The sequence below is a fragment of the Salvelinus fontinalis genome, chromosome 20 (genome assembly GCF_029448725.1).
Source record: "Salvelinus fontinalis isolate EN_2023a chromosome 20, ASM2944872v1, whole genome shotgun sequence".
NCBI lineage: Eukaryota > Metazoa > Chordata > Actinopteri > Salmoniformes > Salmonidae > Salvelinus > Salvelinus fontinalis.
In genome coordinates, this window is record NC_074684.1 from 18122210 (window position 1) to 18194298 (window position 72089).

Consider the following 72089-nt stretch of genomic DNA (forward strand, 5'->3'; position numbering starts at 1 on the left):
CACATTAATGCACCGCACTGCAGTGCTGGCTAGCTATAGCTTATGCTTTCAGAACTAGATTAATTCTCTGATCCTTTGATTGAGTGGACAACATGTCAGTTCATACTGCAAGAGCTCTGATAGGTTGGAGGATGTCGTTCAGAAGTTGTCATAATTACTGTGTAAACCTATGGAAGGGGGTGAGAACCATGAGCCTCCTAGGTTTTGTACTGAAGTCAATGTACCCAGAGGAGGACAGAAGCTAGCTGTTCTCTGGCTACACCATGGTGCTACCCTACAGAATGCTGTTGAGGCTACTCAATGGCCAAATGTCTTGAATCATAATTATTATTACTTGTGGAGTCTCCATTTATGTATTCCATACATATTGGTCCATGCATGATGGTCCTTATTGCAGTTTTCATAATAAAACCTTCTAAGGTCCTGTAGGATCCAGTGTAGGACACTGGATCTCCGATTTACAGTTCTGTACTTGAATATTATAAAATGATGACCCCCATGCCCAGGCGACCCAAAATAAGAGAAGAACAAGAGAAGAACAAGAAAAAGGTCAATGGGCCTACTGTGAGTTTCCTGAATTTTAATTGCACATTTCAGTTTTTTTAATTGCCTATCCCTGTAATGAAATTGCATCCTAACACTCCACTCTTCTCAGATCTACAAGTCCGAAGTGGATAGGTGATAGGAGTCAATTTGGGATTGGGTAACAGTCTCTGCTTGACAACACTTACATTAAAACTTCTTCTTAATAGGGGGCGCTGTTTTCACTTTGGGAGAAAATCGTGCCCAAATTAAACGGCCTCGTACTCTGTTCTATATCATACAATATGCATATTATTATTACTATTGGATAGAAAACACTCTGAAGTTTCTAAAACTGTTTGAATTATATCTGTGAGTAAAACAGAACTCATTTGGCAGCAAACTTCCAAACAGGAAGTGAAAATTCTGACAATGGGGCTCTGTGCCAGGGCCTGCCTATTCAACTGGCTTATATTTATGGATCTGTATGCACTTCATACGCCTTGCTGCGCACCAGGAAACCTAACATTGTCTTCTGAAATGCGTTACGTATACACAACGAAATGCTCCGGCTCTGATTTTATTGGATACATATGAGAAAAACATCCTAGAGTAGGATTTTCAACCGAGTTTGACCAGTTTATTCGACGGTTAGGAATTTTGGAATTTTTCATTCAGTGCGCAAAGATTTCTTGGACATGTGCCCTCCACATGGCTAGCCAAAGTTGCTAATTCGACAGAAGAAATGGACATTCTAAAACAAAACAACGATTTATTCTGGAACTAGGACTCCTTGCACAACATTCTGATGGAAGATCATCAAAAGTAAGAGAATATTTATGATGTTATTTCGTATTTTTGTGGAATATGTTGGCTCCAACAAGGCGGAGAATAGGTGAGCACTGTCTCACAATATTGCAAGCTGTATGTTGTACTGAAGTTATTTTTTTAAATCTAACACAGCGGTTGCATTAACCTGTTGAGGATGGGGGCGCTGTTGTCACTATTTATGCTAATCGTGTAATGTTTGAAACGGCTTCCCACAAAATTCTTGATCGTACAATATGCATATTATTATTATTATTGGATAGAAAACAGTCTATAGTTTCTATAGGAGTTGAAATTTTGTCTCTAAGTGGAACAGAGCCCATTCTACAGCAATTTCCCTGACATGGAGTCAGATTTCAGAAATTTTGGCCCCTGATCTGGAGTCAGTTAAAAGGCCGCAGTTATTGCTATGAGTATACGGACACTGCTTACGTCTTCCCCTGGATGCCTTTACGTGATGACGATTTGAATGGGGTCGATTGCGCGTTCACAGGCACTACAAATTAAAAAACCCTGTAGCTAGGAACTCTTTTCTTGCTGCGTAATGCGCCTGGAAGACATCGACCCGCACTTGTTCCAAGCATTAGTGGAGGGAGTAATATTACTCTGGTCATGTTTCTACTCGTTATGGGAGTTAAAAACATCATAAGGTAGTTAATTTAAAGCGTTTTATAGCAATTTATATCCGTTTAGTGCGATTTTGGGACATTTATTTCTGAAACGCTGTGAATTGCTGGGCACGCTTCCAGTTCATCCCGAACGCAGTTGGCATTTCCACATGGCAAGAGGACAGCTTTCCACCAAAAGACGATTAGACCCAAGAAAGGATCCTTTGCCCAAGATACTGATGGAAGAACAGCTCAAAGTAGGACATTTTTATTATGATAAATCGTGTTTCTGTCGAAAAATGTTAGTGGCTTAGGACGCCATGTTTTTTGACATAGCTTCGCTTGGCGCAAACTGTATTGAAAAGTAAGGATAATTTAAAAAATGTAATTCCGCGATTGTATTAAGAATTAAATTGTCTATCAATCCCTGTCCACCCTATATTTTTTAGTCACGTTTATGAGTATTTATGTATAAGAGTAGATCACTGTCTAATATGGCGCACGGACATTTTCTCACCAGCTGGGCTACATTTCACATTGTCTAACCATGATTTTGGTGGCTAAATATAAACATTTTCGATCAAACTCTATATGGATTGTGTAATATGATGTTACAGGAGTGTCATCTGAAGAATTCTGAGAAGGTTAGTGAAAAAATTAATATATTTTGGCGATGTTGACTTTTATCGCTCACTTTGGCTAGAATCAATGCTGGGCTGCTATGTGCTATGTGCTATGCTAATATAACGATTTATTGTGTTTTCGCTGTAAGACACTTAGAAAATCTGAAATATTGTCTGTATTCACAGGATCTGTGTCTTTCGATTCGTGTATGCTGTGTATTTTTACGAAATGTTTGATGATTAGTAAGTAAGTAAACACGTTGCTCTATGTAGTTTTTCTAGTCCATTTGTGACGGTGGGTGCAATTGTAACCTATGCCATCTACCTGAAATATGCACTTTTTTCTAACAAAACCTATCCCATACCATAAATATGTTATCAGACTGTCATCTGATGAGTTTTTTTCTTGGTTAGGGGCTATAAATATCTTAGTTTAGCCGAATTGGTGATAGCTACTGGTGTTGGTGGACAAATAAAAGATGGTGGATTATGCTAATGTGTTTTTAGGTAATAGATGTACATCTTTACATATTGTGTCTTCCCTGTAAAACATTTTAAAAATCGGACATGTTGGCTGGATTCACAAGATCTGTGTCTTTCATTAGCTGTATTGGACTTTAATGTGTGAAAGTTAAATATTTTAAAAATATATATTTTTTGAATTTCGCGGCACTGGTTTTTCAGTGGGGGTGGGGGGGGAGTGCCGCTAGCGGCACCCTCATCCTAGACAGGTTAAGAACCAGTGTATCTTTCATTTGCTGCACAACATGTATTTTATAGTAAAGTTTATGATGAGTTCTTTGGTTAGATTACGTGACTGTCCAAAATATCTCTGGACAATTTGGTGCATCATGGCTACATATTCACAATGTAAAACCAGGATTTGTACCTCTAAATATGCACATTTTCGAACAAAACATAAATGTATTGTATAACATGATGTTATAAGACTGTCATCTGATGAAGTTGTCCAAAGGTTAGTGATTAATTTTATCTGTATTTCTGGGTTTTGTGAAAGCTATGTTGGTGGTGAATAAATGGCATTGTGTGTTTGGCTATTGTGGTGAGCTAATATAAATATATTGTGTTTTCGCTGTAAAACACTTAAAAAATCGGACATGTTGGCTGGATTCACAAGATGTTTATCTTTCATTTGCTGTACACCATGTATTTTTCATAAATGTTTTATGATGAGTATTTATGTATTTCACGTTGCTCTTGTCACGTCCTGACCATAGTTCTTGTGTGTTTTGCTTGTTTAGTGTTGGTCAGGACGTGAGCTGGGTGGGCATTCTATGTTGTGTGTCTAGTTTGTCTGTTTCTGTGTTCAGCCTAATATGGTTCTCAATCAGAGGCAGCTGTCAATCGTTGTCCCTGATTGAGAATCATATATAGGTGGCTTGTTTTGTGTTGGGGATTGTGTGTGGTTGTCTTCTGTCTTTGTGTTCTGCACCAGATAGGACTGTCTCGGTTTTCACATTTGTTATTTTGTATTTTGTATAGTGTTCATGTTATTGTCTCTTCTTTATTAAATCATGTTGAACAATAGCCGCGCTGCATTTTGGTCCTCTCCTTCATCCCAGGAAGAAAGCCGTTACAGCTCTCTGTAATTATTCTGGCTGTTTTGGTGCTATTTGTGATGGTGGCTGCAATGTAAAACTACGATTTATACCTCAAATATGCACATTTTCGAACAAAACATAAATGCATTGTATAACATGATGTTATAAGACTGTCATCTGATGAAGTTGTTCAAGGTTAGTGATTCATTTTATCTCTATTTGTGGGTTTTGTGAAAGCTACCTTTGCGGTGGAAACATGGTGAATACATGGCGTTGTGTGTTTGGCTATTGTGGTGAGCTAATATAAATATATATTGTGTTTTCGCTGTAAAACATTTTAAAAATCGGAAATGATGGCTAGATTCACAAGATGTTTATCTTTCATTTGCTGTATTGGACTTGTGATTTCATGAAATTATATTATATGATATCCCTGTCGCGTTAGGCTAGGCTATGCTAGACAGCTTTTTTGATGAGGAGGATCCCGAATCCGGGAGGGTGACTCGTTAGAGGTTAACACTTGGTTTACTCTGTTCTTTTTAACTATTGTTTTGTGTGCCCATTCCCTGATTTATGAAGGTCAACAACCGTTTGTCTCTTTTTATTTTTGAGTTCTTTGCCTTTCCCCATGATGATGGATGACAGATGGATTTTACACGCCTGTTATGTCCTTTTTATACCCCAGTGGCAGAGGAAGCCATGAAAGGCCACAATACAGTTTCTTAAACTGAGATGAATTTTAAAAAGTTTAATATTAATGCAGATATCATTTTGTTTGATTTTATTTACACTGAGTGCACAAAACATTAGGAACACCTTCCTAATATTGAGTTATACCCCCTTTTGCCCTCAGAACAGCATCAATTTGCCAGGGCATGGATGCTACAAGGTGACGAAAGCGTTCCAGGGATATTGGCACATGTTAACCTGTCTAGGATGAGAGTGCCGCTAGCGGCACTCCCCCCCACCCCCACTGAAAAACCAGTGCCGCGAAATTCAAAAAAAAGATTTTTTTTAAATATTTAACTTTCACACATTAAAGTCCAATACAGCTAATGAAAGACACAGATCTTGTGAATCCAGCCAACATGTCCGATTTTTAAAATGTTTTACAGGGAAGACACAATATGTAAAGATGTACATCTATTACCTAAAAACACATTAGCATAATCCACCATCTTTTATTTGTCCACCAACACCAGTAGCTATCACCAATTCGGCTAAACTAAGATATTTATAGCCCCTAACCAAGAAAAAAACTCATCAGATGACAGTCTGATAACATATTTATGGTATGGGATAGGTTTTGTTAGAAAAAAGTGCATATTTCAGGTAGATGGCATGGGTTACAATTGCACCCACCGTCACAAATGGAATAGAAAAACTACTTAGAGCAACGTGTTTACCTACTTACTAATCATCAAACATTTTGTAAAAATACACAGCATACACGAATCGAAAGACACAGATCCTGTGAATACAGACAATATTTCAGATTTTCTAAGTGTCTTACAGCGAAAACACAATAAATCGTTATATTAGCATAGCACATAGCACATAGCAGCCCAGCATTGATTCTAGCCAAAGTGAGCGATAAAAGTCAACATCGCCAAAATATATTAATTTTTTCACTAACCTTCTCAGAATTCTTCAGATGACACTCCTGTAACATCATATTACACAATCCATATAGAGTTTGATCGAAAATGTTTATATTTAGCCACCAAAATCATGGTTAGACAATGTGAAATGTAGCTCAGCTGGTCAGAAAATGTCCTTGCGCCACTTAGACAGTGATCTACTCTTATACATAAATACTCATAAACGTGACTAAAAAATATAGGGTGGACAGGGATTGATAGACAATTTAATTCTTAATACAATCGCGGAATTACATTTTTTAAATTATCCTTACTTTTCAATACAGTTTGCGCCAAGCGAAGCTACGTCAAAAAACATGGCGTCCTAAGCCACTAACATTTTTCGACAGAAACACGATTTATCATAATAAAAATGTCCTACTTTGAGCTGTTCTTCCATCAGTATCTTGGGCAAAGGATCCTTTCTTGGGTCCAATCGTCTTTTGGTGGAAAGCTGTCCTCTTGCCATGTGGAAATGCCAACTGCGTTCGGGATGAACTGGAAGCGTGCCCAGCAATTCACAGCGTTTCAGAAATAAATGTCCCAAAATCGCACTAAACGGATATAAATTGCTATAAAACGCTTTAAATTAACTACCTTATGATGTTTTTAACTCCCATAACGAGTAGAAACATGACCAGAGTAATATTACTCCCTCCACTAATGCTTGGAACAAGTGCGGGTCGATGTCCTCCACGCGCATTACGCAGCAAGAAAAGACTTGCTAGCTACAGGTTTTTTTAATTTATAGTGCCTGTGAACGCGCAATCGACCCCATTCAAATCGTCATCACGTAAAGGCATCCAGGGGAAGACGTAAGCAGTGTCCGTATACTCATAGCAATAACTGCGGCCTTTTAACTGACTCCAGAACAGTGGCCAAAATTTCTGAAATCTGACTCCATGTCAGGGAAATTGCTGTAGAATGGGCTCTGTTCCACTTAGAGACAAAATTTCAACTCCTATAGAAACTATAGACTGTTTTCTATCCAATAATAATAATATGCATATTGTACGATCAAGAACTTTGTGGGAAGCCGTTTCAAAAATTACACGATTAGCATAAATAGTCACAACAGCGCCCCCATCCTCAACAGGTTAACTCCAACGCATCTCAGAGTTGTGTCAAGTTGGCTGGATGTCCAGCCAACTTGATACACGCAAGTAACTGTTGAGTGTGAAAAACCCAGCAGAGTTGGAGTCCTTGACACACTCAAACCGGTGCGCTGGGCACCTACTACCATACTCCGTTCAAAGGCGCTTACATCTTTGTGTTGCCCATTCACCCTCTGAATGGCACTCGTACATAATCCACGTCTCAATTGTCCCAAAGATTAGAAATCATTCTTTAACCTGTATCCTCCCTTCCATCTACACTGATTGAAGTAGATTTAACAGGTGACATCAGTAAGGGATCATACCTTTTACCTGAATTCACCTGGTCAGTCTGTCATGGAAAGAGTAGGTGTTCCTAATGTTTTAATCACTCAGTGTATTATAATCTTTAGGGGTACCAACAATTTTGACACCTATCTTTGAGAGAAAAAAATACATTACTTGCAAAATAAAATCTCTTTGTGCAGGCTCGTTGCTCGAGACCTCCAGTTCGCCTCCACTGTCCAGTGCATCCGGTGCCTCGGCCAAGGACAAGGCCTACTGCATGTCTCCCCAGCCTGGTGAGTCCTGTGCCTGTGCTAAGCCCTAACCCTTCTGCATGTCTCCCCAGCCTGGGGAGTCCTGTGCCTTCTCCCAGAGCCAGGCCTCCTGTGTGTCTATCCACTCCAGTGGTGATCCAGGGCACGAAGCCTCCGGTGATGGTCCATGGCACGAGGCATCCGGTGATGATCCATGGCAGGAATACTCTAGTGATGATCCATGGCTAGAGGCCTCCAGTGATGATCCATGGCACGAAGCCTCCAGTGATGATCCATGGCACGAAGCCTCCAGTGATGATCCATGGCACGAAGCCTCCAGTGATGATCCATGGCACGAAGCCTCCAGTGAGGAGTTATGGCACGAGGCCTCCAGCGTCGCCCTCTAGTCCGGAGCCTCCAGCGACGCCCTTCAGTCCGGAGCCTCCAGCGATGCCCTCTATTCCGGAGCCTCCAGCGACGCCCTCTAGTCCGGAGCCTCCAGCGACGCTCTCTAGTCCGGAGCAGCCAGAGTCTCCCTCCTATCCGGCGCAGTCAGAGTCTCCCTCCTGTCCGGAGCCTCCAGCGACGCTCTCTAGTCCGGAGCAGCCAGTGTTTTGTTCCGTGTTCACTTCCCTTACAGATCCACAGTGGAATGCAGAGGTAATTATTTTAACAGGACAAAGGCCTACCATTAATTTAAATAATGTTTAAGGCAAATCTTAGGTTAGGCTTATAGTTGTCTGGGCAGTGATCTAAACCAAAACATTGGTACTTTTATTTTTAGGGTCTATGCTTTTCTCTTTTTTGTCCATTACAAAACATAGATGATAAAGATGCCATTCTGGTAGTCCTGCGTCACTATTTGAACCCAGAGTGCACTGTACCTGACAGCAGCAGACTAGTGACCATAAGTGATAGAATACTCACAGTGGACTGTCTGTTCCATGAGCGTCAGAGTGGACTACTGAACTGTCCTCTTATTGAAGAAGCAGTTAAAGAGATTAGGAAAATTCTTGACATGTATGCATGGTAGTATTGGATAGAAAACACTCTAAAGTTTCTAAAACTGTTAAAATTATGTCTGTGAGTATAACAGAACTGATTTGGCAGGCGAAAACCCGAGGACCAATTTTTTTCTGTTGACCTGCCAGCCAATTCCAAGCTTAAGCTATTGAAATCAAAGACTTTCGCCTCCCAAATTGCAGTTTCTATGGCTTCCACTAGATGTCAAGTCTTTATAAATGGTTTCAGGCTTGTATTCTAAAAACCAACGAGGAATAGTTGTTTATCCTGAGGAAGTCCTATGGCAAAACTCGTCTCATTGAGCGCATGACCGAGAGCGTGCGCTACGTTCTTTTCCTTTGCTATTGAAAATAGTTTGCTCCGTATGAAATATTATCGTTTATTTAGATATTAGAGTACCTAATAATGAATTAGAAACGTTGTTTGATTTGTTTGGATAAACTCTACTGGTAACTTTTGGAACTCCTATGTCTGCATTCTGAACGGGTAGATTACTGAACTCAATGACGCCTACTAATTGGACTATTTGGGAAATGAAGGACTTTATCGAACAAAACAACCATTCATTGAGTTCCTGAGACTCTTGTGATTGTGATCAGAGGAAGATCTTCAAAGGTAAGTGACTTATTCTGTCGCTATTTAGGATTTTGTGACGCCTGTGCTTGTTTGAAAAATATGCTGTTGTGGGGCGCTGACCTCAGATAATCGAATGCTGTGCTTTCGCCGTAAAGCCTTTTTGAAATCCGACGATGAGGTTAGATTGCCAAGATTCTAAGCTAAAGAATCATGTATGACACTTGTATTATCATGAAGGTTTAATATTACACTTTCTGTATTTTGAATTTGGCGCTCTGCAATTTCACCGGATGTTGTCAGTGGGTCGCTAGCGGGACCCCTGCGCCAGATAGGTTATTAAGGACCTTATCTTTCATATCAGCGAGAAATTATTTTCAAAAAACAAAAGGTTAAATTGATACACACCGTTTATAGGGTTAGTGTTACCACACCGCCGTATCTCCATGTTACAGCGTGTGTTTACGGAAGACAGAGTCGACTACCTGTGCTTGTAAGGCATGGCGCTGGAGACAGGAAGCAGGTACAGGGAGAACATTTAATCAACTACAGAAATAAAACAGGACAGGACCAGCGTCTGGACAGGACAAAGTAACGAAATCAATGCTGACACAGGGAATAACGTGAGAAACAGACAGATAAAGGGAAGGCAATCAAATAATAATAATAATAGAGTTCAGGTGGGTCCAATGAGGCGCTGGTGCGCGTAATGAAGGGGACAGGTGTGCGTAAAGATAGGCAGTCTGAGGGCCTAAGGGCGCCAGAGAGAGGGAGAGCGCGAGCAGGCGTGTGTCACGCCCATTGAAAGAACTGGACCAAAGCGCAGCGTGGTAAGCGTACATATTCCTTTTTATTAGAAATGACGCCGACAAAAACAATACACAATACAAAACAACCGTGAAGCTTAAGGGCTATGTGCCACAAACAAAGTTAACCTCCCACACTGAAAGGAGGGAAAAGGGCTACCTAAGTGTAACAGTACAACTTTAGTCCGTCCCCTCGCCCCGACCCGGGCGCGAACCAGGGACCCTCTGCACACATCAACAACAGTCACCCAAGAAGCATCGTTACCCATCGCTCCACAAAAGCCGCGGCCCTTGCAGAGCAAGGGGAACCACTACTTCAAGGTCTCAAAGAGAGTGACGTCACCGATTGAAACGCTATTAGCGTGCACCACCACTAACTAGCTAGCCATTTCACATCGGTTACATAAGTATGGTTCCCAATCAGAGACAACGATAGACAGCTGTCCCTGATTGAGAACCATACCTGGCCAAAACATAGAAATAAAGAAACATAGAAAAACACAACATAGAATGCCCACCCCAAATCACACCCTGACCAATCCAAATAGAGACATAAAAAGGCTCTCTAAGGTCAGAGTGTGACAGCGTGACAGTGCTAATTAGCTGCCTGCGTCTCCTAATACCTGTGTGTAAAAGGAAGACGGACACCACAAACATGTTGTCACTGAAAAATACTGTTGGCTGCAACTGTGTTAAATCCGATTAAAACAGTGTGTATTTTGCATTTTTGAAATGATTTTGATGTGTCTAGAACTGTACAACAATTGAGAATCAATTCATGTTTAGATGGAGTAATTGTCTGTTTTGGCTTACAGAGCCAATTCACCTTTTAAACAGAACATGTAAGGTCATTGGACTATAAGGAGTAACATTTGGCTCCTTTAGTCCATTATTGGGCTACCTCTCAACAGTGCAGTGAAATATCAAAATATCAAAAATAAAACAACAATAACACAGTAAGGCAAGTGGTAAACAAATATATGTATAAAAGTAGGAGTAAAACTAGCAGTAACGGTATGTACTGTGAAATGTGCTATGTCAACAAGTAGAAAGTGAGCAGTAAAAATAAATAGTAATAAATAATAACAGCAGTGATGGGAGTGAGTGAGCGATAGGTAACGATGCTTTGTGGGTGACAAGTTGTCGATGTGTTCAGAGGGTCCCTGGCTCGAGCCCAGGTTGGGGCAAGGAGAGGGACGGAAGCAATACTGTGAGAGAGTCAGTGGAAATAGTCTCTAAAGATGCAGGTGAACAGCACGTTGTGCAGGTGGAAAGCGAGGCTTTTCAACAGTCTTATGGCCTGGTGGTGGATGCTGTGTTACTATCTGCCAGACGGAAGAGGAGATAACAGTCCGTGGCTGAAGTCCTTGGTCATCTTCCAGTGCATGGACAGTGCAGCTGCCTTTACAGGCGGTGATGCAGCCAAACAGGATGCTCTCAATGATGCATCTGTAGAAGCTGGTGTCATCTGGCATCTTTTTGAACAGTGGCTACTCCATGTCTTCTATGGAAATAAGGGGTAAAGTTTGTAATTATGAGCATAAGATGTAAAACGTAATCACAGTGAGTAGATTGGATGTATAGATGGAACATTAAAAGAAGTCTCTAACCTTTACCTAACATCTCAACTTGCTCAGCACATTAGTGCACACAGACACACACACACAAGCAAGTGTATATTTATTCAATGTCAACTGCAAGCTACCTAGCAGTGGAGGCTCATCAGAGGAGGATGGGGAAGACCAACCTCCTCAGTGAATTTCATAACAATACAAATTGTAAAACTTATAAAAATGTATTATTTTTAGATAAAACTATACTAAAGATAATCATGTCAACAAATAACTGATTAAAACACACTATTTTGCAAAGAAGGTCTACAGTAGCCTCAACAGCACTCTGTAGGGTAGCATCACGGTGTAGCCGGAGGACAGCTAGCTTCCGTCGTCCTCTGGGTACTGTCGTGTCTTGGACTATTCATTAATGTGAAGACTGCTATATTATCAAATCAATTCTCTATGTGTAATTATTACTTGATTAAACTAATCATGTAAACATTAACTAACTAGGAAGTCGCGGCACCACAGGAAAATGTTGTTTAAAGAGTTAGTATTTCCCGAATTTAACTCTCTTCAGATCTTTTCATATCTTATCGATTACAGTCACTTATTAAAGTATTATTACCTCATCAGTCATTCTGAACGTCGTAATTTCTTGTAGTCTGCACAAACCCTTTTTTATTGATGAACCAGCGATACACAAATTGGCTCAATTATTTATTTACTAACTTGTTAAACAATTACAGAATACACAAATACACACTAACATTATACAGTAAATAGTCTCTAAAAGACTAACAAAACAGGACAGTTTGGTTATAACATGGTGGTGAATTCAGAGAGAGGAGGGGGGGAGACAAAGGAGTTACTCTATTGGACATTGGGAAGCTACGCTCACGAAAATACAAAATCTTAAGCACTCTAATAACCGCTCATTCGGAAAAAGAGAATGCAATTTATGTATTTACGATTGAGTTGTGCTTTATCGTCCAAATCCTTTGGTCACAAAGATGTTGGGTGTACGACTCTGGTTCGGCCACCAGAGATCCCCAAGTCCTTAGGTAGAGCTCCTGGTCGTGGTGCTGGTAAGAATGGATACTTCGACGTACCCTGTACAGTAGTTCTAAGAGTTGATCTTGATAGAATACTTCAGAGGTTGTTGGTGTTCTCGTCCTAGGCTACTTACGTTTTCAGCTGCAGCCTGATAACGCGATTTCAAGGATTTGCTTCTTCTGTAGTGATCAATAGTTTCAGAGTTTATAACCATTTTGCAACATTCGGCTTACACCTCAGTCTGCTTGGTCTATCGAGTGGTAACGGGGACCAGCGTCCTCACGTTCTCTGGTCTTGTCCTTTGGTAGAGTTGTAGTTTTGAACCTTTTTGCAACATCTGGCTCACGCCTTATTCTGCTTGGTCTATAGAGTGGTAGATTTCTTAACCAGTTGCCGCTGCACGTAACTGGTCTAATATGTTAATTCTTCAGCATGTCCTTTTAAACACTTGGGGAAAAAAGGGCATTCCATTACATTTGGCATAATGTCTGTGCTCATGTGGGCATGGTTACTGACTGGATAAACTTTACATGAAAAACCCTTTTCTCATTTAGATGACTAAAGTCACATTTCTATTTTTTCAATAGTATTCTGATACTTAATCATTCATTTTATACAACATTCAGATGCAAACCTCATAATTGAGAAGTGTAGACAAACAGAGATACAGTTATGTGGTTCTACCGTCTTTCATGAAGTCACAACATACAAACTTAAGTGTTCAACATAAGGGTTCTTTTAGTCTCCACTGAACATTTCCATATTCTCAAAAATATAAATATTGTTTAATTCTCCAATTTTGGGGAGGTAGGAGTTTTGGCGGGAGAAGATCCTTTGTTCTACTAAGGTCTCTCCCTCCATACGGCTTGGCGAGGGAAGGTATTTACGACCATCATAAAACTGGCCAACAGCCCCAAGAGAGGGGGTCTTCAGACCTTTGCCTAGCCCGGCACCCCCAATCTCCATCTCAGGACTGGTAATTCATGACAGTACATTGACGTCAATACAAAAATGAATAGGCTCATGCTTCTCACCCGCTTCCATTGACTTACACAGTAATTATGACAACTTCCGAAGGACGTCCTCCAGCCTATCCAAGCTCTTGCAGCAGGAACTGACATGTTGTCCACCCAATCAAAGAATCAGATAATTAATTTAGTACTGAAAGCATTATCTACAGCTAGCTAGCACTGCAGTGTATAAAATGTGATGAGTAGTTGACTCAAAGAGAGAGAAAGAAAATAGTTGAACAGTTTTGAATATATTAATTTCTTCCATAATGAAGGAGAAGCAAGAGAGAAATAGAGAGATTTTTTCACACTAGAGAGATTTTTTCACACTATAAGTTTGAGTTTCTTACATCTGCATATGGCTAGTTTGTCTTTTAGCATGTTGGGCCTAAATTGTGTTAGCCACTAATGCTAGTTAGCTAGCTAATAAATGTACTGAGTCTGAGCAAAAAGCTGTACAGCCAGATAATACCAGGGATGGTGTGACCTAAATCAGCATGTTGTTTGTGCAACAGTATCTTTTAAATCAAAGAGGACTACGCAATGCATGAATATGTTAGCTACATGAAGTAGCTAAGAGACAACATTAAATGAGCGCTATTGTCTGAGTGTGCCAGAGCGCAGAATAACTGCTGATTTGACTAACACTCAGCACCCTTGGGTGCTTGACTGCCGTTGTGAGATCAGAACGCTCGGATCAAGCCTAGTCCTCGGCCAGATCGTTCAGTGACAGTGTGCGCACTAAACGCTTTGAATTTACAAACGACAATCTGACAACGTTCTGAATTTACGAAAGCACAGAGCGCACTCTGACACTCCAGATTGAATTTACGAACACACCCATGGTGGGCAGAGCCAAGCACAAGCTACCAAGATCCCATTGGTGCGTTCTAGCATGTATCTGGGTATTACCATTAGGGAAAATGTCTATTCTGTGAAGTACGCGTGTGCAATAACTCAATTTGCTTTTGCAATCCTTCTAAACAACGCGATTTTTAAAAACGTTTGCAAAGGGTAAAGTCTACAAAACTTAGTCCACTCTGTTCATAACAGAGTGTCGGCCAAAATCCATCTTGTTTCATCCTTCTGCCGCTGCCGTTCAGTGGTCTTCCTCTCACTACATTTATACATCCGGTTAAATATCTGTCTCATTGTTCTATCTGTGCGTTTCAAGAGTGAAAGGAAGAGCAGTACGGACAGACAGATCAAGTTAAGATAATACGACTTTTGATCTGGTATTTGACGACCCTCTCATCCAAACCTGATGTTTGTGACTAGTTTGTTTATTTTCTGTCTTGGTTGATATCGTAACAGTATTGTGCGGTAAGTAGCTAAACGAATTGATATTCTTAAATTGCACATCTTTTTCTTGCCTCAGCCGAAATCTATGTGTAACGGCAGTCTATTTCGTCCTCCTCATCGGACGAGGAGAGGCGAGAAGGATCGGAGGACCAATGTACAGCGTGGTAAGTTTCCATGATTTAATAACGTGAAAACAATTACAAAATAACAAAACAAACTAACAGTCACAGTCCCGTGTGGCACAAACACTGACACAGAAAACAACCACCCACAAAATCCCAACACAAAACAAGCCACATATATATGATTCTCAATCAGGGACAACGATTGACAGCTGCCTCTGATTGAGAACCATATTAGGCTGAACACAGAAACAGACAAACTAGACACACAACATAGAATGCCCACCCAGCTCACATCCTGACCAACACTAAAACAAGCAAAACACATAAGCACTATGGTCAGGACGTGACACTATGTAATTAGCTATGTATTTCAGTAGCAGGTGAAGCTGTCTGTGTTGCTTTGCAGGGTCAGTGAAATAGTCAGTAAATTAACTCACAAATTCATGCAGATTATTATTATTGTTAAACCAATCAATATTTGCATTGTGTAATGCAATTTGACCTTTACTTGATCAGAACATTGTGTATTGTTGTGACAAGAAAGAACTGTTGTGACAGTAACCAATAAAAACGAATAGATACATTTATCTTTGTCAGAGCAAAAGAGTGTTGGCTGATTATGCGTTGAACGTTATCCCCGACCAACGGGCTGTGCATACTTACACTTTCACTTTCTGATTACTGGAAGAGCAGTACAGACAGACAGATCAAGTTAAGATAATACGACTTTTGATCTGGTATTTGATGACCCTCTCATCCAAACCTGATGTTTGTGACTAGTTTGTTTATTTTCTGTCTTGGTTGACATCGTGACAGTATTGTGCGGTAAGTAGCTAAACGAATTGATATTCTTGAATTGAACATATTTTTCTTGCCTCAGCCGAAATCGATGTAATTGGCTATGTATTTCAGTAGCAGGTGAAGCTGTCTGTGTTGCTTTGCAGGATCAGTGAAATACAGTCAGTAAATGAACTCACAAATTCATGCAGATTATTATTGTTAAACCAATCAATATTTGCATTGTGTAATGCAATTTGACCTTTACATTATCAGAACATTTTGTATTGTTGTGACAAGAATGAACTGTTGTGAAAGTAACCAATAAAACCGAATAGATACATTTATTTTTGTCAGAGCGAGAGTGTTGGTTGATAATGCGTTGAATGTTATCCCTGACCAACGGGCTGTGCATACTTACACTTTCACTTTCTGATTACTGGAAATCGGGAGGATGTTTCAAGAGTGAAAGTAGAAGCAGTACAGACGTGTTTACATAACCTGTTAAGATAATACGACTTTTGATCTGGTATTTGACGACCCTCTCATCCAAACCTGACATTGTGACAAGTTTGTTTATTTTCTCTGTTGATTGACATCGTGAGAGTATTGTGCAAGTAAAAAATATATATTATTAAATTGGGCATATTTTTCTTGCCCCAGCCACAATGTAATTAGACTATGTACTGTATTTCCATGTATGGGTAGCTGCAGCCCAATATGGCAATCGGAGTATGGGCGAGTGGGTGTGTCGAAAGAAATCAAGTCAGCTATTGGGCAGATTTGTTGCTACTCAAAACCGTTTTTCGTGGTTGATTGGGCTGGATGACGAGTAAATCGGCAACCACTGCAGCAGTGTTGTATCAACGTGCCTGCCAATTTAAGGGGCTTCATACTGGGTATCATGGTAGTGTCGCCGGCGGTAGCTAACGTGGCCACGGGATTTTATTTAAAGTAGAATAGCAGTCTGGCATACACCATAAATAACACATTTTGATAACCATCTATACTGAACAAAGTTATTAACGCTTCATGCAACAATTTAAGGATTTTACTGAGTTACATTTCTTACAAGGAAATCAGTCAATTGAAATTAATTAATTTGGCCGTAATCTATGGATTTCACATGACTGGGCAGGGGCCCAACCACAGGGGAGCCCATGCCCAGCCAATCAGAACTAGTTTTTTTTCCCACAAAAAGGCTTTATTACAGACAGAAATACTCCTGATTCATCAGCTGTCCGGGTGGTTGATCAGATGATCCCACAGGTGTAGAAACCAGATGTGGAGGTACTGGGCTATAGTGGTTACACGTGGTCTGCGGTTATGAGGTCAGTTGGACGTACTGCCAAATTCTCTAAAATGATGTTGGAGGCAGCTTATGATAAAGAAATGAACATACAATTATCTGGCAACAGGTCTGGTGGACATTCCTGCAGTGAGCATACCAATTGCATGTTCCCTCAAAACTTGAGACATTTTGTGTTGTGTGACAAAACTGTGCCAAGCACGAGGTGCACCTGTGTAATGATCATGCTGTTTAATTAGCTTCTTGATATGCCATACCTGTCAGGTGGATGGAATATCTTGGCAAAGGAGAAATGCTCACTAACAGGGATGTGAAATTGGAGAGAAATTAGCTTTTTGTGCATATGGTGTGCATTTTATTATATATCTTTTTGTGCATTTTATTTCAACTCATATAACATGGGACCGACACTTTACACTTTATATTTTTGTTCAGTAGATGTCCCATTGATTCCTACATACATACATACATACATACATACATACATACATACATACATACATACATACATACATACATACATACATACATACATACATACATACAGTTGAAGTCGGAAGTTTACATACACTTAGGTTGGAGTCATTAACACTTGTTTTTCAACCACTCCACAAATTTCTTGTTAACACCTGAGGGTATATTGGTTATCTGTACAAACAATAGTACACAAGTATAAACACCATGGGACCACACAGCCGTCATACCGCTCAGGAAGGAGACGCGTTCTGTCTCCTAGAGATGATCATACTTTGGTGCGAAAAGTGTAAATTAATCCCTGAACAACAGCCAAGGACCGTGTGAAGATGCTGGAGGAAACAGGTACAAAAGTATCTATATTCACAGTAAAACAAGTCCTATATCGCTCAGCAAGGAAGAAGCCACTGCTCCAAAACTGCCATAAAAAAGCCAGACTACAGTTTGCAACTGCACATGGGGACAAAGATCGTACTTTTTGGAGAAATGTCCTCTGGTCTGATGAAACAAAAATAGAACTGTTTGGCCAATAATGACCATCATTATGTTTGGAGGAAAAATGGGGAGGCTTGCAAGCCGAAGAACACCATCCCAACCGTGAAGCACGGGGGTGGCAGCATCATGTTGTGGGGGTGCTTTGCTGCAGGAGGGACTGGTGCACTTCACAAAATAGATGGCATCATGAGGAAAGAAAATTATGTGGATATATTGAAGCAACATCTCAAGACATCAGTCAGGGAGTTAAAGCTTTGTCGCAAATGGGTCTTCCAAATGGACAATGACCCCAAGCATACTTCCAAAGTTGTGGCAAAATGGCTTAAGGACAACAAAGTCAAGGTATTGGAGTGGCCATCACAAAGCTCTGACTTCCATCCTATAGAAAATGTGTGGGCAGAAATAAAAAGGCGTGTGCGAGCAAGGAGGCCTACAAACCTGACTCAATTAAACCAGCTCTGTCAGAAGGAATGGGCCAAAATTCACCCATCTTATTGTGGGAAGCTTGTGGAAGGCTATCCGAAACGTTTGACCTAAGTTAAACAATTTAAAGGCAATGCTACCAAATACTAATTGAGTGTATGTACATTTCTGACCCACTGGGAATGTGATGAAAGAAATAAAAGCTGAAATAAATAATTCTCTCTACTATTATTCTCACTTTTCACATTCTTAAAATAAAGTGGTGATCCTAACTGACCTAAGACAGGGTATTCTTACTAGGATTAAATGTCAGGAATTGTGAAAAAACTAGTTTAAATGTATTTGGCTAAGGTGTATGTAAACTTCCGACTTCAACTGTACATACGGTCTACAACTCAATGGGGAGGGCATGAACGGCAACAACACTGGGACACAGTACCCTTCGCTCCAGCTTGACTGAGCACTACTGTCCGGCAACGGCATGGGAAATAGCTACCTCGTAGCCAATATCAGGGTGAACGTCACAGTAATCACACACATACAACACATGAAGCAACAGTACACCCCATCGTAAATACTTTTAATAAGTCACTTTTAAATATGACTGAGACTCATCATCTTGCTTGAAAACAGAAGTCCAAACTATATTTCAATGTAAGGTAGTTGCGTAATAAGAAATGGAAGAAAAAAAACTCACAGTTCAATCAAAACCATCTATCCTATAGCAGAGCGCTTTCGACACACCCACTCCTTTCGACACACCCATTCCTCTCGACACGCTCACTCCTTTCCTTTCGACACACGCACTCGCCCATTGTGATTCAGTCGCCATATTGGGATTCAGCTACCATCTTGTCTGAATTCCAGTAACAGGTGATCATGTCTGTGTCGCTCTGCAGGGTCAGTGAAATACAGTCAGTCATGAACAATAAGGAGGTAAAGATGCTGCAAATGTTCAATTGACCTCTCTATCATAGTTTTTTATTCATTTTCTTCTATTGATATGTTATTGACATTAGGTATATTTGCAGGTGAAAATCTTAGCACCTTTAAGTAGGCCTCAAGAGGACCTCTTGTCAGATGCAATGGGAAACTACTCAGCCACGGGAGGCGAACCAAACACACTTCCTACAGACGTTAACAAAGACGCTAACATTCAAGAATCAATTCAAGATGTAAACAAACTTCCCACCGACAGCGAGAAATCATCCAAGCTTTCAAGCAAGGCTGTCATTAAGGTTGCTGCTGTTATCGTTTTCTAATAGGTTTTTTGTTGAAGCTTGATTACGAGACAATTTTCCATAATTAGCTAATTGAAATAAAAATCACATTTGGTGTTTCATTCAATTTTGGATCGTGTGCTTTGAGTTCTAGTGGTGAGTGTTAAAGTGTGTTTATTCAAGGTGGGGAATGCAGATGACATGGAGACCTATGAGCAGAATAACATCCAGGTACTGTATGTGTAGCATATACTCTCATTTCAAACTTTGGTTCTTATCAGCTGATATTACCAACTATACAATTAAATTAGATCATTGACATTAATTAAATGTTAAATATGCAGCGTTAATAAGGGTGACGTCATCATGCAATAAAGCCTTGTAATCTTATCCATTTTCTATAATACAATCTTGTGTGATTTCTGAACTTTTCTCTCTGTTGCAGCAGGAACCTCCAAAAGGTATGCCTACTGTGAAATCAAACATATATTTTGCAGTATCTGGGTCCCAATTAACTTGTGGTAACCGCATGTAGCAGGATATCAAAGAGTCCTGAGATCAGTATTGCAATCATCTTCTATTTATTTAACATTTCAACATTTCAGGGGAATAGGCATCTGGGCATCTGGCAAAAAGGTTGTGTCTGAAAACAATAGGCCTGCTACCTATCAGTTCGTGCTGGTCGTGGTGCTGTCCATGGTGCAGAACTTTTGCGCGCCCATTCACTGACAAAATGAAGGTTCTTAAATGATGGTACTTCCTCAGCTCTTAAGGTTTCTTGGAGAACTCTTGCCCAAGAATAACCTTGCATCGACAGTTCTTCAGAATTCTAAAAGGTTTTTGAAATGTATAGAAAGCCTGCAGGTGTGTCCCTTTCATAGCACACAGCAAATTGCCCAGTGTTGATTTGTCAGTGTAACATTTCTAGTGTCGATGCAATAATTAAATCAACACTGTAAAGAGTTAAATACAAATTCAGTGGTGTAAAATAACCCCATTGTTGGTGTTAATAACCAGCATTGAACCAAAACCATGCCCATTATTATCATATTTCCCAGCATGCACTATTGCAGGTAGATTTTTAGAATAGTTTGTTTTAATATCTATGTTTTTGCATGTACAGTACCAGTCAAAAGTTTGGACACACCTTCTCATTCCAGGGTTTTTCTTTAGTTTTACTATTTTCTACATAGTAGAATATTAGAGTTGACATCAAAACTATGAAATAACACATATTGAATCATGTAGTAACCATAAAAGTGTTAAACTAATCAAAATATATTTTATATTTGAGATTCTTCAAAGTAGCCACCCTTTGCCTTGATGACAGTTTTGCACACTCTTGGCATTCTCTCAACCAGCTTTATTCTTTCAACCACATCACAGGATTCCTTCCGCAAGCTCTGGACCATTACACCGGATCATCGCAGCTAGCTAGCTGCAATTGAGTGGCTAATTTTAGCTAACGCCTCTGTCCCGAAGCAAGCACCAGTTAGCCTTGAGCTAGGCCCATATACCAGCTAACTTCTAACTTCTTATACCAGCAATACCTCTTTTGACAACTGGCCTGGACCCTTCATTGTCGACACGGAGCCCCGCCGATCCATCACGACTGGTCTGCCAATGTAATCGTCCGATGTTGTTTCAACAGGCTTTTCCGCTGCGATGTCGCCGAAGACCCATCCGCTAGCCCGGCCCGCTAGCTTTCTGAACGCCGTTGTCTCCCTCTCGCCTAGCATAGTAGCGACTACCAAACAGCTCCCTGACTCACCTATTGCTGCTCCCTGACTCACCTATTGCTGCTCATTGGACCCTGTGATCACTCGGCTACACAGCTGATGCCTGCTGGACTATTCACTAACGCGGTACCTCTTTTTGTTTATCTATCGGCACCAGCCACGAAATCAGGTCCTGTGCATACCCAACTGACCCTCTCTGCCCATTCATCGCCATTTACCTGTTGTTGTCTTAGCTCTCCCAATCAACACCCGTGATGACTTTATGCCTCTCTCTAATGTCAACATGCCCTGTCTACTGCTGTCTCGGGTTAGTACTTATTGTTTTATTTCACTGTAGAGCCCCCAGTCCCGCTCAACATGCCTTAGATAGCTCTTTTGTCCCACCCCCCACACATGCGGAGACCTCACCTGGCTTAACTAGTGCCTCCAGAGATGCAATTGCTCTCATCGTCACTCAACGCCTATGTTTCTCTCCACTGTACACACATCCAACCATACCCTTGTCTGTACATCATGCCCTGAATCTAATCTACCACGGCGAGAAATCTGCTCCTTTTATTCTCTGTTCCCAGCGCACTAGACAACCAATTCTTATAGCCTTTAGCCTTACCCTTATTCTACTCCTCCATTCCTCTGGTGATGTAGAGGTTAACCTAGGCCCTGTAGCCCCCAGTACGACACCTATTCCCCAGGCACTCTCATTTGTTGACTTCTGTAACCGACTTCTGTAACCGCCTTGGTTTCATAAATGTTAACATCAGAAGCCTCCTCCCTAAGTGTTGTTTTACGCACTGCTTTAGCACACTCCGCCAACCCTGATGTCCTAGCCGTGTCTGAATCCTGGCTTAGGAAGGCCACCAAAAATTCTGAAATTTCCATCCCCAACTACAACATTTTCCGTCAAGATAGACCTGCCAAAGGGGGCGGAGCTGCAATAAACTGCAGAGATAGCCTGCCGAGTTCTGTCATACTATCCAGGTCTGTGCCCAAACAGTTTGAGCTTAAATTAAAAAAAAATCACCTTACCAGAAATAAGTCTCTCACTGTTGCCACTTGTTATAGACCCCCCTCAGCCCCCAGCTGTGCCCTGGACACCATATGTGAATTGATTGCCCGCCATTTATCTTCAGAGTTCGTACTGTTAAGTGACCTAAACGGGGATATGCTTAACACCCCGGCCGTCCTACAATCTAAGCTAGATGCCCTCAATCTCACACAAATGATCAATGAACCTACCAGGTACAACCCCAAATCCATAAACATGAGCACCCTCATAGATATTACCCTGGCCAACTTGCCCTCTAAATACATCCCTCGACCAGGATCTCAGCAATCACTGCCTCATTGCCTGTGTCCGTAATGGGTCCGCGGTCAAACGACCACCCCTCATCATTGTCAAACACTCCCTAAAACATTTCAGCGAGCAGGCCTTTCTAATCGACCTGGCCCGGGTATCCTGGAAGGATATTGACCTCATCCCGTCAGTAGAGGATGCCTGGTTATTCTTTAAAAGTGCTTTCCTCACAATCTTAAATAAGCATGCCCCTTTCAAAAAAATTGAACTAAGAACAGATATAACCCTTGGTTCACTCCAGACTTGACTGCCCTTGACCAGCACAAAAACATCATGTGGCGTACTGCATTAGCATCGGATAGCCCCCGCGATATGAAACTTTTCAGGGAAGTTAGGAACCAACATACACAGTCAGTTAGGAAAGCAAAGGCTAGCTTTTTCTAACAGAATTTTTCATCCTGTAGCACAAATTCCAAAAAGTTTTGGGACACTGTAAAGTCCATGGAGAACAAGAGCACCTCCTCCGAGCTGCCCACTGCACTGAGGCTAGGAAACACTGTCACCACCGAAAAATCTATGATAATCGAGAATTTCAACAAGCATTTTGCAATGGCTGGCCATACTTTCCACCTGGCTACCCTAGCCAACTGCTCTGCACCCCCCGCAGCAACTTTCCCAAGCCCCCCCCCTTGCTTCTCCTTCATCCATATCCAGATAGCTGTACCTTCTCCGCTATGAAATCTGTATTCCGAGCTGGTCATGGGTGCACCTCAGCCACGCTCAAGGTCCTAAACGATATCATAACAGCCATCAATAAAAGACAGTACTGTGCAGCTGTCTTCATCAACCTGGCCAAGGCTTTCGACTCTGTCAATCACTGCATTCTTTTCAGCAGACTCAATAGCCTTGGTTTCTCAAATGACTGCCTCGCCTGGTTCACCAACTACTTGGACGGCCTGTTGTCCTGACCTCTGGCAGTCTCTATGGAGGTGCCACAGGGTTCAATTCTCGGGCCGACTCTGTATATATCAATGATGTCGCTCTTTCTGCTGGTGATCCCTCTGATCCACCTCTACGCAGACGACACCATTCTGTATACTTCTGGCACTTCTTTGGATACTGCGTTAACAAACCTCCAAACGAGCTTCAATGCCATAGAACACTCCTTCCGTGGCCTCCAACTGCTCTTAAATGCTAGTAAAACTAAATGCATGCTCTTCAACCGATCGCTGCCCGCACCCGCCCGCCCGACTTGCATGACTACTCTGGACAGTTCTGACGGAGAATGTGTGGACAACTACAAACACCTAGGTGTCTGGTTACTGTAAACTCTCCTTCCAGACTCACAATAAGCATCTCCAATCCAAAATTACATCTATAATTGGCTTCCTATTTCGCAACAAAGCCTCTTTCAAACATGCTGGTAAGCTTACCCTCGTAAAACTGACTATCCTACCGATCCTTGACTTCGGCGATGTCATTTATAAGTAGAGTGCCTCCAACACTCTACTCAGCAAATTAGATGTAGTCTATCACAGTGCCATCCGTTTTGTTACCAAAGCCCCATACACTGCCCACCACTGCGACCTGTATGCTCTCGTTGGTTGGCCCTCGCTTCATATTCGTCGCCAAACCCGCTGGCTCCAGGTCGTCTATAAGTCTTTGCTAGGTAAAGCCCCGCCTTATCTCAGCTCACTGGTCACCATAGCAACATCAACCTGTAGCACGCGCTCCAGCAGGTATATATATCACTGGTCATCCCCAAAGCCAACACCTCCTTTGGCCGCCTATCCTTCCAGTTCACTGCTGCCAATGACTGGAACGAATTGCAAAATTCACTGAAGCTGGAGACTTATATCTCCCTCACTAAGTTTAAGCATCAGCTGTCAGAGCAGCTTACTGATCACTGCACCTGTACACAGCCCATCTGTAAATAGCCCACCCAACTACCTCATCCCCATTTTGTTATTTCTTTTTGCTCTTTTGCACCCCAGTATCCCTACTTGCACATCATCATCTGCACATCTTTCACTCCAGTGTTAATGCTAAATTGTAATTTATTTTGCCACTATGGCCTATTTATTGCCTTACCTCCCTAATCTTATTACATTTACACATGCTGTATATAGATTTTTCCAACGTATTATTGACTGTACATTTGTTTATCCCATGTGTAACTCTGTGTTGTTGTTTTTGTCAAACTGCTTTGCATTCACTTAGCCAGGTCACAGTTGTAAATGAGAACTTGTTCTCAACTGGCTTACCTGGTTAAATAAAGGTGAAATAAAATATATATATATATTTTTTAAAGGTAGTCAACTGGAATGCATTTCAATTAACAGTTGTGCCTTGTTAGGTTAATTTATGGAATTCCTTTCCTTCTTAATGCGTTTGAGCCAATCAGTTCTATTGTGACAAGGTAGGTGTGGTATACAGAAGATAGCCCTATTTGGTAAAAGACCAAATCCATATTATCGCAAGAACAGCTCAAATAAGTAGAGAAACAACAGACCATCATTACTCTAAGATATGAAGGTCAGTCAATGTGGAAAATGTCAAGAACATTAAAGGTTTCTTCAAGTGCAGTCGCAAAAACCATCAAGCGCTATGAAACTGGCTCTTTTTTATTCCAACCGCCGGGTCTTTGTGAGATGCAGAGTAGGTGAACGGGTGATCTCCGTATGTGTGGTTCCCACCGTGAAGCATGGAGTAGGAGGCATGGGAGTGCCTTGTTGTTGACACCGTCAGTTATTTTTTTAGAATTCAAGTCACACTTAACCAGCATTGCTACCACAGCATTCTACAGCCCTACACCATCCGCTCTGGTTTGCGCTTAGTGGGGCTATCATTTTTTTTTCAACGTGACAATGACCTAAAACACACCTTCAGGCTGTGTAAGGGCTATTTGACCAAAAACCAGAGTGATGGAGTGCTGCATTAGATGACCTGGCCTCCACAATCACCCGACTTCAACCCAATTGAGATGGTTTGGGATGAGTTGGACCGCAGAGTGAAGGAAAAGCAGTCAACAAGTGCTCAGCATATGTGGGAACTCCTTCAAGACTGTTGGAAGAGCATTCTTCATGAAGCTGGTTGAGAGAATGCCAAGAGTGTGCAAAGCTGTCATCAAGGCAAAGGGTGGCTACTTTGAAGAATCTAAAATATATTTAGATTTTTTTACCACTTTTTTGGTTACTACGTGATTCCATATGTGTTATTTCATAGTTTTGATGTCTTCACTATTATTCTGCAATGTAGAAAATAGTTAAAATAAAAACCCTTGAATGAGTAGGTGTGTCCAGACTTTTGACTGGTACTGTATATTGATTGATTAATTATCCTATGCTACTCAAATATGAATAACATACATTTTTCTTTGCTATTCCAATCTGTTACTTGGACGTTTTTCACCCGTTACTGCAATGGTTGTTCCAGTTTAGATGTTTTAAAGGGGCAATCAGCAGCTGCTATGCCCATTGTTGGACTTATAAATGAATGACATGTACCCAGTGAATCTTGAAGAATATAACTTATAAATGCTTATGAGTTTAGTTGAACTGTCGTACCCCAACAAAACCCAAAATATAAGCTTGTTTTGTGGGTTTGTAAGCAATGTAAACGAACACTATATAGCCTCATAACATGTTTAAAACTATCATTTTTAAATAAAGTATGGTCAGTCCATGCAAGCTTGCATGCATAGCTTTGCATTTGAATTTGAGAGAGGTTACATTTCTCCAGACCCATCCCTCAGCTTCTTACCAAACGGGGGATGCTTTGTTACCGTTTCAACTACTTCATTCTGAATACAGGTGAATAAAAATACTAAATGTTGGATATCACCTCTCTGTCTGGATTCCAATAGGAATTACACATCACTTTGCAAGCCAGCATAATGTGACTTGCAGGCCTGATGCAACAACCATGTCTCTGTCACTAGCTAACAAAGTCATGGGTGGTACTGGTAATTCAAAAATGTACTCGAAAGGCATCCTGGGAAATATGCAAATAAGGCTTAAAACCCTACTGCAGAGCTATTCCATTCAGGTCCTGGAGAGCCAAAACATTCCTGGTTTTGGATTTTTCTATGGTTCTTTTAAGAACCATCCAATTTATGGTTTTCAGAGACCCATAGGGGTGTCAAAGTCATTCCATGGAGGGCCTGGAGTCTGCTGGTTTTTGATTTCTCCCTTACTAATCAGTGACTTTAATTCCTCAATCAAGTATAAGGGAGGAGAGAACTTGCAGACACTCGCACTCCGTGGAATGAGTTTGCCCTATGGCATCACTCTCAAGAACCTTTATTTGGTTACAACTTGCAACTTTATTTTTAGGAGTGTAGAACGTGTGTGCTGATATACAGTTCACGCTGCTGTTGTGCTGTCCATAGTGGTGAAAGTTTGTGCACCAGTAGAACAGTTATTGTCCCCAATTGGTCAATTGCACTGCGAAGTTCCGCTATCTCCAACTTTTTGCATTCCTCTGGCCGTGCTCATTTTAGCGAGATCCGCTTTTCTTTCCATTGAAAATGAATGGGCTCTGTCATTTTGTCGGTGCCCATCAATTTCGCAGACATTGCCTGTAAGGGCACAACAAGTGATTCCCGCAGGCTAGTTAGATGTCTTTATTGTAGCATAGGCTTCAATACAATTGAAGTTAGTCTACAACACTGCCATTTAGGGAACATGCAATTGAGATCCATCATGATGGCAGGCTGTAAGACTCTTTCAATATGCTTATGTTGTAACTGAGGTGTCACCGTTGCTTAACCACATACTTACACCATATGTTTATTGTTCAATAGAGTCGAAGATGGAGAAGTTCTTCACCATTCTGACTGGGAATACTCTGGGGTCTCATGAGGAAATAAATCGCCGGCTCACTGAAAATGGTTTAACTAAGGTGACGTCATTGGAGGAGAGTGATGTCATCATGGCTTTCTGTCCCATTGTCTCTCGTGCTGGGACTGATATTGAAGCAGCACTGCAGCAGATTCCTGGTAATCTTGGCACCCAGAACCAAGTGTACTGTAACAGTCTGTCTTCAGAGACTATTTCCAGATCAACAATATCCATAAAGAAACTTCTCAAAAAGTTTTATCTAATTCCAAATTCTCTTATTTGTCCCTCTCTCTTTTGACAGCTGGTAAACCTGTCATTCTGGTAGTACTGCATCACACCTTCAACCCAGACTACACTGTACCTGACAGCAGCAGACTAGTGACCAGAGGTGATGTAATACTCACAGTGGACTGTCTCTTCCATGAGAGGCAGGGACTATTGGAGTGTCATCACAATGAAGCAGCAGTCAAAACGATTGTGAACATAATACCGCCAGAGGTAATGTAGTTTATCCTGTGGGGTAATGCAAGCTTCAGTTGGGAATACTAACACCAAGTAGCACCTCCTGCATGCTTGACTATACTGTGTATTTTAACTTGCAGAATGACTGGGAGATTATTAAAGACAGTGAAGTCAGTGAAGCCAGTGAAGCCCTTGAGCATAAAAACCTGGAGGTATTTTTTTCTAATTTCAGATTTTGCTACTTTGCTCAAAGGCTGATGTGATTGTACAACTGTACAAAAATATGCACTGTATTATGCTGGTGTCCAAACACTTTCCTAGGGATGATTAAATGTATTGAATCTGGACTGTCAAGACTGCATTAGACCACTTAGTTATAGCCTGGGCATTAGCTCTGGGAGCTAAAAACAAGCAATAAGCAATGAAGCAATCAGCAGGGTTACTTATTACATGGCTACACTGCACCCCCCTTTGAACTCCTCTCTGTAGCAACCCCAGAAACTGATAGACATTGATCGGTTGATCAGAATGAGTCACAGCACAAAAAAAACAGTTAACTTTTATACAAAAATAAGAGAGCTTACTTTTTGGGGTCATTTCTGAACTTCTCTCTCTGTTGCAGCAGGATTCTCCAAAAGGTAAGAAAGTACCTGTTATAAATCGAACATTGATATTATACCCACAGTTGGGCAGCTTATTACGTTTCCCTGCACTGCAGCACAGGTTAAGAAAAGTGCGGCTGCAAAGCGCATACAACTGCACCTTCAGGGGCATATTTACAAAATGTCCCCTATGTATTTCATGACATACTTTGCAAACAAATTTGACGCTTGTGAATGTACCATTGTTGCAGCACAGGCATTTTTTACCTAAATGTTTTTTCTCTCTGTAGTGCCAAGGATAGCTCTACTAGTTATTGTAGCAGGGAATACTCTGGGGTCTCATGAGGGCATAACACAGCAACTAACCACAACCAGTAGCGTAACTGGGGTGAAATCACCAAAGGAGAGTGATTTCATCATGGTTTTCTGTCCCATCGTCTCTCGTGCTGGAACTGATATTGAAGCAGCACTGCAGCAGATTCCAGGTAATTCAGTAATCTGACCAAATTCCTCTGACAGCTACTGTCTTCCATGTTTAGATTGGTCGAAGGAAAAGTAATTAACAATGGCAACAGTAATTTATACATGTTATTACGTTTAGCATACGTTGCTAGGCTACTCATAGCCATGGTTTAGAGTTGACATGTATTTTGATTCCTTTTTGACAGCTGGTAAACCTGTCATTCTGGTAGTACTGCATCACACCTTCAACCCAGACTACACTGTACCTGACAGCAGCAGACTAGTGACCAGAGGTGATGTAATACTCACAGTGGACTGTCTCTTTCATGAGAGCCAGGGACTATTGGAGTGTCATCGCAATGAAGCAGCAGTCAAAGAGATTCTGAAGAAGCTTAATATACATCCTGAGGTATTCTATAATTTGTACACTCTTTTAAATACAATGTGACTCTATAGAACACATTTTATACAAGGAGAACCAGTTTTTATTTCTTGTTATTTTTTCACAGATTGCAGTTTCTTGCTTTGGCCCTCATATCATCTCGCAGTTCTCAACTGAAGTTTACCAATTGTTTAAGTCAGTTCTAACTTCATGTAAGTGTATTAATTGATATTATTCTTTACATGAACACAGGTCAAATCAATATCACATCAAGATAAGATGAAAGTACAATTTCAAATGTTATGTTAGCATCAGTAATCAAAATTGAATTCTGCAAACTGATACCACACTAGCTCCTAGTTGTACTAACTGTTAATTGTGCCTGGGTGTTTACCGTGTGAAGAAGACAATGTTGCTGACATTGCTTTTATGAATAACAGGAAGATTAAAGTGATATTTCGGGGTTTTGGCAATGAGGCCATTTATTTACTCCCCCCAGAGTCAGATGAACGTGTGGATATGATTTTTATGTCTCTGTGTCCAGTATGAAGGAAGTTAGACGTAGTTTCACGAGCCAATGCTGACTAGCATTAGCAAAATAACTAAGTCTATGGGTATCTGCTAGCATGCTAGTAGATACCCATAGCCTTCCAGTCATTGCGCTAACGCTAGTTAGCAATTGCACTAGCGCTAGTTAACAACTTCCTTCAAACTGCACGCAGAGAAATAAAAAGAGTATCCACGAGTTAATCTGACTCTGGGGAAGTAGATAAAGGGGCTCTTTGCCAAAATTCCAAAGTATCCCTTTAATGAAAAACATATTCAATGGATGTTTAGGATTTAGGATGACACAACAAGGGCCTGACTCTCATAAAGCTGCAGGATATTAGATTTATATCAGGACAAGATACTGTCAGTAACATCTGATGTGGTTTTGTTTCTTTAGGTTGGCAATGGGTGGGTTGGCCAGAGTGGCCGAGTCTTACCTCAACCACTGCAACAGATGAAGTGCCTGTTTGCGATCATGAAGTGCAACATTAAGATGAAGCACATTGCTCCCCAGCCTTTAAGTTGTAATAATGAGTGAATAAGTGGATTGAAGTCTGATTTTGAAAAATGTCTATTCATAGTCAAAACATTTGACAATTTAACCCTAGAAATATAACTAACTATAAGCGTTAGAATATGCACTTATAGCCTAAGTGAGTCTGGAACAACTAAAGTGTGTTTTGTCAAAATTGCTTAATAATGAACTCCATTAATGTGGATAAGTATAAAGATAATGTAATATAATGCTTGAGACAACTTTTGATGGGAGTATAAATAAATATACACTACCTGCCAACAGTTTTAGAACACCTACATTCAAGGGTTTTTCAATATTTTTACTATTTTCTACATTGTAGAATAATAGTGAAGACATTAAAACTTTGAAATAACACATATGGAATCATGTAGTAACCAAAAATCAAAATATATTACATTTTTTGAAATAATTCAAAGTAGCCAACCTTTGCCTTGATGACAGCTTTGCACACTGGCATTCTCTCAACCAGCTTCACCTGGAATGCTTTTCCAACAGTCGAAGGAGTTCCCACATATGCTGAGCACTTGTTGGCTGCTTTTCCTTCACTCTGCAGTCCGACTTATCCCAAACCATCTCAATTTGGTTGAGGTCCGAGGTCGGGGGATTGTGGAGGCCAGGCCATCTGATGCAGCACTCCATCACTCTCCTTCCTTACACAGCTTGGAGGTGTGTTGGGTCATTGTCCTGTTGAAAAACAAATGATAGTCCCACTGAGCCCAAACCAGATGGGATGGTGTATCGCTGCAGAATGCTGTGGTAGCAATGCTGGTTAAGTGTTAAGTGTGCCTTGAATTCTAAATAAATCACAGACAGTGTCACCAGCAAAGCACCCCCACACCATAACACCTCCTCCATGCTTTACAGTGGGAACCACACATGTGGAGATCATCCATTTACCCACACTGCGTCTCACAAAGACACGGCGGTTGGAACCAAAAATCTCCAATTTGGACTCCAGGCCAAAGGATACATTTCCACCGGTCTAATGTCCATTGCTCGTGTTTCTTGGCCCAAGAAAGTCTCTTCTTATTGGTGTCCTTTAGTGTTGGTTTCTTTGCAGCAATTTGACCATGAAGGCCTGATTTACGCAGTCTCCTCTGAACAGTTGATGTTGAGATGTGTCTGTTGATGTTGAGATGCATTTATTTGGGCTGCAATTTCTGTGGCTGGTAACTCTAATGAACATATCCTCTGCAGCAGAGGTAACTCTGGGTCTTCATTTCTTGTGGCGGTCCTCATGAGAGCCAGTTTCATCATAGTGCTTGATGGTTTTTGCGACTGTACTTGAAGAAACTTTCAAAGTTCTTGAAATGCTCCGTATTGACTGACCTTAATGTCTTAAAGTAATGATGGACTGTCATTTCTCTTTGCTTATTTGAGCTGTTCTTGCCATAATATGGACTAGGTATTTTACCAAATAGGGCTATCTTCTGTATACCCCCCACCTAGTCACAACACAACTGATTGGCTCAAACACATTAAGAAGGAAAGAAATTCCCCAAATTAACTTTTAAGATGGCACACCTGTTAATTAACTAAAATGCATACCAGGTGACTACCTCATGAAGTTGGTTGAGAGAATGCCAAGAGTGTGCAAAGCTGTCATCAAAGCAAAGGGTTGCTATTTGAAGAATCTCACATATAAAATATATTTAGATTTGGATTTATTTTACACTTTTTTGGTTACTACATGATTCCATATGTGTTATGTCATAGTTTTGATGTCTTCACTATTATTCTGAAATGTAGAAAATAGTACAAATAAAGAAAAACCCTTGAATGAGTAGGTGTTCTAAAACTTTTGACCGGTGGTGTGTATATAAATAATATACTTTATTATGATACATACTGTGATTTTGCAAACACAGGGTTGATCATAATCATGTGGCATTTCAATATAGCTGAAATTGTATTTTTGTTGTTGTTGCATTACCACATTATCTTGAAGTGTTTTGGCCCAATGGCAACCCTGGCACTTGGGTGTGGAATAAAGAGAAATATAACTACTCTCACATCAACAGCTGTAACCTACTAAGCCCACGTGGCATATAAGATATTATTCAAGAATCAATAGATATCAGGTTTGAAGGTAAGACCCAGGTTCAGACAATGTTGAAGTAACAAAAGTGTATTAAATTGAACACAGGCAGGCAAAGGTACAGGACGGCAGGCAGGCTCAGGGTCAGGGCAGGCAGAGGTCGGTAATCCAGAGTAGTGGGGCAAAGGTACAGGACGGCAGGCAGGCTCAGAGCAGGCAGAAAGGTCAAAACCGGGAAAACTAGGAAACGGGCACTATAGACAGGACAGGAGCAAGGGGGAAACCGCTGGTAGGTCTGAATGAACAAAACGAACTGGCAATAGACAAACTGAGAAGACAGGTATAAATACACAGGGGATATTGGGGAAGATGGGGGGGGTGGAGACACTCACAAAGACAGGTGAAACAGATCAGGGTGTGACAAGGGGCCTATTAAAAGGACTATTCAACAGCATTGAATATCTCAGATTGTACATTTTGATAAAAATGAATTAACACATCTGAGGGAGTGTCAATTTGTGTCAGCTGTATGTATTTTTAAAGGAGCATAGGCAACCCTTCTTTCTTCAAGCATTATTTTAGGTCAATAACTATTGTTCACTGTGTTGCATTTCATTTAATCATAATGTAATCTGGGGTGGAAAATTCTAAACGTAATCCTTGGGACGTCCCAACTCTTTCATTACCTCATTGATTAGATTATATACTTTATTTGTCGCTGTGAGATGGAAATGTGTCTTCTGCTTTTATCCAAATCCTCCCATATACACACACATATACACACAAGGTTGGAGAGGCTTTAGCAGCCGCAGTGCAGCGCCCAATGAGCAGTTTAGGGGGTTTAGTGGCTGACCAGTTACCAACACCTGCGCCCAATGGTGGTTCTACCTTGTATGGCTCCATGTGCGAACCCCTCCCTTCAGCCTCTGTTAGAGTTCGTTCCTGTTTCCTTGTCAATCATTGGCTCATTGGTGGAATTAGCATTATGACAATATCTTTCATTAAATCAGTCAAAAACCTTTATTAATGTAATTGCAGACAGAAGTTGACAATCAGGAACATAGCACGCATGTTTCCGAGTAAGTTCTGCATCAAAGAAAAGGTCCCATGTTATTTTATCAAACCCAAAGTCCAGCCCTTGTGATGTCACTGCCTACATCATTATCTTCTACTCATGAGACCGAAACCATGCCTACAAAGCTATATAAACAAGGCTTTTAGTGTGTTATCTAAAAGCTTAGCAGTAAATGTCCAAGTTGATTTATAGTGGAATGTCTGACTAGACTTATCTCCTACGCTCCCCTGCAGAGTTCTGTCTCGGTCACACATTTCTCAGAGGGGTCTCTTTATAAGAGGCAGAGCGAGAGAGAGAACTAGAAAACAACTGTGGAACAATATTAAAACCTCATAATGTATATATATTGTTAATCTGGTTTTATAACCCCTCCCCTTCTATTAATACAACAATAGCATAATCAATTATTCTAATACATAAATCATTTGGTACAGCCCCAATCAGGACCCCTAGGTGAACTCCTGACATTTCCCCCCACAGCTTCAATCATAATATTCTCCTCTGAAGTCAAATAGATTAGGCAAATCAACCTGGATCCATTTGATCCCAGGGAAGGCCTGCTAAAGGGAGAAACAACTCCTGAGGTTCCTGGAATGCTGGTGGGGGTGGGGTGAGTCTGTCTATACTCCCATTTCCTCTTGAGTCCTGGGAGAAACCACACGAGTTGATTAAACAATGGGATTAAGAGAAACCAGAATTGTACCAGTATCATTTTCAGCATGATTTGTATGAGCTTCCACCAACACCATCATTCCAGCATGTTCATGAGCAGTTACAGTCATTTTCTTTCAAATATAAACAGTAACCAAAATCACCAAACCTCCCACAAGTATAGGAATAAACAATGAAAACAGAGTCAACATAACTTTTCCCATCACATTTCTAAATTCAGCATTAAACTCGTCACCAATTTTGTCAAAAACAGATTTTTCAGATTTTGAGAGAGTTTTACTAAGATCAGCAATCTTATCAATTATTGCAGTCATATTCTCAAAGGAGTCAGGGAGGAGCATAACACAATTTTTAGGATCAATAATACCTAATACGTTACAGTGTCCTCCTTCCTTCGCCAAAAGATCATCTAAAGCAAACTCATGGCGGCTGACGACTGCTTTCAGATTTTGGACATCTAATGTCCAAAATCTGGACATCTAATTGTTAAATTCATATGGGCCTGTAAAGAGTAGGTTAAATTGTTTACCCACTTTCCTAGGACAGCCACACCCCAGGACGGTATGATTGACATACCAAAATCTCACCCAGGTGTAGGACATGACCATAGGCTTCCTGATTGTCTGGGATGAGTCATTTGACACGCTGCAGTACCCCAGAGTTGGTTTTACCTGTCTCATTGAAAAGATCGGTGACCGGAATTCTTAACATGTACATTTCTGTTCTCCCCAAATAACAACACCCCCCCATCCAGAAGGTAAAGTGAGATACCACTTTTCACTGCATACCCACATCCATCCAAAAGGTGCTCCCATGCCTTCTCCTATCCTGGAAATGTTTACACCTGTCACCTGTTGCTGTAAGTCTAACACACTAAAATTCCCTTTATCATAGTTTCTCCTAAAAAAGTGGTATCCTATCACTATACTCTACTCTCAGTTGACCCATATATACACGACAAGCTCTAGTATCTCCCATATCTTCCCTCTACCACATTAGGTAAGTTTGCTCCTTTCTTGTGACCACCCAAACATACGTGTCCCATAATCCCCAAATGTTCAACAGTCTTTCTAGCCAAGCACTTTATTATTCATAAAGCAACAGCAAAACACAGTAGTCCTACCAGGAGTGGAACAATCATGGCAGACCTGGACAGCATTACCTTACCCATCACGTTTCCAAATACACCATTAAACCAGTGTCCAATTTGGTCAAAGAAGATGTTGTCAGCTTTTCACAGAGTACGTCCTAATTTAGCCAGGTCGTTTATAATAGCTGTCATGTTGTCAGAGGAGTCAGGAAGCAACATGACACAGTAATCCTCATCGTTTATTCCAAGGGACCTGTAGGCCCCTCTGTCTTTAGCCAATATGTGCCATTTCGTCTCTGGTCACTTCTGCCTTCAAATTCGCACATTTAGTGACAACTGAGTAAAACCCTGTACTATCAAATTAGTAAGGGCCTGCATGGAGTATGTCAAATTGTTAATCCCCTTACCCTTTACTACTACTCTTGCACCTAGACAGATTACGTTGGGCTGCCATCTCTATCTGAGACAGCACATGCCCATAAGCTTATTAATTGTTGACCATCCAGTACATCAAAACTACTGGCATCTGTTTTTAGGCCTGTTTAAGACAGGCAATTAGTGGTGTTTCCTACATCCACATTCCCTGAGTTGCAGATACAAACAGGGGAAGTTATTGTAGGTTTTAATCCTGTCAACACAACATCTCCAGCCATTGGATATCTATTTTCTCCTGCCATCTTTGTCCAGACATGCCATTTCTTAAAAGTGAACGTAAATTCCACTGCAGTAAACTTCTTTTGCATATATTCAACATGTGTGACAGGTTTCATTGTTCCTATCTCCTCATTCTGGTTTGACTGTTCCATGGTGCTCTGGCTTTTTTTTATTTAGATAGTCTGCGTGTACTGTGTTTTCCAATTTCTATAGGGTTATTCTAAAGTGGGTGTAATGTGTAGGAATATGCCTTTATAAATTCTCATCTATCTTCTTTCACTGTGTGTTAAATAACAGTGGGTGATACTGTAATACTAATTCTATTCTCACTTAATCCAGGCTATAGATAGTAATTGGTTCTACTAAACTCAAATATATGTCACACACGGGCCTCACAGAGAACCCGCATGGCAGACTGCAAAAATCACTAAAGCTGGAGACTCTTACCTCCCTCACTAGCGTTAAGCACCAGCTGTCAGAGAAGCTCACCGATCACTGCACCTGTACATAGCCCATCTGTAAATAGCCCATTCAATCTACCTCATCCCCATACTGTTATTTATTTACTTATCTTGCTCCTTTGCACCCCAGTCTCTCAACTTGCACATTCATCTTCTGCACATCCTACCATTCCAGTGTTTAATTGCTATATTGTAATTACTTTTCCTCCATGGCCTATTTATTGCCTTACCTCTCTTATCCTACCTCATTTGCACATGCTGTATATAGATTTTTCTACTGTATTATTGATTGTATGTTTGTTTATTCCATGTGTAACTTTGTGTTGTTGTATGTGTCAAACTGCTTTGCTTTATCTTGGCCAGGTCGCAGTTGCAAATGAGAACTTGTTCTCAACTAGCCTACTTGGTTAAATAAAGGTGAAATATATATATATATATTTAATTCCTAATGTTATATCTTAAGGGTGTAGAGTGATAGTAATATGTTATACACCAGTGCCCCCTGGTGGTGATACAAAGTAACATTATATGGACAAATACTTTTAACCTTCTATTCAAATTTCTGTCCTATTCCTAACTTTTTTATTCCACTATTGGGCCATTACCCAATAAACCATGCCATAATCCACAGACAACCAAACAATGAAACATACAACACACTATACATAAACAACTCAACTCATTCACTTGGTAAATCTCACACAGAATTACCACTATTCATAAACAACTCAACTCATTCACCGGGTACCTCTTCAAAATAAACACTACAAAATAAGAAATAACTAGTATTTATGTAATGGTCGCCCGCATTACAACCCAAAATAAAATATATGATTAACGCTGAACCACCTCTCCAAAACCAAAATAACTAGTATCTCTGAATTACAAAATAAAAAATAGGTGATTATTATCTCTGAACCACCTCTCCTAAAGAAATTAACTAGTGTTACAGTAATGGTCTCTTCACATTACAACTCAAAATAAAATAGAAGAGATGAGTATTATAACCACCTCTCCAAAACCAAAACAACTAGCATTGATAATGGTCGCTCGCATTATACACTCAAAATAAAATAGATGATCATTACTGAATCAGCAATCAAAAAATAAAAAGCTAGTATTTCAGTAACGGTCGCTTGCATTACCCAAAATAAAAATGTAAATCATCAATCATTCATTTCATTCATCCTATATTGACAACATGCATTTCACCAATAGTCCGTTAAGTAATTTCTCCAAACTAAAATCTGACTATGTCATATTCAAAGTCTATGCTTTAGATTGAGTGAAATATATACATACAGGAAATACAGACAGTGCCTTCGGAAAGTATTCAGACCCCTTGACTTTATCCACATTTTCTTATGTTACAGCCTTATTCTAAAATGGATTAAATAAAAAAATTAATTAAAACAATCTATACACGATACCCCATAACGTCAAAATGAACACAGGTTTTTAGAAATGTTTGCTAATTTGTTAAAAATTACAAACAGAAATACCTTACTTACATAAGTATTCAGACCCTTTGCTATGAGACTAGAAAATGAGCTCAGGTGCATCCTGTTTCCATTGATCACCCTTGAGCTGTTTCTACAACTTGATTGGAGTCCACATGTGGTAAATTCAATTGATTAGACATGATTTGGAAAAAAACAAGTTATGAGGTCAAAGGAATTGTCCGTAGAGCTCCGAGACAGGATTGTGTTGAGGCACAGATCTGGGGAAGGGTAACAAAACATTTCTGCAGCATTGAAAGTCCCCAAGAACACAGTGGCCTCCATCATTCTTAAATGGAAGAAGTTTGGAACCACCAAGACTCTTCCTAGAGCTGGCCAAACTGAGCAATCGGGGGAAAAGGGCCTTGGTCAGGGAGGTGACCAAGACCCAAAGGTCACTCTGACAGAGCTCTAGAGTTCCTCTGTTGAGAAGGGAGAACCGTCCAGAAGAACAACCATCTCTGCAGCACTCCACCAATCAGGCCTTTATGTTATAGTGGCAAGACGGAAGCCACTCCTCAGTAAAATGCACAAATGCCCACTTGGAGTTTGCCAAGAGGCACCTTAAAAACTTCTTATGGCTGCAATCCCGATAACGGGATCGATATAACAACAGCCAGTGAAAGTGCAGGGCGCCAAATTCAAACAACAGAAATCTCATAATTAAAATTCCTCAAACATACATGTATCTTATACCATTTTTAAGGTAATCTTGTTGTTAATCCCACCAAAGTGTCCGATTTCAAAAAGGCTTTTCAGCGAAAGCACCATAAACGATTATGTTAGGTCACCACCAACTCACAGAAAAATTCAGCCATTTTTCCAGCCAAAGAGAGGAGTCACAAAAAGCACAAATAGAGATAAAAATTAATCACTAACCTTTGATGATCTTCATCAGATGACACTAATAGGACTTCATGTTACACAATACATATATGTCTTGTTCGATTAAGTTCATATTTATATCCAAAAACCTCAGTTTACATTGGTGCCATGTTCAGAAATGCCTCAAATATCCAGAGAAATTGCAGAGAGCCACGTCAGATAACAGAAATACTCATCATAAAATTTGATGAAAGATACATGTTTTACATAGAATTAAAGATACACTTGTTCTTAATGCAACCGGTGTCAGATTTCAAAAAGCTTTACGGCAAAACACAATATTCAATAATCTGAAAACAGCGTTCAACCACAAAAGCAAGCCATACAGTTACCCGCCAAATTGTGCAGCCAACAAAACTCATAAAAAGCATTATACATTTTCCCTTACCTTTGCTGATCTTCGTCGGAATGCACTCCCAGGACTCCCACAAGAAATGTTTGTTTGGTTCGGTAATGTCCATCATTTGTGTCCAAATAGCTATTTTCGTTAGCGTGTTTGGTAAACAAATCCAACGTCAGGAAGCGCATTCACTAAAAGCTGACGAAATGTCCAAAAGTTCTGTAACAGTCAGTAGAAACATTTCAAACGATGTATTGAATCAATCTTTAGAATGTTTTAAACATAAATCTTGAATAACGTTCCAACCGGAGAATACCATTGACTTCAGATGTGCGATGGAACAGAGCTCCCTCTCATGTGAATGTGCATGGTCAGAGCATGGTCAGGTCATGGCAGACCTGACTAATTCCTTTCTCATTCGGCCCCCATTCACAGTAGAGGCATCAGACAAGGTTCTACAGTCTGTTGACATCTAGTGGAAGCCGTAGGAAGTGCAAACTCATCCATATCTCGCTGTGATTTCAATAGGATCTTGGTTGAAAATCGACCAGCCTCAGAATTCCCACTTCCCATTTGGATTTTTTCTCAGGTTTTTGCCTGCCATATGAGTTCTGTTATACTCACAGACATAATTCAAACAGTTTTAGAAACTTCAGAGTGTTTTCTATCCAACACTAATAGTAATATGCATATATTAGCAACTATGACTGAGGAGCAGGCCGTTTACTCTGTGCACCTCTGTGCACCTTTCATCCAAGCTATTCAATACTGTCCCTGCAGCCATAAGAAGTTAAGACTCTCAAACCATGAGAAACAAGATTCTCTGGTCTGATGAAACCAAGATTGAACTCTTTGGCCTGAATTCCAAGTGTCACGTCTGGAGGAAACCTGGCACCATCCCTACGGTGAAGCATGGTGGTAGCAGCATCATGCTGTGGGAATGTTTTTCTGCGCGCAGGGACTGGGAGACTAGTCAGGTTTGAGGCAGAGATGAACGGAGCAAAGTATAGAGAGATCCTTGATCCAGAGCACTCAAAACTTTAGACTTGGGTGAAGGTTCCCCTTCCAACAGGACAACAACCCTAAGCACACAGCCAAGACAATGAAGGAGTGGCTTCTGGACAAGTCTCTGAATGTCCTTAAGTGGCCCAGCCAGAGCCCGGACTTGAAACCGATCGAACATCTCTGGAGAGACTTGAAAATAGCTGTGCAGCAACGTTCCCTATCCAACCTGACAGAGCTTGAGAGGATCTGCAGAGAAGAATGGGAGAAACTCCCCAAATACAGGTGTGCCAAGCTTGTAGCGTAATACCCCCCAAAAATGGAGGTTGTAATCGCTGCCAAAGGTGCTTTAACAAAGTACTGAGTAAAAGGTCTGAATACCTATATAAATGTGATACTTCAGATTTAATAAATTAGCAACAATTTCTAATAATCCGTTTTTTGCTTTGTCATTATGGTGTATTGTGTGTAGTTTAATGAGGGGGAAAAAACAATCAAATCAATTTTAGAATAAAGCTGTAACGTAACAAAATGTGGAAAAAGTCAAGGGGTCTGACTACTTTCCATGCATGCACTGTATATGCATCTGTTGGTCACAGTTACCTTTTTTTTTTTTATTGCCTCAGGATCTCGTCACAGTATTTTTGTGCATTCAAATTGCCATTGATAAAATGCAATTGTGCTCGTTGTCCGTAAGATATGACTGCCCATACTATAACCCCACGACCACCATTGGGCACTCTGTTCACAACGTTGACATCAGCAAACTGCTCGCCAACACAACGCCATACACGTGGTCTGCGGTTGTGAGGCTGGTTGGACGTACTGCCAAATTCTCTAAAAACAATGGTAGAAAGATTAACATTCAACTCTTTGGCAACAGCTCTGGTGGGCATTCCTGCAGTCAGCATGCCAATTGCATGCACCCTCAAAAAAGTTTGAGACATCTGTGGCATTGTGTTGTGTGACAAAACTGCACATTTTAGTTGCCTTTTATTGTCCCCAGTACAAGGTGCACCTGTGTAATGATCATGATGTTTAATCAGCTTCTTGATATGCCACAATTGTCAGGCGGATGGATTATCTTGGCAAATGAGAAATGCTCTCTAACAGGAATGTAAACAAATTTGTGCACAAATGTTTTTGATAAATACGCTTTTTGTGCGGATGAAAACTTTTGGGGATCTTTTACTACATGTTGCGCTTATATATTTAGTCAGTGTATATTGACCCGTGACAATTTTGAAGTACTTTACTTAACTATAGTTTAGTCGGCTGGTTTAAATGTCTGACAAGCTAGTCAAATGTACTGAATCGCTAGACACTACATGCCTGTAGCTAGTCACTGCTAGCCTGTAGCTAGCCACTGCCAGCCGTAGGGTTGTCCGTATGTTTTTATTAAACCAAGTCACGTCGAAATAGGCCATTGTGATTTTAGTCCCATCACGAATGTCTTCAGTTAGCTAGCTAGTTAACACTCTTACATCATGAGATTGAAATCACATTTCGACCTTTATGTACAGCTACTTGGTTTACAGTTACTTGGTTTACGTTCAAACTCGTCATACATATCTGATTGTATCTGAATTACCCTTAGCAAAATGTTCTGGACTAGCTGGCTATTTAAGCTAGAGACATTCAAAATTGGTCAAGTCAGTTAATGCTTTTCCCTTGTCTCTATATCCAGCTGATGTTCACTTTGTGTTCAGCAGAAAGTATTCAGAGGTGGTTTCAGCTGCACACAGCCTCATCTCTGGGCTGACCCAGACTATTAATCAGGGTCAGAGTCCAGTGCCACCGCATCAACAAGCTCAGGTGCATCCATTGCATGATCAGGGACATCATCAGCAGACAGAGGTGCAGGGACAGACCCAGAGACCGCTGCATTCCTCCAGTAACCTGGAGATGGCCAGGTGCATATCAATGGTCCCAGAATCCAGGAAATGTGTCATTTTGCAGTCTATACCCAACCCATTATAGGGTCTACCCCATTTTGATGATTGATCAATTCAGCCAATAATCTGTAAATGACATATTACTTTTCTCATTATCATAACTCTCGCACTCACTCGCTCGCTCACACACATTTTGGATTCGGTTTGCTGAGCTGCAGGTCACCACCCGTCTATGGCCCATGATGTGTCGGTCAGATTTTCAACAAGGCAACATGGTGCATCGTCCAGAAACACATCTTTTCCATAAAATGTAAGAATTTTCAAACTAGTTTTTATTGGAAAGGCATATAAAGCATTATCAAAAGTAATCACTTTTACATGTGAACACAGAACATAGTCATTACTCGACGTGCTTAATTGCATCACTTTTGTTTCTAAACTCATCAAAAAAAGGAACGTCCCTTTTTCAGGACCCTGCCTTTCAAAGATAATAATTAATGAATATGGACATGTGGAACGGTCGTTAAGACACTAACAGCTTACAGACGGTAGGCAATTAAGGTCACAGTTATGAAAACTTAGGACACTAGAGGCCTTTCTACTGACTTTAAAAACACCAAAAGAAAGATGCCCAGGGTCCCTGCTCATCTGCGTGAACGTGCCTTAGGCATGCTGCAAGGAGGCATTATAGGACTGCAGATGTGGCCTGGGCAATAAATTGCAATGTCAGTACTGTGAGAGGCCTAACACAGCGCTACAGGGAAACAGGACAGACAGCTGGTCGCAGTGGCAGACCACGTGTAACAACACCTGCACAGGATTGGTACAACCGAACATCACACCTGCGGGACAGGTACAGTATGGCAACAGCAACTGCCCGAGTTACACCAGGAATGATGTCTGACAACACTGACGAGTCGCGGTTTTGTCTCACCAGGGGTGATGGTCAGATTTGCGTTTATCGTCGAAGGAATGAGCGTTACACCGATTACTGTACTCTGGAGCGGGATCGATTTGGAGGTGGGGGGGTCCGTCATGGTCTGGGGCGGTCTGTCACAGCATCATCAGACTGAGCTTGTTGTCATTGCAGGCAATCTCAACACTGTGCGTTACAGGGAAGACATCCTCCTCCCTCATGTGGTACCCTTCCTGCAGGCTCATCCTGACACAACCCTCCAGCATGACAATGGCCAGCGAAGAGCCCGGATCTCAATCCCATTGAGCACGTCTGGGACCTTTTGGAATCGGAGGGTGTTGGCCAGGGCCATTCCCCCCAGAAATGTCGAGAACTTGCAGGTGCCTTGGTAGAAGAGTGGGGTAACATCTCACAGCAAGAACTGGCAAATCTGGTGCAGTCCATGAGGAGGAGATGCACTGCAGTACTTAATGCAGCTGATGGCCACACCAGATACTGACTGTTACCCCCCCTTTGTTCAGGGACACATTATTCGATTTCTGTTAGTTACATGTATGCAGAACTTTTTCAGTTTATGTCTCAGTTGTTGAATATTATTATGTTCATACAAATATTTACACGTTTGCTGAAAATAAACGCAGTTGACAGTGAGAGGACGTTTCTTTTTTTGCTCAGTTAATGTTACATGTATCACATAACATTTACATTTAAGTCATTTAGCAGATGCTCTTATCCAGAGCGACTTACAAATTGGTGCATTCACCTTATGATATCCAGTGGAACAACCACTTTACAATAGTGCATCTAACTCTTTTAAGGGGGGGGGGGGGGGTTAGAAGGATTACTTTATCCTATCCTAGGTATTCCTTAAAGAGGTGGGGTTTCAGGTGTCTCCGGAAGGTGACACCTGAAACCCGGGGCGGCAGGGTAGCCTAGTGGTTAGAGCGTTGGGCTAGTAACCGAAAGGTTGCAAGTTCAAATCCCCGAGCTGACAAGGTACAAATCTGTCGTTCTGCCCCTGAACAAGGCAGTTAACCCACTGTTCCTAGACCGTCATTGAAAATAAGAGTTTGTTCTTAACTGACTTGCCAAGTTAAAAAAAAAAAAAAAAAAAAGTTAAATGTAAGTCGCTCTGGATAAGAGCGTCTGCTAAATGACTTAAATGTAAATGTGATTGACTCCGCTGACCTGGCGTCGTGAGGGAGTTTGTTCCACCATTGGGGTGCCAGAGCAGCGAACAGTTTTGACTGGGCTGAGCGGGAACTGTACTTCCTCAGAGGTAGGGAGGCGAGCAGGCCAGAGGTGGATGAACGCAGTGCCCTTGTTTGGGTGTAGGGCCTGATCAGAGCCTGAAGGTACGGAGGTGCCGTTCCCCTCGCAGCTCCGTAGGCAAGCACCATGGTCTTGTAGCGGATGCGAGCTTCAACTGGAAGCCAGTGGAGAGAGCGGAGGAGCGGGGTGACGTGAGAGAAGTTGGGAAGGTTGAACACCAGACGGGCTGCGGCGTTCTGGATGAGTTGTACGGGTTTAATGGCACAGGCAGGGAGCCCAGCCAACAGCGAGTTGCAATAATCCAGACGGGAGATGACAAGTGCCTGGATTAGGACCTGCGCCGCTTCCTGTGTGAGGCAGGGTCGTACTCTGCGAATGTTGTAGAGCATGAACCTACAGGAACGGGTCACCGCCTTGATGTTAGTTGAGAACGACAGGGTGTTGTCCAGGATCACGCCAAGGTTCTTAGCGCTCTGGGAGGAGGACACAATGGAGTTGTCAACCGTGATGGCGAGATCATGGAACGGGCAGTCCTTCCCCGGGAGGAAGAGTAGCTCCGTCTTGCCGAGTGTCGATTGTTTCTATTTGAAGGCTTATTTTCTGTCAAAAGGATCACTTTTCCCCATAAAGTAAAAAGAAATGAGAAGGAAAATGAAAAGTTAACATTTAAGGACTGCATCTCTTTTGTATTCAAACATCTCCATTTAGTCATTTAGATAAACATTGATTATGTTGGTAGAATTCGGGGTGAGCTGTTCTGTAGCCTGTTCTGTGTTAGACTGATGTTATGCCTTTCATTGACTCCTGGTATGTCTGCACACTAAAACAAGGCCATTGTGTTCTGGAACTGTTGCTTCTATAAAATAACTGTTGTGTAACAATATGTAACCATTTAACCATTTACCATTTACAACATGTAACCATTTACTCCTCGAGTACTTCCCTGTGAAATCAGATCTCCCCTGCAGCTGCTTGATTAAATATTGATCTATTATACAATTAAATAGTCACTGCCTTAATCTTTGGATAACATTTTCCACAACATTAGTGACCAATCAAAATCAACCAATTGGTATAATTTTGCTGCGACCACATTACATAATATTGCAGCATTTTAGAATTACTGGACTAGACGGTTATTCCTTGAGACAGTATCAGCAGAGGTATAAGGATCATTCAGCCATAAGTAGCAGCACATAGTTCAAAACAGATGCATAAATATCTTGTCCATAGTCTTGATGGTGAGGTTGGGCCTACACAAGTTATTACTATTATTGTAACCTTACTGAGCATAAGGAGATGTAATTAGTCAAAATATTCTAAGGTACTTTGCATTTCTCTTCACCGTCTCCTGTTGAATTGAACTGTTTTTGTAATGAGGTCTGTGTGTAGCTTGTGTAGAGGAGTCAGGCGCAGGACAGCAGATATGAGTAAATAAACGTAATTTACTCAAAATAGCCAAATACAATACAATAAAGCAAGCCCACAATAACTTACCGTAATACATACAAACAATTACTCACAAACAAACATGGGGGAACAGAGGGTTAAACAATGAACAACTAATTGGGGGATTGAAACCAGGTGTGTAAGACAAAGACAAAACAAATGGAAAATGAAAAGTGGATCGGCAATGGCTAGAAGACCGGTGACGTCGACCGCCGAACGGCGCCCGAACAAGGAGAGGGACCGACTTCGGCGGAAGTCGTGACAGTTTTCTTCAATGCATGTGAGAGATTGAATTAACATTGGATTCTGTAGCTAGGTTTCCATCCAATTGTCGACAGATTTTTTATGCGAATATTCTGAAGTCTGCGTTAAGATAATATGCACATTTTCCCAACAGTGGTGTTTCCACCAAACAGACTTGTTGAAGATCCAAAATCAGTGTGTGATGACGTAGTGTACACGAAATCCATATTTGTAGATTTGGATAGAAAACACTCTGACGTTTCTAAAACTGTTTGAATGATATCTGTGAGTATAACAGAACTCATATGGCAGGCAATTATCTGAGAAGAAATCCAACCAGGAAGTGGGAAATCTGAGGTTAGAAGGTTTTCAAGTCTTTGCCTATCCAATATACAGTGTAAATTTGGTCCGATTGCACTTCCTAAGGCTTCCACTAGATGTCAACAGTCTTTAGAACCTTGTTTCAGGCTTCTACTGTGAAGGGGGAGAGAATAAGAGCTGTTTGAGTCAGGTGTCTGGCAGAATGCCATGAGCTCAGTTAGGCGCACGCCTGTGAGAGCTAGCTGCGTTCCCTTTCATTTCTAAAGACAAAGGAATTGTCCGGTTGGAATATTATTGAAGATTTATGTCAACAACATCCTAAAGATTGATTCTATACATCATTTGACATGTTTCTACAAACTGTAATATAAGTTTTTAGACTTTCGTCTGGACTAAGTGTGCCTGCGCCTCATGAATTTGGATTTGTGAACTAAATGCACAAACAAAAAGGAGGTATTTGGACATAAATTATGGACTTTATCGAACAAAACAAACATTTATTGTGGAACTGGGATTCCTGGGAGTGCATTTTGAATAAGATCCTCATGTCACATTCTGACCTTTATTTCCTTTGTTTTTATCTTTATTTAGTATGGTCAGGGTGTGAGTTGGGGTGGGCAGTCTATGTTTGTTTATCTATGTTTTTCTATTTCTGTGTTTGGCCTGATATGGTCTCAATCAGAGGCAGGTGTTAGTCATTGTCTCTGATTGGGAACCATATTTAGGTAGCCTGTTTTGTGTTGGGTTTTGTGGGTGGTTGTTTTCCTGTCTTTGTGTGTCTGCACCAGACAGTACTGCTTCGGTTTTTCACATTTGTTGTTTTTGTATTTTGAGTGTTCACCTTCATTAAACAAGATGAACAATTACCACGCTGCACCTTGGTCCTCTTCTTCTCCTCCAGACGACAACCGTTACAGAACCAACCACCGAAAAAGGACCAAGCAGCGTGGTAACGGGCAGCAGCAGCAGCGATCGGAGGACTCCTGGACCTGGGAGGAGATTCTGGACGGCAAGGGACCTTGGACTCAGGTTGGTGAATATCACCGCCCCAAAGCTGAGCTGGAGGCAGCGAAAGCAGAGAGGCGGTGGTATGAGGAGGCTGCATGTAAGCGCGGCTGGAAGCCAGAGAGGCAGCCCCAAAAATGTCTTGGGGGGAGGCACACAGGGAGTGTGGCTAAGCCAGGTAGGAGACCTGAGCCAACTCCCCGTGCTTACATTGGAGAGAGAGGGACCGGGCAGGCACCATGTTATGCCGTGAGGCGCACGGTGTCCCCGGAGAGCAGGCATAGCCCGGTGCGGTACGTAGCAGCGCCTAGTATCGGCCGGGCTAGAGTGGGCATCGAGCCAGGTGCCATGAAGCCGGCTCAACGCATCTGGTCTCCAGTGCGTCTCCTCGGGCCGGGGTACATGGCACCGGCCCTACGCATGGTGTCCCCGGTTCGCCAGCACAGCCCAGTGCGCCGCACTGGCTTGGCTACGGGGAGCATTCAGCCAGGTAGGGTTGGGCAGGTTCGGTGCTCAAGACCTGCAGTGCGCCTCCATGGTCCGGTCTATCCGGTGCCACCTCCACGCACCAGCCTTCCGGTGGCAGCCCCCCGCACCAGGCTGTCTCTCTGTCTCCTCACTACAGGTGCTCCCGTCTGTCCAGCGCCACCTGAGTCTCCCATCTGTCCAGCGCTGCCAGGGTCTCCCGTCTGTCTGTCGTCTCCCTAGGTCGTGGTTGTTATCGTTTGGGACCGCACCTGCTATGGATCGCATGGATTAGTAGCAACATTGTTGCAAAGCGTTGACATACAAACCATCTGACGGTCAGACAGGACAACTGCAAGCCCGAAAACCACAGCTAAGACTCTCTTGCTCTCTCTCTCTCTTTTTCTTCCCTCTATCGCTCCAGTGCTTTACACTGCAGCAGATGTTCTATTTTTCAAATGCACTTCCCGTTGATGTTCATTAGTGCTGGACTATTATTGCCCTGCCAGAAGTATTTGGGTGGACATTTTAGTTTAAAGGGAGGTTGCTTGTGTATTGTTAGTTGAACTGTATTGAGGTGGTGAGAGCAGACCAAGGCGTGGCCAAAAAGATTGTGGACATTTTTAAGGCCTTTGTTTGTCTATGAACACCCCCCCCACCTTCATACCCCTGAACTCCTCCACTAGAAGATAATACAGATTATTGCAAATCCTTTGATGACTGGGTTCTTTCTTGTAAATTGTTTCTATGAAGTTGCTGTTCAATTGCTCTGCCATTATTGTATGAGGTATTATTGGTGGGGTTACCCCTGGGCTGTGACGTGGGTTTATATGGTGTGTCTTCTCTTTTCTCTCCACTGGCTATCTGGCAAACAGGCTGCACTCTAGGCAGTCTCTTCTGCAGATGTGGGTCTGGTAGTGGTACTCTCTCTATTCTACTCTTTTCCTTTCGGCATGGTTAATACCTGCCTGGTGCCCGAACAAAATCTTTATTTGCCCCTCTCTAATAAATACCGCTACAATGGGCACTAGAGATGCTTTACCCAAGTTTAATTCTTCCCAAAGGTCCTGCACAGCTGTATTCAGACAACCCAACATTTGTCCCATGCAGATATTTATATCCCACTTAAGACATTCCACCTTCTCTCCAATCCTTACATATTATGCTCAACAGGAAGAAGGTAACCATATACTAAACCCTGATTACTCCCATAAGAGGAACTGACCTCACCTCCTGACCTCAACCATTCCTTCCCCTAGTGCACAGATGTCCATCTGTCTCCCCTATCTCAACTGTTGCTCTACTCCCTTCCCCCAACACATTCCACAGCTATCTGTCTTTCTACAGAGGCCCAGTCTTTCCTCTTTGATTCTATGCTTCTTTCCTATCATTTATTTAGTATCTCACTGCTCAAAATGTTGAATACAATGCGTGACTAAGTTTACTTCGATATGATGGGTACTATATCATTATTTGTGCTTAAAGGCGTTTCCACCACCAATTCTCACACAATTAGTTTTACCGGCAAAAAGATCGAACACCATGTCCAACGAACAAATGATCTGTCGGCATTTATCAGATTGTTCCGAAACTTCCTGTATCCAATACAACTGTCATTGCATATCTTTTTTTATACGGTATGACTTTACTTGCCCAAAAAATTAATGGAAACGTTATCTATAAGGCACTCCTTTGCAAAGCATTTAAGTACCAGTTATACATGAAACAGCACAGCTTGTCATCTCTACTCAGTGCAGGGGTTATAATTTAGATGTAGGCCACCTGCCTAACTACACTCTAGAAAGTATAGTACAGATCAAATGTCAATAATATGTGGTAATCTATGTATTCAGCACACACAAATAGTGGTGGAAATTACTGTTGATTGTGGACACTTTTACCAGAGATAAAGCTTCCCCTGTCACAACCACGGACATGAAACATGCATGTTGAGATGTCCACATTCTCCACACCTTGGTCTGCTCTCACCTAGATGATGAGATACAGACACTAGCATTATAATCAAGACAACTGTTTATCATAATTCAATTACTCTCCTCTATGTGGTGTATGAAACTTGGTCAACATAAATATATTTGTCTTGATAGACAAGGCCTCAGGCAGACCAGGCAGTGTCAGGCAGCAACCAACGGTGTCAATTTACAAACAAATGCTTGATTCCACACAACACTACTGAGGGAATGATGCTATTACCTTAATGGAAAGCCATGCTTCGCTACAGACTCCAGGAAGAATCCAAGGGCAGTTGATGCTTTGTTGCTGGTTGCTGCACCGAGGTACATGATCTATATGATAAAAATAACACGTATACAAAACAGCTGGGCTGTTGTACAATTCAAACGAATTGTTTATTTAAAGCATTGGGTCAGACAAACATTACGAACTTTAAATACCATGGGAGATCAATAGGTTACCTTCCTTGAGAAGCTGTCTATGCCACCAAATATTACAAAGCCATATCTGTTGAAAGACCGTTTTGGACAGTTTTGTATACCTTCCAAATCAGCCATCTTAAAGTAAAATATAACAGAGACAGCATTGTATGGGCTATGAGACCCCTCCGAACTGAAGGAGGTTTAAGCTTACCTGATCATCTTGTGGTTGGTGTCCACATGTATGAGGGAAAGAGGACTCTGTTCAGAGTATGTTCTTCTGACAACACATCCAAGTCATACTATTCCTTCCTGTATTCCTGCAGCGTCTACACGAAGCACTGAGTCCCAAACTCGGGTCCACTGGACTCGACGATCCAGTGCTTTCAGACGTTCTCTCACCATCCTAATTGTGGTGAACTTGTCTTGATTGTGGCCACCAGATGTCCAGCTCCTCGTCTATCATTTGTCTGTATGTTCCCCTCACCACAATACTGTATTCCTGCATTCTGTGTTGGTCAGTTTGTGTTGATGACAAGCAGTTTGGCGACGCAAGGAACAGGCAGATCCATTTCAATCAGCTGTCGAAGGTGCTGTTCTGAAACAGTCAGTTTAAGACGTCCCATTTCGCCATCCAACTCATCAGCAACAATTGATGGGGCATTTCCTTCTTCCATTTCAGCATTTACGAGAATATACAGATTGGAGAGACCCTTCACACTTCTTGAGGCAAGTGTACTTGATTTGCTAGTGAGCTGACAAATATCATCTCAATGGTTGCAGACAAACTAGGTAATCAAGATTAAGAGGAAGGCGTTGCATGGCCCGCTGCAATCTGTACAGGAGCTTGTCCATAATGTGTCTCTCCATCGCCTGTGAGGACATACAAATTGTCATTTGAAATGTCACCCAACCAGCTGGTATCAGGCAAGATTGGGTCTAGGCTTCAGGTATTGTTATGGGAATAGCCATTTAGGGTTGTCACTGTTTTCTCTCTCTCACACATTCACTCAAACTCACAAATTTCAGTATGGGTGGCAGTGGCTAGCTGTAACATTACATGCATGCAGTCTTGCGATTCATTCCATTTGGCTACCTAGTCTGACACAAAAGCCAACCAACTAAGCTAACGTACTTAAAAAATGGTCAGTCAGGGGTCAATAATCTATGGATATTAGAAATGTGTCTATGTAATACTAATATTTAATGACAAACCATGTAACGACTAAGGTAAACATATGAATTACCTGTTGCTCAAAGTTTGGTGCAGGTGTTTAAGTGATCAGCCATGTTCAGAACATGGGACCACTGGGGGAAAGATTTGGTGAGTAGTGGTGACGTCAGGCCGTCTGGTTAAGTAGCCAATATATAAAAATCCTAGCTGGAGGCGCATTCCCTAGAAACAGCAGAAGTTGCCCGACTTGCTGTAGGTGCATACATATACTGAAGAAAAGGGATAAATGGGCCCAAAATCTGTCTTCTCCAGAAGGTGGCGTTTTTTCGATTTTTGTTATTCGCCCACCAAGCGAGGAGTTTTTGTATGGAGGTCAATGGGAGGGTGTCAAATTTGGTTAACAAAAAATGTAATGGCTTATTTGTTACGTGCGGCTTTTGATTGAATAGAAGTTCCTTAATGCTTAGGTTGTTACGAGTGTACTGATATAAGTAGGACACGTGACATCCCGGCAACTTTGAGAAAAAACACTATAGGCGTTGTGCCTGTTATTGTTATGGGTGTAAGATGGCACAGTGATGCCATCTGTTGGTAAATGTTAATTACTGCAACTCCAGTGTTTTACCGGTGTGCTTGAAACACCCGGATGAATTGTAATGTACTGAACAAGACTGGTTATTCGCATGAATGCCTCTGTCTCGTCATTTAACATTCAAACAGTTATCACATTCGTATCTGGCCTCATTGGCTAGAATGGTCCATTTGACATTGCCTCTTCCTGACTGCCCTCCATTTTTAAATACATTTATTTTCATTGTTAGTGGCCAAATCTGTGATATGTACCTTCATCGACTTCCGTCTACAGTCGGCTACTTACGGTTTGCGACTCAAACGCACCCAGTGCCTACAAGTGTGACGTCCTGGAGAAGCATTTCCTGTATTGTCCTTGCTATTCGGGATGCTTGGGACGTCCCAACTCTGACGTTACACCATTAAAGTTGACATTGTAAATGGTTATGATACTTCTTTTTATAGATCGATGTTAAGGTAAGGGTTATGGTTAAAGTAGGGGTTAGGGTTTAGAATGTGGACGTCCCAAGGATCCCGAACATCACTAAACCTTTCGAATCTGTCTTTGGCTTTACTTTCACTTTACTAGAAATCATGTCAGTACAATTTCTGGTAAAGGACACCGATAATTTGCGGTTTTTGACGTCCAACTCATCCAACCCACAGTCATTGCATTAAAAACAAATCTAAACCCAGTGACGGTTTCGTATGGCCTGTCTGATCTTGGCAGCGTGATAAAGTTCGATATTAAACAGCAGCAGGTGAGTTGTTATTAATAATTTTCATGCCTCGATTCGTGGCCTATGACTCGCGCTCTAGAGTAGAGCTTCTATAGTGACTGTGTGGCAGGCTGAATGTTTAACGTCTACTTTATGACTAGGCAGTAGGACAAACTTATTTTCACGATTTCACTTATAAAATCAATACATTGTAGCACGGTTTTTGGACTCATTCAGTAGTTTTACCAAATTAAGTAGATTCATGTTGAAAAAGAATGTTAAAATGACAATTTATATTCCTAAAACACACATTGAAAATTATACTGTTTCTGTTTCCTGATGTTATGGCATTTTTATTTGTAACCCAGTGTCATATTACCGGTTTTAGATGTCCAAATTCATAGTCAATATGCTGAAATAAGTCGTTATATGTTGAAGAAAAGACATTAACAATTCATCCCTAAACACACGAGTCACTTATTTGAGGTAAAAGGTATGTGTATTTCCTGTAAATCATGTGTTGTGAAGACGTTAGTTTGTGTAATGTCTACCGTAGGGAATTTTGTGTAAAATACAATTGTCAAAATAATTAAATATAAGATGATAGAAAACAATAACATATTTCTTACTATTTTAACCATGGAGAGTTTAAAAATGCTCCTAACCACAATTTAACCAGGCACTCTTGAGTAGAGCTTCTATAGTGACTGTGGCAGGCTGAATGTTTAACATCTACTTTACCTTGTCCCTATTATTGGAATCGTAAATTCAATGTCCAGGCTTAGCTTACTCAATATTTTGCAACATGTAAAACGTTGCAGATAAATTGTATATTGTAGGTTACTTCACAATGCATGTTTTTTCTGAAAGTGTTGTAACATTGTGTCCAGACTAGTAAACATACCCTCCTTATTGTGTTGTTACCATAATGACAGGTCAGAGCAGCTGGGATAGCAGCATCAGTGTGAAAGTACAAGTATGAGTCACGTAACTACAATAACATTATACAGTAACATTAAGCAGCTGTGTAAACCTGTGAACAATGCTTAGGGCTACTAAATAGCATATCAATGTCTTCCTCCTAGGCAAGGACAATGAGTTTGGAAGAGCAAATCAGGGGCCTCTCACCAGTTGCAGCATATGCCCTGGCAAGTAAGTTAACATGGAACATCATGGAACATCTGACTGAGCTTTATGCATTGTGTTGTCAGTCGATGACAACTGTGTTACATCGTTTGTTTCTAGGTGCTGAAATTACAGATGACATTGAAATTCAAGAGTTAACAAGAGGAGATCTGAACGAACTTGTGCCAGGCGTTCAGCATTTTAAACTTAGAAAGAAGATCAGTGAACTTATAAACAAATCTAAACAGGTTGGTATAGCCCCAATATCTTCTAAAGCTACTGTACCACTATTCTGGAATCATTCACTAGTTAATAGAATGATGTTTGATTCAATGTGCAATTCCATTGGATGTACTAATTCCCCTGTTTTCTGTAATATTTCTGATTCTTAGGACACAGCTAAACCTATTGCTTTAGTTCTTAACAAGCTGAGGGAATTCCTTCCGGTTGATGTCATGGAGAGTAAGTCCCTTTTCAAAACAATTCAGCATAGCACTCACCCAATACAGTTTTGGTGCATCTTTGGTTGTAATTGTATGCACTGGTCACTTTCTCCTTACAGATGCACTTGTTCCTGGGGGAGTGTTACATGGCTACTTCCCTATTCTTAGAGATGTGGAGAAGCAGCTGGCCGAAGCCCTGCACTTCATTCAGGCACACGTTGGTTTGCTCGAGAGCTACATTGGAGAAGAGTCCATGGAGGCTCAGAGCAGTGCTGCATCTCTATCAGTTGACTCTGCTACAGCAGGAAACCAGCCATCAAATGTTGAGGGTAAATGACTGAACTGCTGTGTTAGCTGCAGCACAGTGGGTCTCATTCCTCATTCTTCATTAATCAAAAGATGGTAGATGATGGCATACAAATCATAAACACTGTAGTAGATTTCATGAATAGTATAGTTTTGTTGAGAAGTTCAACATTCAAGACCTAGGTTGGCTTCAACTAGTGGGACTGTAAGCCCAGTTAACGGCCCTAATCCTTCAATCTTTTTTTAGTCCAGAAAACATCTGTTAATGGCACCTCAGGACCATCAGGTAACGCAAAACCTTTAACAGGGCACTTTATTGTCAAAACGTAATAATTCTATAGATGTTATTAAACCCTTTTACAGCTTGCAAAGCTAACCACAATGACTTGCACAGACTCACAAGAATGTGCTGCAATATTGTTGATTTTAATTAATAGTATTTTATGTGGTCCTCAGCCTTATGTGCCACTGACAGCCAGCACAAACAATGCAGAACAGAAGTGTCTGGTGCGCCGAACAGACACACTTTCAAAGAAACTCAAGATGAGACCTCAATGTCACACTCTTATACTTCAGGAGCAGCTGGTAACCTACAGTTGAAGTCGGAAGTTTACACACACCTTAGCCAAATACATTTAAACTCAGTCTTTCATAATTCCTGACATTTAATCGTATTTAACATTCCCTGTCTTAGGTCACTTAGGATCACCACTTTATTTTTAGAATGTGACATGTCAGAATAATAGTACAGACAATGATTTATATCAGCTTTTATTTCTTTCATCACATTCCCAGTGTGTCCGAAGTTTACATACTCAATTAATATTTGGTAGCATTGCCTTTTAAATCGTTTAACTTGGGTCAAACATTTCGAGTAGCCTTCCACAAGCTTCTCACAATAAGTTGGGTGAATTTTAGCCCATTCCTCCTGACAGAGCTGGTGTAACTGAGTCAGGTTTGTAGGCCTCCTTGCTCGCACACTCTTTTTCCCTTCTGCCCACAAATTGTCTATGGGATTGAGGTCAGGGCTTTGTGATGGCCACTCCAATACCTTGACTTTGTTGTCCTTAAGCCATTTTGCCACAACTTGGGAAGTATGCTTGGGGTCATTGTCCATTTGGAAGACCCATTTACGACCAAGCTTTAACTTCCTGACTGACGTCTTGAGATGTTGCTTCAATATATCCACATTTTCTTTCCTCATGATGCCATCTATTTTGTGAAGTGCACTAGTACCTCCTGCAGCAAAGCACCCCCACAACATGATGCTGCCACCCCCGTGCTTATTTTTCCTCCAAAAATAACGATGGTCAATCAGTTCTATTTTTGTTTCATCAGACCAGAGGACATTTCTCCAAAAAGTACGCTCTTTTTTCCCATGTGCAGTTGTAAACTGTAGTCTGGCTTTTTATGGCAGTTTTGGAGCAGTGTCTTCTTCCTTATTGAGCGACCTTTCAGGTTATGCCAATATTGGACTCGTTTTACTGTGGATATAGATACTTTTGTACCTGTTTCCTCCAGCATCTTCACAGGGTCCTTTGCTGTTCTTTGATTGATTTGCACTTTTTGCACCAAAGTACGTTCATCTCTAGGAGACAGAAAGCATCTCCTTCCTGAGCAGTATGACGACTGCGTGGTCCCATGGTGTTTATACTTGCGTACTATTGTTTGTACAGATGAACGTGGTACCTTCAGGCGTTTGGAAATTGCTCCCAAGGATGAACCAGACTTGTGGAGGTCTACTTTTTTTTTCTTTTTTCTCTGAGGTCTTGGCTGATTTCTTTTTTTTCTTCTATGATGTCAAGCAAAGAGGCACTGAGTTTGAAGGTAGCCCTTGAAATACATCCGCAGGTACACCTCCAATTGACTCAAATTATGTCAATTAGCCTATCAGAAGCTTCTAAAGCCATGACATATTTTTCTGGAATTTTCCAAGCTGTTTAAAGGCAGTCAGCTTAGTGAATGTAAACTTCTGACCCACTTGAATTGTGATGCAGTGAAATAATCTGTCTGTAAACAATTGTTGGAAAAATTACTTGTTATGCACAAAGTAGATGTCCTAACAGACTTGCCAAAACTATAGTTTGTTAACAAGAAATTTGTGGAGTGGTTGAAAAACAAGTTATGACTCCAACCTAAGTATTTAAACTTCCGACTTCAACTGTATGTGGTATATCAAACATTTCATTTGACTGTTGGCTGTGTACCTGGTATTAAAATCCTTAGCCTACTTGTAAATTCTAATCAAACTATTTTGCTATGTGGTTCTCATCCTTAGGTGCTGACACCCATTTTCAAAAAAGAACAGTTGCTTCTCAAATTTTCACTGGTAGTGGGCTGACCGAGCCACGATGCAAACTAGAGAAATCAAACTTTGCAGACTGTTTAGGAGCAGGAGGTAGAAACCAGCTTTCTGCACAATGCCACACAGGTCAATATCAAACCTAAAAACTGTTCAATGTCATGAAATCCTTTAATGATATTTTGTAATTGGACACAATTATTGTTAAGTGTGATTTAAATTAATACTTTCAGATTGGAGGTCCTCATTTGGGTGCGGTTCTAGCACATCTGAACCTCTAAATAAGAAACAAGCAGGTGAGACTCTAATCAATATGATACTCATCTTACCTCCTAATTTATAAAAAGAGATGGTGAATTATTATTATATTGGAGTTGTATAAAGTGTGAAGTCATTTTTTTGTCTTGAACAGTTAAAGTCCATTCACAAGTCTGTGGAAAAACCCTGAACACTCACCTTGTACTCATGAAACAAGTGGATGATCTGGCAGTAGGACTAAAGCGAGAGGAGACCAGACCAGAAGACTGCCAGGTCATAATAGCCTTCTGTCCTATTACATCTCGTGTGGGAACAGACATTGATGCTGCCATGAGCAAAGTTCCAAGTAGGAAAGCCCTTTAAGATTACAGCATGAAAGTAACTCAACAGGATGTATTGGTCCAAATTGTAGAATGACTGACTAATGAAAAATATATTTTTAAGTGGAAGTACATTTCTAAAGATTACATTTTGTCTCTCAACAGGTAACAAAGATGTCATTCTAGTGGTGATGAACCATACTTTTGATCACTGCTTTGTCACAAGCCAGAGATCTGCATCTCACTACAAAAACGTAGTGGAGGAAGTGAATGTTCTCTTCCATGACTCTTTGGGACTTCTGCAGTGTGAAACAAATGATAAAGCAGCGACTCTCATACACAAGGCCTTACAGAAATACAGCAGCACTACTTACACACGTTAAGTTTCCCCTGGTGGCAACACAAAGTAGTGTCTGAAGTTTAACACGCAAACATGATTTAAAAACCTCATTCTACCATTCAAGGCGTTGGTAATTCATTCTAGATTAGAATAAAGCATATCAATCTGTGTAGTCAACCAGATGAATGACTGTTGATACTCAAGCAGGACTAAATTAGATGTCTCGCTGTAGAAAGGGAATCTTTGCAGTGGATGCCCTCTTAACACTACCAATCATGCGGGATGCCTCATATTTGTGAATTTTAGCTTTTCCTTCTTTTGGTATTAGAAGCACTTAGTTGTTGGATGTACTTTTAACAAATGCTTGTCTATGTAACTACAGTATCATTAAATTATATTTGTTTTGCTTACAGATGTCCTAATCTATGAAAATAATTCAGAACAAGTAAGAAAGTGTTACATCAAATATTGAATAACTGTTTTTTTCCCCAAACTCTTGTGATATCAACATACAGAGTATTCAGATCCCTTGACTTTTTCCAGATTTTGTTACGTTACAGCCTTATTCTAAAATGAATTAATCTACACACAATACCCCATAATGACAAAGCAAAAAATGTATTAAAAATGGAAATATCACATTTACATAAGTATTCAGACCCTTTCCTCAGTACTTTGTTGAAGCACATTTGGCAGCAATTACAGCCGAGTCTTCTTGGGTATGACGCCACAAGCTTGGCACACCTGTATTTTGGGAGTGTCTCCCATTCTTCTCTGCAGATCCTCACTCAGGTTGGATGGGGAGCGTTGCGGCACAGCTATTTTCAGGTCTTTCCAGAGATGTTAGATCGGATTCAAGTTCGGGCTCTGGCTGGGCCACTCAAGGACATTCAGAGACTTGTCCCGAAGCAACTCCTGTTTTGTCTTGGCTGTGCTCTTAGAATTGTTGTCCTGTTGGAAGGTAAACCTTTGTCCCAGTCAGGTCCTGAGCGCTCTGGAGCAGGTTTTCATCAAGGATCTGTCGGTACTTTGCTCCGTTCATCTTTCCCTCGATCCTGACTAGTCTCCCAGTCCCTGCCACTGAAAAACATCCCCACAGCATGATGCTGCCACCACCATGCTTCACTTTAGGGATGGTGCCAGGTTTTTTCCAGATGTGACGCTTAGCATTCGGGCCAAAGAGTTCACTCTTGGTTTCTACAGACCAGAGAATCTTGTTTCTCATGGTCAGAGTCCTTTAGGTGACTTTTGGCCTACCTCAAGCAGGCTCTCATGTGGGCTGCCTTTTACTGAGTGGCTTCCGTCTGGCCACTCTACCATAAAGGCCTGATTGGTGGAGTGCTGCAGAGATGGTTGTCTTTCTGGAAGGTTTTCCATCTCCACAGAGGAGCTCTGTCAGAGTGAACAATCGGATTCTTGGTCACCTCCCTGACCAAGGCCCTTCTCACGATTGCTCAGTTTGGCCGGGCGGCCAGCTCTAGGAAGAGTCTTGGTGGTTCCAAACTTCTTCCATTTACGACTGTTGGAGGCCACTGTGTTCTTGGGGACCGTCAGTGCTGCAGACATTTTTCCGATACCCTTCCCCAGATCTGTGCCGACACAATTAAGCCTCGGAGCTCTACAGAGAATTCTTTCGACCTCATGGCTTGGCTTTTTGACATACGCTGTCAACTGTGGGACATTTTATATAGACAGGTGTGTGTGTGTGCCTTTCCAAATCATGTCCAATCAATTACATTTACCACAGGTGGACTCCAAGTTGTAGAAACATCAAGGATGATCAATGGAAACAGGATGCACCGGAGCTCAATTTCAAGTCTCATGGCAATGGGTCTGAATAGTTATGTAAATAAGTTTATTTTTAATACATTTGCAAAAAATTAAACCTGTTTTCACTTTGTCATTATGGGGTATTGTGTGCAGATTGATGAGAAATGTTTTATTTCAAAGTCAAGTGGATGAATACTTTCCCATTGCATTATTCGTGTTTCGTGAGGAATTTGTCTCTATAGATGGACTTAAAGCTAAATAAAATGTAAGTTCCTCAGTTGTTCTTTTCATAAAATAGAAGCGTAAAAGTGTTGAATCATATTTAATCACAACCCTTGTATTAAGAATGCCATTGATTAGAAAATGTAAAAACCGTGTTTTTCAAACTTCTGATATCAATATAAAGAGAAAGCGTTATTTATTTCTAAATATCCTAGAAAAACTATAGGCACATTTGCATTTATTCACACTAAGTGATTTAGGATCACTTTCATCTTTCCACCACAAAGTAAATGACAAAACAGGAGTTAGTGTTTTCTAAACTGATGCAAACCCTGCAGTTGTCATCCCCCCTGATGATAAAGGAAAACCTACTCAACATGTCACAGGCCCACCAGGACACACGAGCAACACTGGTGCTAAAACACTCCATTTTTGTGCTACAGGTCCAGAGTAGAGTAGATCAGTCAATGAGAACACATGTTCTTATTTCCTCAGGCACTGGAAGTAAACCCATCAGCCACATCCAACTCTCAGAAACAACTGATGTCTTGAGAGTGCCATCATTGTTTAATCTACTATGATATTTCAGGTGGCCCAAATTGTCATGTGTTTCTTATAGGGACAGGCTAAATAGGAGATTGTCCTCAAATCTTCTCCCTCAACAGGAATTGGTCTGTACCCTGGTAACGTGTGTGCACTATGCATAAGTGTGACTTAAACTCCCTTTCACACATCGGTGTGCATTTGTTTTGTCCTCATAGGACACTAGCACTACTTCCACATTCTGGAAAATATAGTTGATCAACAGTAAGTAGGTCACTGTTCTTCAATACATTACCTTGTCAACCCCACTTGTGTTTTATGACCATTAGATAGTATCATATCCCCACGTCAAAAGAAACCAAATGTCTTGATTTCACAATTCTCACTCGAGACACACGTCATAGCATTCATCCCAGTTAACTCAACCTATACAACCAACCATCTCATACGTCTTGTGAATATGTTAACTGGACAGCCATGGTTAATATACTCCAAATAACACAACAAAAAAGACAGGTTCGGGGGAGGGACGAGGAAAAGTGCCATTAATATACATTCAATTTACAGGAGCGCAAGTCTGGCTAGGCTGGTTCAACATCCCTCCCTTATAGTCCACACCCTCTCTAACCCTGGTGCCGTAGCTCTGCAGTGTCCGGTCACTGGCTTGGTCGGTTGGGGCGGTCCCTCCAGTAGTTGTTATAAGCTTCCTGGAACATGTTCTTGCAGCTGAGCTTGGCGTCAAGGCGGGAGCAGATGAGGAAGGAGCCGCCCATCTTGCGGTGGAGGGAGTAGGTCTCCTCGGGGGGCGGGGTGAGGCGCTGCTTCAGCATCACGGGGATCAGGTTGTGGATGCGCTCCGTGGTGCTCTGGGCCCCGAAGTTAAAGGGCTCCGTGGAGGCGAACGCCTCACCCAGGATCATCACCGCATCCACATGGGCGTTCTCCATGGACTGAGGGACGGGCAGAACATACTCAGTAATAATCAGAGTGTGTGTGTTTTGAAATTAAGTTAAGTGTTCACTACTAAGTTTATGCCATAGATTAATGAAGGGCCTTAATTCATTGTGACTAAATAAAATGGTATACAGCCTTATTGATGCATGTGTTGAGAAAGAATGAAGTCACTCACCTTTGACTCATAACCTGTGAGGAACTTCATGTCTCTTGATCTCTTCAGAACCCCCTCTCTGTCTCCCTCTGCTGCGGACTTGATGAGCTGGTTAAACCAAGAAATAAAGGATGTCGCACACGTAGAACAAGATCATTCTGGTCGGTTATGTTTTGTTGGGGGATATAGCCCAATAGCTCACCTCAATGTAGATGTCAGTGAAGTCTTCACTAAATCCTCTCGTTGCGCCGAAATCCAACAACGCAACCTATGGATGAAACAGTAGCAATGTTTAGTTATTCAAAGCATTCAGCAAAATCGTGCTACTGGATGGGGGTTACTGTATAGGCTTGACTCTACAGAAGACACTGTATTTACATTTAAACAGAAAGGACCTTTAGGAGGGTCATCAAAATCAGTGGACTCTAATGATGAAATTGATAAGAGTTAAAAGGCAGACTCACCCTGTGTGTCTGCGGGTCGTAGAAGAAGTTGGACCAGTTGGGGTCAGTCTGCATGTATCTGAACTCAAACAGCTCCCTCAAACACAGCTTCAGGATATTCTCACAGATCTGACAGAGAGAGAGAGAGAGAGAGAGAGAGATCTCATTTTTCATTCTGCAGTGTGGCCACCAAGGGGCAGTATTACACTGGTGTTTTGGTGTATGAGGCGACAGAGAAAGGAGGTTGTTGTGGTGGCGTTTGTCTTACACATCAAAACAAGCTTGGCAAGAGAACACACACATTCCACAATATACAGTAGGTAAGTAGTAATCACCAGAATGGTGCAATGTTTTGGTTATTGAATAAAGTTGCAGCATGTGCTGACCTCGTTCTTGAGTTCCTGGGAGAGTTGTTCAGCCTGGTCCAGAGGGAAGCCTGGGACCAGCTCTGTGGTGAGGACGGCGTTGCTGCTCAGCTCATCTATTACATCTGGTACGTAGAAGAACGGGTGGTCTTTCAGCAGCTCCCTGTACCAATCACATACATGCAACACTCGTCAGACATGAACAACAACATACAGCTCTGAAAACTACTGCTGGATAAGTCAGCAATTAGGACTAAACGGGAGTATATGTACATTATTTGTGACAAAGATTCACGGGATCTTTAGTTTGCAAATAGCATTATAGTCCTACTATGTGAGTTTAAAATATCACCACAAGATCCTCTTTTCAAATTACACAGATTTATCAGTGTAGTGTAGGGCTCTCGAGTGGCGCAGCGGTCTAAGGCACTGCATCTCTGTCCAAGAGGCGTCACTACAGTCCCTGGTTAGATTCCAGGCTGTATCACACCTGGCCGTGATTGGGAGTCCCATAGGGTGGTGCACAATTGGCCCAGCGTCGTCAGGGTTTGGCCGGGGTAGGACGTCATTGTAAATAAGAATTTGTTCTTAAATGACTTGCCTAGTTAAATAAAAGGTTAAATAAAAATAAATAAAATCAGTGAGTGTCCTCAACAACAACAGCTCATTGCATCGCCACAATCCCTCAAATAACCATCCAGTGTCTACACTAACTCCATGTGCTTGGGCTGTAGAAATCACTGTTTAATGGGGAGGGTGAACCATGTACTGTATGACTATGCATAGAAGGGAGAGGTGTCACTGTCCACGGTCAAGGTGAAAAGCATATGTCATCCACAGCTGGTGTGTACTGCGTGTGTAACAGGAGCCCCCGCTCTGGGCATAAACCCTCACCCTGCCTGCCCGTCAACAGACCATGGAACGGGGACAGGGGACATGAGGAGAGGGCATGCGGAGGGGGTGCTTGTTGTCTCCTTGTATTATTTCTAGTATGTCTATATTTAAAAGCTGGCTGCAAGCCAAATGGTGCACCTTAATATCGAAACCTAATGCTCCACAGAGGGCTAGAGCAGCTATTCTTAGCCCCTACAGGCCAACTTCATCCAAAATAGAGCAATTTTACCCCCTTTACTTTAATTTTTTTTTTTTTTTACCGTTATTTTACCAGGTAAGTTGACTGAGAACACGTTCTCATTTGCAGCAACGACCTGGGGAATAGTTACAGGGGAGAGGAGGGGGATGAATGAGCCAATTGTAAACTGGGGATTATTAGGTGACCATGATGGTTTGAGGGCCAGATTGGGAATTTAGCCAGGACACCGGGGTTAACACCCCTACTCTTACGATAAGTGCCATGGGATTTTTAATGACCTCAGAGAGTCAGGACACCCGTTTAACGTCCCATCCGAAAGACGGCACCCTACACAGGGCAGTGTCCCCAATCACTGCCCTGGGGCATTGGGATATTTTTTAGACCAGAGGAAAGAGTGCCTCCTACTGGCCCTCCAACACCACTTCCAGCAGCATCTGGTCTCCCATCCAGGGACTGACCAGGACCAACCCTGCTTAGCTTCAGAAGCAAGCCAGCAGTGGTATGCAGGGTGGTATGCTGCTGGCATTTCAGGAGCAGAGCAGTGACAGGTTAGATGATGAAAGTAGTTACAGGGAGGTGGTCTGTAAGAAGAAGCACATCTTGTTGTTTTCATTACTCACTTGAATTTCTTGGCACATTTGGCCTCTCTTATGTAATCACATTCCAGCGCCAGCTCTCTGCTCATCACCTCAATCAAATGCTCAGGGAAGAGACCTGCACGAGATTTAAACAGAGGGAGAGAGAGAGGGAGGGAGACTGTGAGCAGAAGAGAGAGAGAGGGGTTAATTATAATTTCTCTTTCACGCAGAGGCTCAGTGGAAGCCCTGACTGATGGGAACTAGTCACCGTACCGAGGATCAATGATGGTCTCTCTCTGCCGTCTGTGACACTGCATGTGTGTGAGCAGGATCGGAACAGGATGATAGTGTTTGCTTATATTGAGGGGAGGGGGGCTGGAAAATTCCCATTATTGTACGTAATGTGAGCCATGTCATGCTATGTCAGTTGTGTATAGTATGAGCCCATAAATAACCAATTCAATCCCTCCAGGGGTCGTCACCTTCAGGCAGCGCGTTGCTCATGGTGAGGAGGGTCATCAGGTTGTTGACGTCACTGTCGATGCTCTTAGCCACTCCGGGGTACTGCATGGGACAAACAGAGCAGGAGAAACAGCATGATAAAACAACCATGTTTACCAGTTTGACATAAACCTGCCCTGACGTGAAAACAAAACACTACCATGATATTGTATATGAGACATGCTAATGGAGCACTTAGCTCTCTTGTCTATATACAATTTGAGATAAACCTATACAGTTTATAACAACAAACATGCTTTCCATGATGTAGGTCTTTTGACTGGTGAACATGTGGGAAGAGCTTACTCGAATACAATTTAGATAAACAATACTGAGTTGACACGTAAGATTCCCATGTGCTTAAAAAGTAAAAAAATAAATAAAAGACTTGTTTGATTTCTTCTTGAAAAGACGAGCACTGCCTTCAATGCAGCCATGAGAACAGCAGAAAAGCAATCAGATTGCAGAGCCAATGCTGGTGGTCACTGCTGACATTCAACATCGGTCATCTCTACACTGTGGACTTCTACAATGTGACGATGCCTTTAATGAGGTTGTAAAAAGCCTATACTGTGTGTGTTAATATGAACTTGTACTATTACCAGGGGACTTTTTAGGAGGGTGCAACGCTACATTTCTATCTGAACGTTCTGTATTGTTTCTAAAAGATAGTCTGTCATATAGAGTAGGGAATCATGTCCGCTCAGCTCTATTCCTTACACTTCTATCTGGAACGCCAGAATAAGCAGCAGCAGGTTTCTCTATCTCACCTGGATCTTCATGGCCACCTCCTTGCCGTTCTTCATCTTAGCCAGATGGACCTGTCCGATGGAGGCTGCAGCAAACGGACGTTCCTCAAACGACTCCAGCTTGTCCCTCCAGTTAGGGCCCAGGTCATTGTTGATAGACTTCTGCAGGGACAGGAACACAACCACACATACACTGTTGAGGGAGCTGCCATTGGTTTGTCTGTCACAGAGATGGGCGTCAGTCTTCAGTTATGGACCCTCATTAAAAGACTGGGGTTCAACAGATCTGATGGTAATCTGTTTTTCTCTTTTCTTACTGACTGACTAATGATTCAGAGAGCTGCGTGATACTCATTTGTTTTCTAGTACCTCTTTCTAGCAAGAGGCTAAAGAACTAGTGAGGAGGGAACTTAAGAGCAGGTTATTAAAGGTGAAACCTTACTGTCATCTGTTTGATGGGCATGAAGTCTGCACTCTGTCTCACTCGCTCAAAGATCTTGGCCAGCTGGGGGTTGATGAAGGCATCATCTGAAGGAGAAGGACAAAACAGAGAGATGAAAGTGTCAGACTGACATACAACAGTCAGAACAAAACATGAGACAAGCCATATTGTTCCCGTCTGTCAACCTGTTCATTACACTATGCACCAATACAGGAAAGGAAATCACAGGTCTTAATCGCAGTATCCTGTTCAGTTCAACTCCAACACATTGAGTAATAAATGAACAAGTCTATAAATCATCTTTAAACCCTTGGTGCCTCTGGGCCTTATCACAGTAAACAGTTCAATCACAGAGATTATCACAAGTCCTCGCCAGTGTTCACTAAACGTCTCTGGGAGGCCAACACATTTGGCACAGCAACAATCTTCACATAGCTTTAGCTGGCAGTGCCTTAAAACGGTCCCTCAGATGTATTATAGCAACAACGATGACTTTGCATGTTAACCAAAACAACATGGTGGGAGCTGGGCTGCAGAGCATTGTGGGACAGATCTATAACCTGGTCACCATTCCGACAACAAGTGGAAAAAGGCAGTGGAGGAGAAATGGCATCAAACACAGATGAAATAGAACCCAAACCACAGTGGTCAGAGGGGACCTGAGGTCTTTGCTTTCTGAAACTAATAGGGTAGATATTCCTGCCAGACACGGCTGATTGTGAGTGAGGGCGACTTTAGTATTTAGTTAAGCAGAACACTCACCTATTCTCTGAATCACATCTGTCGGCCTGTTTCCTGACATGAGAATTACTTCTCATTTCAGCGTCGTCTGCACTTAATAAATGGAGGGATCAACTGAAGTAATGGTGATTTTACCTTTGTCTTACTGTAAATTACAGTCATTATCGTCATGTATGTTTATCCTAACTTAGATGAGGACTGCTGAACAGACACATTTTTCTGTTATGATTAGACAGCCATTGATATGCAACAACCTTCCTAGAATACCAAGCCAGTTTGAAAACCAGTTTTATCTAAAATCATTCAACACGTTTTAGAACAAAAGGACATTAGCCTAGACACTATCAGTTTACATAGGGAAATATCAGTGGAAATATCAGAGGCCGGTCACTTCAAACTCGAAGGTCGTAGCTCTGACATAGTTGGTGACTTATTTTTAGCCCTGGCAATGCCGTGGCTGTTGCTGTCAATCAATAGTAAATTTGGTACGTGTCACACAACTGACATGGGAATGGTGGGAGAATACCATTTAAAATGTTTTATTTTTTATTTAACCTTTATTTAACTAGGCAAGTCAATTAAGAACAAATTCTTATTTTAAATGACAGCCCAGGAACAGTGGGTTAACTGCCTTGTTCAGGGGCAGAACCACAGATTTTTACCTTTTCAGCTTGGGGATTCGATCTAGCAACCTTTCGGTTACTGACCCAACGCTAACCACTAGTCTACCTGCCGCCCCCATTGCCCTGTGCATTGAGTTGCATTAATCTTATGCTGTGACAATGTTTACCAGCTAGCTGGAGCAGTTAGAAACCCTTTCTCCCCTATATCCTACACATTACAATGCTCAGGATTTGTGACACCATCACCATGGTGACCATGCAGACCTATAGGCAGGCTTGGCTGGGTAGCAACTACTCAAATTAGGGGCTTGAGGGGTAAGCTTCCCTCTAAAGCTGTACCTGCTTGCCAAACTTAGAGCACTAATCTGACTCAGCGCCAGGCAGCGCTATGAGAGGATAACCGCTTTGCGTGCCAACACTCAGAAGGGCGGGCAAGGCTGTGTGCAGGGGGCAATCTATTTTTAAAATCAGAACCCCACTCACATTCCCAAAAACAAACAACCAACCCAGATAGACAAGCAGACAAGTTGGCAAGCTAGGAGGCCAGTAAAAAGTCAATGTCAAGGGCAACACAGCAGGGTCCAGCCAGGCTAAAATAAGTGTTGTGTGTTGTTGTGATCTGACCGGAGGTGTGGTGAACTGGGAGATGCATGAATAGATAGATGCCAGTGAGGTGGGAGAGGCCAGAAATAACTCTGATCTACAGAGGCTGGAGGGAGGCCCACTAGAGGTTATGAAGAGGACTCATGATTCCCGTGACACTAGGGTTAAGGGTCATGAAGCCTGCCACGCTGCAGCACAGTAGACACAGCTGAAGAGGGCAGTAAACAGAGGGAACGGCCCAGACACAAATAAAACACACAGGATCAAGGATTGCCAGTAGTCACCTTGAATGCTGAGCATCTGGCCCAGTTTGAGTGCGGCTCCACGGACCTTGCACAGCGTCCTGACGATCCGTTCTGCATTAGCCTCTGATAGGAACGGACTGGAGTCCAGAACGGCCTTCTTGTCAGCTGAGGGGAGAAATAACAGTTAGCTCTATGCTAAACTCCGAGGTTGGCGTGGAAAATGAAGTTGTAGTGATTATCCTGGTGAGACGCAAACTAATGTTGAATCTCATGGGTTAGATAGCGGAGGTCTGGCTTAAGGGAGATAATGCTTTCATAAATAGCATCTAACGGCAACACTATTTACTCAAACCAGTGGTGATTCCTGACTGAGGAGAAGGCCTAATGCGGTGAGAGAAGTGTCACTTCCACGCTATTGATACTCTCTCAAGACATGGTAGAGAACACCAGCGTTCTCCTCACACCCTGTCCAGAGCACCCCATTCCCATCAATCAGAGAGACAACTAAAACGTGTTTACTAGAAGACTGCTGAGACGTGAATGTTTGTTTAGTCCATATTCTGTTATTGTATCAGCTTGTACGATGTAACATATTAATTATAGAAAACGGGGAATTTTCATAAACCAACTGACTTGATTAAAAGCAGGCTAAAAAAAATCTCCTCGCGTCCTAGGCTGTGTTTTGTGTAGCAGAACCAGTCTGTCTGGTTTGAAGCCCCCAGATGCCCTCAAGCAGGGAGAGAGGGCCACGCCTGCCAGGCAGCCCAGGTGGAGTGAGGGGGAGAATGTGTGTCAGTGGGCCACACTGACATCAACAGCAGGAGCAGGGCGTATTAAGGCTTTATGAGCAGGAGATTTTAAAAAAGGACTAAGCTCAGGCACACTGCTGCTACTCTGTCTGCTGCTCCTCTGTTTCCCCCACATTAGATCAAGATTTTCTTTTCTTATGCGCTCTGATGAAACTATACCGTACCACTACATACTCACTCTGTATTGTGCAGAAATGGTGCTCATTTTAGAATGAATGTGAGCTTGAATACCATCTATGACTTATCAAGTTTGACTTATCAATCTTGATCATTTCTGATAACTTCTTGGATTAAAGGTTGATCTCAATTCAAAGCCCTAGATTCAATGTACTGTCCCTCTTCCTGGGTATTAAAGGAGACAATGAGCACAGTTACATGCACACAATAATATGACTATTGTTGATAGTCAGACTAATATAATAGTATGTTTAAAATGTTTACATGCTTTGCAAGAAGAACTATTTCCCTAATAATCCTCTTTACATGGACACATCTGAAATCAGGCTACCTGACAAGACTTTTGATATATGTAGAAAATTGCCAATCATGTGATTTTTTTTGGCGAAGCCTATTTGATTTGGAGTTTGGACATATAAAGTTTGCATGGGGAAAACTATTGATGCGTACTTTTAGTTTTTCCAAACTCACTTCACTCGTGCAAAAGAGGGAGGCAGGCGCTACTGGTGCTGGCACAGGCGCAGATCAAATACACCACTGGAACGCCGATTAAGTGGTTTACATGTCCTAATAATTCAAAAGAAAACAAGGGGTTGTAATCGGCGTACGCTTTCTTCGATTTTGACCTTCGGCCGATTTTAAGATAAGCAGAGTAAGGTGTTTATATGGCATAGACAGCCTACCACCATAATAAGTTTAATGTCAAGTTATTATTGTGCATATAAATACACTCAATGAGTACGTTTACATGCACAGTATAATTAAATATTAAACAGATTATAGCAGTAGACAGACTATGCAATAGTCATATAAACACCTTACTCTGCTTATCTTAAAATCGGCGGAAGGTCAAAATCGAAGTAAGCGTACGCCGATTAAAACGCCTGGTTTTCTGAGCAATCTTTCAAATGATTAGGACGTGTAAACACACTAGTCGGCGTTTCAGCGATTTGATCTGCGCATGTGCCCGCACCAGCGAGCCTCCCTCTAACGTGAGGAGTTCAGAACAACAGAATGTATGCCTTTTAGAAGTCGTTTTCACTTATACATTGAACTCAGAATCAAACTTCCAAAAAATAAAATGGTCGCAGTGGTAGAACGTTTATGTTGATTGGTGATTTTCTGCCTTTATCATAGTACCATCAGGTAGTCGGATTTCAGATGTGTCTATGTAAAACAGGATTATTAGGGAAATCATTCTTCTTGCAAAGCATTATATTAATCTGATTATCCACAATAACCGTACTAATTGGCTCTGTGAATGGCTCTATAATGTCCATCTCCCCTGCACTAGATTAGACTGCTAAACCACCTCCACTTATTTTTTGTAAGAACTAAGACAACACTCATCAACTACAGTCGAGTCTAAGAACTATAGCCTAGTGTGTTCAACTACAATGAATTATGATAGGAATTATTATGCCTCTCTGCATAGGTGACATCATATCATGCCCTCGTCCAATGCATGCAAATGAAATAGGTTACAATGTAATTCTTAGATGAATTAAATCATGTCAGACATGTCAAAGGGGCATTGCCTGCATGTTACTGCTGGATAAGTGTCTAGTACGTGAGTGTGCAGGCTTGTACACGTAATGTGAAACATAAGCCTGTTTCCAGTTACCATAGAAATCAGTTTATGTTAAACAGTTACCGTTTTCCTCACTTGGCCTCATACTCTTCTTTGCTACCTCAGCCAGCGCTCCAAAGCCCAGCCCTACAGCAAGACCTGTAGATACAAACCCACAGTGTTAACAATCACACAACATCCCATCCTGACATAACATGATGTTAAGATCTGGGTCATTCAGTAGGGTACAATGTACAGGACGTTCAGATAGAAATATTTTGTGTAGAACAGACATGGTTCTCTGTCATGTAGCATAAGGAATCATATCAGCTTTATATATGTAGGGTGTCCAATCAAAAATGCTTATTTTGACAGATGGGTAAAATAATGTTAATTGTGCATTCGGAAAGTATTCAGACCCCTTTTAATTCTAAAATGGAATTTAAAAAAATGGCAATCTACACACATTACCCCATAATGAAGCGAAAAAAGGTTTACAGACATTTTTGCACATTTAAAATTAAAAACAGAAATAACTTATTTACATAAGTATTCAGACCCTTTGCTATGAAACTCGAAATTGAGCTCAGGTGCATCCTGTTTCCATTGATCATCCTTGAGATGTTTCTACAACTTGGGAGTCTGCCTGTGGTAAATTCAATTGATTGGACATGATTTGGAAAGGCACACACCTGTCTATAGAAGGTCCCACAGTTGACAGTGCATGTCAGAGCAAAAACCAAGCCATGAGGTTGAAAGAATTGTCCGTAGAGAAAAGTACAGAGAAATCCTTGATGAAAACCTGCTACAGAGTGCTCAGGAACTCAGACTGGCTCACCTTCCAACAGGACAACGACAATAAGCACACAGCCAAAACAATGCAGGAGTGGCTTCGGGACAAGTCTCTGAATGTCCTTGCGTGGCCCAGCCCGAGCCTTGCTTTGTCATTATGGGGTATTGTGTGTAGATCGATGAGGGGGAAATGTTTTGAACTCGTCATCTTCTCGAATCCAAAGGACATAAAACAATAAAGGAAAGACGGATATTGATTTTGAGACATGGCATTAATTTCCGATTATTTTTCGAAGATTTCTCACAAAAACAAGAGTATCTGTGAAATGTCAATGGAGCACTGAGCGTATACCAAGCTTTTAACATGTATGTCAGCTCGTTTCATGCCAATCTTGCGACCCGCAGAAACAACTTTGAAGACGACGACCACAAAATGTACAATCCTCAAAAGTTGTCACGAGAAACCTGTTCCACTATGTCAAAAGAGCCCGGTGCTTATTAATCAGCTGTATTAGGTTAATTAGGTTACAAAACCTGACTTTTAGGATATAATGTTAATGGTATGTTAGAGAAAGACCCCACTAAACGATTCAGAACATTTACAAATCATATGTCTTGGTAAAATGTATTTAATAACATAAGGAAGTAAAATTTCATCACCAAAGCGCATTTTCGGCCACTCTGGGCAGAGTGAGTAGACAACCTCCTATATGTTATTTCTGTCTACAACATTCAGATGATTGTGCCGTCCTTAAGGCAAACCAGCTTTTGATATGTACATTTTCTTATTTTCCATATTGTACAGGTACACCTATAAATTGCTTCCCACAGCCTTTTGCTTCCCATGATACATCAGTCAGGTCAAATCAGTTCCTGGTAGCTCATGGGACATTCACTTATGCCACTCTAGTCTATTTAAGACACTGATGGAGTTGAGTTCAGACTTTCAGTTACATACAGATGTTATCTTAAGAAATGAACAGAAGTTTAGTATAAATAAACACGTAGAAGGTATTTTTGGTGTCAGTGATTGTTTTACCTTTTTTTTT

General features: G+C 41.5%; 3 protein-coding genes across 12 annotated transcripts in view; 2 read left to right on the forward strand and 1 right to left on the reverse strand.

The window, feature by feature from the left end:
• Positions 1-14337: 14337 nt before the first annotated feature.
• LOC129817435 (uncharacterized) lies at positions 14338-32971 on the forward strand. 3 transcript variants are annotated; one of them, XM_055872675.1, is made up of 14 exons: positions 14338-14763; positions 14872-14906; positions 19245-19281; positions 19377-19583; positions 19749-19796; positions 20011-20026; positions 27403-27597; positions 27741-27937; positions 28042-28113; positions 28524-28539; positions 28794-28988; positions 29172-29374; positions 29475-29559; positions 30294-32971. In XM_055872675.1, exons 3-14 carry the CDS (start codon positions 19267-19269, stop codon positions 30386-30388), a joined length of 1344 nt encoding a protein of 447 aa, XP_055728650.1. In that variant the 5' UTR covers positions 14338-14763; positions 14872-14906; positions 19245-19266; the 3' UTR covers positions 30389-32971. The 3 variants fall into 3 exon arrangements, with proteins under 3 accessions (XP_055728650.1, XP_055728651.1, XP_055728649.1); XM_055872674.1 differs by lacking the exons at positions 14338-14763; positions 14872-14906 and adding an exon at positions 15446-15692; XM_055872676.1 differs by lacking the exons at positions 19245-19281; positions 19377-19583; positions 19749-19796; positions 20011-20026 and having other exon boundaries at positions 14341-14906.
• Positions 32972-52213: 19242 nt separating this feature from the next.
• On the forward strand, positions 52214-58076 carry LOC129817437 (uncharacterized). Of its 7 annotated transcripts, XM_055872679.1 has the most exons (13): positions 52226-52330; positions 52443-52614; positions 53508-53559; positions 53658-53724; positions 53818-53945; positions 54090-54159; positions 54260-54469; positions 54694-54732; positions 54903-55031; positions 56725-56877; positions 56982-57044; positions 57161-57352; positions 57492-58076. In XM_055872679.1, exons 3-13 carry the CDS (start codon positions 53551-53553, stop codon positions 57707-57709), a joined length of 1278 nt encoding a protein of 425 aa, XP_055728654.1. In that variant the 5' UTR covers positions 52226-52330; positions 52443-52614; positions 53508-53550; the 3' UTR covers positions 57710-58076. The 7 variants fall into 7 exon arrangements, with proteins under 7 accessions (XP_055728661.1, XP_055728656.1, XP_055728658.1 ...); XM_055872686.1 differs by having other exon boundaries at positions 52214-52614; positions 57161-57279; positions 57492-57614; XM_055872681.1 differs by having other exon boundaries at positions 52217-52614; positions 53508-53548.
• Positions 58077-59498: 1422 nt separating this feature from the next.
• LOC129817436 (atypical kinase COQ8A, mitochondrial-like) overlaps positions 59499-72089 on the reverse strand; it is a 29047-nt gene continuing 16456 nt past the window's right edge. The window contains exons 5-15 of one of the 2 annotated variants that reach the window (XM_055872678.1): positions 70345-70407; positions 67732-67857; positions 65481-65566; positions 65060-65200; positions 64271-64352; positions 63831-63924; positions 62139-62280; positions 61774-61881; positions 61512-61577; positions 61331-61417; positions 59499-61151 (exon numbers count right to left, since the gene is read on the reverse strand). In XM_055872678.1, coding sequence (XP_055728653.1) covers positions 60858-61151; positions 61331-61417; positions 61512-61577; positions 61774-61881; positions 62139-62280; positions 63831-63924; positions 64271-64352; positions 65060-65200; positions 65481-65566; positions 67732-67857; positions 70345-70407 — 1289 coding nt within the window. In that variant the 3' untranslated portion in view covers positions 59499-60857. Of the gene's footprint in view, positions 61152-61330; positions 61418-61511; positions 61578-61773; positions 61882-62138; positions 62281-63830; positions 63925-64270; positions 64353-65059; positions 65201-65480; positions 65567-67731; positions 67858-70332; positions 70408-72089 lie in introns of both variants that reach the window. The other variant, XM_055872677.1, reaches the window with a different exon arrangement.

Bases quoted from the DNA above. Each gene is read 5' to 3' on its own strand.
- LOC129817435 (XM_055872675.1), top strand. The intron at 27,938-28,041 runs GTAATGTAGTTT...TTTAACTTGCAG, and splicing joins TGAACATAATACCGCCAGAG to AATGACTGGGAGATTATTAA. The intron at 28,989-29,171 runs GTAATTCAGTAA...CCTTTTTGACAG, and splicing joins AGCACTGCAGCAGATTCCAG to CTGGTAAACCTGTCATTCTG.
- LOC129817437 (XM_055872679.1), top strand. The intron at 53,946-54,089 runs GTTGGTATAGCC...TCTGATTCTTAG, and splicing joins TTATAAACAAATCTAAACAG to GACACAGCTAAACCTATTGC. The intron at 55,032-56,724 runs GTAACCTACAGT...TCTCATCCTTAG, and splicing joins TTATACTTCAGGAGCAGCTG to GTGCTGACACCCATTTTCAA.